Source organism: Equus przewalskii, chromosome 2, assembly GCF_037783145.1.
Source record: "Equus przewalskii isolate Varuska chromosome 2, EquPr2, whole genome shotgun sequence".
NCBI lineage: Eukaryota > Metazoa > Chordata > Mammalia > Perissodactyla > Equidae > Equus > Equus przewalskii.
In genome coordinates this window covers 24534168-24606054 of record NC_091832.1, presented here as the reverse complement: position 1 = coordinate 24606054, position 71887 = coordinate 24534168, and the positions used below count along the sequence as shown (strand labels likewise).

The 71887-nt window shown below is 42.9% G+C and overlaps 1 protein-coding gene across 4 annotated transcripts; it reads left to right on the top strand.

Annotated features, from left to right (window-relative positions):
- The first annotated feature begins 32588 nt into the window (after positions 1-32588).
- On the top strand, positions 32589-70063 carry KHDRBS1 (KH RNA binding domain containing, signal transduction associated 1). Of its 4 annotated transcripts, none has more exons than XR_011537479.1 (12): positions 32590-33370; positions 43970-44094; positions 45236-45352; positions 46561-46707; positions 51759-51892; positions 52393-52594; positions 53106-53173; positions 53963-54021; positions 56298-56490; positions 59088-59147; positions 65204-65285; positions 69374-70063. XR_011537479.1 is itself a non-coding variant. In XM_008521891.2 (9 exons), the coding sequence occupies exons 1-9, from the start codon at positions 32989-32991 to the stop codon at positions 56393-56395; spliced, it is 1332 nt and encodes a 443-aa protein (XP_008520113.2). In that variant the 5' UTR covers positions 32589-32988; the 3' UTR covers positions 56396-57638. The 4 variants fall into 4 exon arrangements, 1 of the variants encoding a protein (XP_008520113.2); XR_011537478.1 differs by having other exon boundaries at positions 65204-65552; XR_011537477.1 differs by lacking the exon at positions 65204-65285.
- Positions 70064-71887: the final 1824 nt, after the last annotated feature.

Here is a 71887-nt window from a genome sequence, read left to right as displayed (position 1 = left end):
GTATTGCAGCATAATCAGATCCCATTCTCTCTCCTAGGGATTTGGGTTTAGGACTGAGAGGTCTTAGTTTAGCCTGAGCTACATGCTTAAACTGAGGGGATATAAAATGGGGAGCTGGGAGAAGGCCACATTCATGGAGCGACAGAGAAGCTGATCTGCTTAAGGAGAAGAATGAGGTTGATACACACATGGAAGCAGAGGCTGGAGGCCATGATTTCCCAGAGAGAGGGAAAAAACAAGACAGAAGAGAGAGACCAAGCTGCTTCCTCATCCCTCATGAGACTAATTACCTCTCCTTTTGGGCTCCATGAGATTTCTCTACGTGCATATAATTCTCTCCACCACCACTTCCCTCCCTTTTTTTAAAAAAAAAAAAAACAAACAACTTAAAATAGCTCTAGTGTTTTTCGGGGTTTTGTTTTGTTTTTATTTGTAAATAAAAGGTTTAGACAACCATCCTAGGAACAAGTCTACAGCCAAGGTGTCCTGTTCACTAGGCTGACAAAGACCTTGGCTTCCTGAATCAAGACACCCACACATCCAATTTACTAGCTTGACCAAAACACCTGGATTCACTGAACTGCCTTCCTCTTCTGTAAAATGGGCATAATAATGCCTACCCTACCAGGTTGTTGTGAAGACTGAATGAGATAAGGTGGAAAGAAGGGCTTAGCACAATGCTGGGCACCAAGAAGCCATGTGATCCGTACGTGCTGAATGCAGAAGAGGGGTGGTTGGGTCCAGGCCTAGAGCCAGTCCACCAGGAGGTCCCAGCCAGGACTACAAAAGGGAGCTGAATCGGACAGCAGCTCTCTCCATCAGCACCTTTTTCATCTCATTTGTACCAATTTTTCAAATGCACTGAGGAGGAAAGGAATATCTTAATTTTTCAAAGTGCCCATTCTGGAACTCTATTCTAATGATATAATCGGACAAGAGAAAATACATATGCATAAGGATGCTCATTGCAGTAGTGCTTATATTGGAGAAAAATTGGAAATGACTTAAATGTCCAACACTGTTTTGTTTAATAGATGATAATACATACATACAATAGAATATTATGAAGAATTGGAGGAGAAAAGACAATATTTTTAAATAAAAATAAACATGGAGGAGAATGCAAAATGTTAGGAGGTGTAATGCAAAATCTGTGTGAATTTTTAAGGTAAAAGCCCAATATTTCACAGACATTTCTCCCCTTCTCTTTTATTCCAACACCACATGCACTGTCTCACATACCACTCACCCAGCAATGCATTCATCTTCTCCGCCTTTGGGGTAACTTGGGTGGAAAAATTTAAGAAGCCTCTATGTAAGCACAAGTCCTGAGGCCTCTAACATTAAAGGTATTGACAAGGATAGATGTTCACAGCATTTTCCAAGTGAAAAAAAAAAAAGTAGCTTACAAGAATATTGTCAAAAACGTAAACAGTGGTTATCTCAGGCCATGAGATTTCAGGCAGCTTTTCTTTTCTTCTGTGTATTTTTATGTATTGTTTGAAATTTTTATAATGTGTTTACATTATATTTATGAGAAAAAATAAAGCTATTTTCCTAGGAGGGGCAGTTACCTTGATTTTATTTCTCCTATGTTGTCCTCCACGCACATTCTGCCAGATTTCCTCTAACACATCTTCCTGCTTCAAGAATAGTGAGATTTACCTGGCTGTCCAGCCCTCTGTGGAGCTGCTCCAGACAGAAGCTTCTTGTACAGGGAGGAGAAGCCTTCCATGAGCCTGCCCGACTTGCTAGGCAGCTCACTACTGCCCTCTCCTGGTCAGAACAGGTCAGAGCCTGATCTAGCTAAACTACGCACCCAGTGAATCCTGATTGCCAAGGTCATCCCCAGAGGGGTGACTTCTGGCCAGCCGTGCAGTCATCAATGTGCTGCACACCAGCATTAGTAGCTCAGCCCTCCACCCCAAAACAGGCCATGATCCGGCCTTAGCTAGGCTGAGACTAATGACGGCAAACCCATCTGGATCTGTGCTGTCTACTATAAGCCAGAGGCTCGCGGGAGACGCAGTATTCCAACCGCTAGAGCAAGTGATGGAGTGCTTTCTTGTCCACTTGAGAGCACTAACGGTCCGAACTTGGGGTTCGAGAAAGTCGAAGACAGGCTTGCAGGAAGACAACTGCAATCATCCTACTCATAAAAGCCCTTGTCCTTGTATGGTTCTTTTTCCTTTTCAAAGTGTTCCCAAGGCAGTTTGACATGTACAAATAAATCCGTACAAGGATGTTTGCTGCAGAATTGTTGGTAATAGCAAAAAACTGGAAACAATCTAAATATCCCTCGGTACAGAGGCATTTGGAAAAACGGAATAGTATACAGCTGTTACAAAGAATAAGGTAGGGGCCGGCCTGGTGGCACAGTGGTTCAGTTCAAACATTCCACTTTGGCAGCCCAGGGTTCGCCAGTTCAGATCCCAGGTGTGGACAAGGCACTGCTTGGCAAGCCATGCTGTGGCAGCCGTCCCATATATAAAGTAGAGGAAGATGGGCACAGATGTTAGCTCAGGGCCAGTCTTCCTCAGCAAAAAGAGGAAGATTGGCGGCAGACGTTAGCTCAGGCCTAATCTTCCTCAAAAAAAAAAAAGAATAAAGGTAGATATTTATGGGCTGTTGTGAAATGATCTTCAAGATTCATTGTTTAAGTTAAAAAAAAAAGATGTGTAACAGTCAATAAGTGTGAGTGTGTGTGTCTTAAATAAGGATGTGTATACTACAGACATATGTATTTAGATATGTGTAGAATATATTGGAAGGAAACACCAGAAACTAATAATAACGGCTGCCTCTGGGGAGGAGAGGACTGACAATATGGCAACAGAAAAGGAACTTTTTTCACTATATATCTATTTGTCCTATTAAGTTCTTTACTATGAGCATGTATTACTTTTTCAAGGTAAAATTTGTTTAAAATTTCAAAATAATATTTCTCAAAAGACAATTAGATATAATGGAATCAAAAAGACTTGGGTTCAAATCTAGACTCAGAGACTTACCAATTGTATGACCTTAAGTAAATCACTTAACTCCTACCATGAACCCCAATTTTCTCATATCTAAAATGGGATTAGTCACATCCATCTCATGACATTTTTTGTGAGGATTAAAGATAAGCATTTGGTATCAGAACAATCTTGTTGCACACCTCCAGGGGGCATTATTCACATTGTCTTCTATGTGATTGGTGCCCTCTAGAGATGAACATTGTGACGGCCCTGTTGAATATAGGGCTTGGTATATAGTAGATGCAGGGAAAACACTTAGAATTCTCATATATATTATCTCATTTTAATTTGCCATCTCTTCAAAGAATTTTGTACCTGAAGAAACAGGAATGGATCAGCAGCCAAACTGGGCTTGGAACATAGGTCTCCAACTTCTACTCCAAGTTGAAAGCAGAACACTAGGAAGATTAGCCTAAAGCCTATGTGTGAGAAGAATAAAAGACAGGAGAAGAGTCGGGGATCATGGCATCTAGACTGGAAAGTAAGAAGCGAAATGATCTCCAGCTGCAGATGACATGATCTTGCATATAGGACATCCTAAGGACCCCACAAAAAAGAAAAACTATCAGAACTAATAAATACGTTCAGCAAGATTACAGGATACAAGATCATTACACAAAAGTCAGTTGAATTTCTACAGACTAGTGTCTTAGTCCATTTGGGCTGCTATAATAGAATAATTTATTTCTCACGGCTCTGGAGGCTGAAGTCTGAGATGAGGATGTTAGCCTGGTTGGGTTCCAACGAGGACCCTCTTCTGGTTTGCAGACTTCTGTTTTCTCTGGGGTCCCTTTTATAAGGTCTCTAATCCCACTCATGAGGGATCACCCTCATGACCAAATCACCTCCCAAAGGCCCCACCTCCTAACACTATCACAGTGGAGGTTAGGATTTCAACATGTGAATTTTGTGGAGACACAATCATTCAGTCCATAATGACTAACAATGAACAATCTGAAAATGAAGTTGAGAAAATAACTTCATTTACAATAGCATCAAAAGGAATAATATACTTAGGAATAAATTTAACAAAAGTATAAGACTTGTACACTGAAAGTTACAAAACACTACTGAAAGAAATAAAAGAAGACCTAAAATGGATCATAGACCTAAAAGGAAAGAAATCTCATCTTCGTGGATTGGAATGAACAGATGGCATTCTGAGGAGTAAGATGGCAATGGTCCCCACATTGTTCTCCACTTCCAATGCAATGCCTATCAAAATCTCAGCGGGCTCTTTTGCAGAAATTGACAAGCTGATCCTGAAATTCATATGAAAATGCAAAGACCACAGAATAGCTGAAACAATCTTGAAAACAAAACAAAACAAATTTCAAGCTTGCTACATAGCTAAAATAATCAATGTGCAGTAAATAAATTAATGGAATAGAAACGAGAGTCTAGAAATAAACCCTTATATTTACGGTCAATTAATTTTAGACAAGAGTGTGAAGACAATAAATGGATATCCACATGCAAAAGAATGAAGCTGGACCCCTACGCAAACCACATAAACAATTTAATTCAAAATGTATCATAGACCTAAATGTAAGAGTTAAAACCATAAGACTCTTAGAAGAAAACATATGAGTAAATCTTCATGACATTGGATTAGGCAATAGTTCCTTAGATATGACATCAAACGAAAAAGCAACAAAAGAAAAAAATAGATAAATTGCACTTTGTAAACATTAAAAACTTTTGTGTTTCAAAGAGCACTAAGGCAATGAAAATATTCGGGAATTAGAGTGTGGTGATGGTTGCACAACTGTGAATACAACTTAAAACCCATTGAATTGTATAAAAAAGCGAATTTTATGGTATGTGAATTATATATCAATAAAGCTGTTATTTTTTTTAAAAAGGGTTGGGGGTTGTTAGATGGGAAACAGTCATCATTTCCTCCTGACGTTTTTCTTCCATGGGAAAGGCATCCATTGACGTAATACCCTTGGCTTCTCTCTGCCTCCAACTCACTCCTCCCCTAAAGGAGAGAAGTGACGTAATCGATCTATGAATTTGAGATAAAGAATTGGCATGTGCAGCTCTGCACGCTCCTCTCCTCCTGGAGGAGGCATCCTGCCTGTTTCTCTCTGCCTTAAGGTCTACAGCATCAGGCACTGTCAGTGAATGCGTGGTTAAGTTGGTCTAATTCTGGGGTCAATATTAGGAAGTGCACCTATCCACAGACATAGGCCACTATCTCCAAGTTTTATCCATAATAAGGGGGCTATTTCGGTCTCCATATGCCTTATTTCTTCATCTTATTTTGCAAATGGTTCAGAACCTTCTCAAGCAAGGAATGTGCTATTTATTGACTAATCCCCAAGAACCCCAGCAGCACTGGGGGCCTGGTGTGAGTACCATCAAATTGCTACCTCTGGATCATGGAGTTTAGAGAGGTAGCATAGTGCCCTGGAATGAGTCAACAGAGCTCCTTTCTCCATCTAAATTCGTTTCATTCATACATTTATTCAACAAGTATTTATCAAGCACCTTGTGCCGGGCATTGTTAAAGGAGCTGGAGATTCAGCAGTGGACAAAACTGACCAAAACCCTGCTATAAGGGAGCATACAGGGGCCGACCCGGTGGCGCAGTGGTTAAGTTCACATGTTCCACTTCTCAGTGGCCTGGGATTTGCTGGTTTGGATCCCGGGTGCAGACATGGCACCGCTTGGTAAAAGCCATGCTGTGGTAGGCATCTCATGTATAAAATAGAGGAAGATGGGCACGGATGTTAGCTCAGGGCCAGTCTTCCTCAGCAGAAAGAGGAAGATTGGCAGTAGTTAGCTCAGGGCTAATCTTCCTCAAAAAAAAAAGGAGCATATATTTTAGTGGGAAGACCAATAATAAACCAGAATATGTATTCTCTTAGATGGTGCTAAGTCCTAAGGAGAAAAATATAATAGAGGGAAAAAGAATAGGAAATATCAGTGTAGGGTGTATAATTTTGGATAAAGTGTCCAGGAAAAACCTCACCAAGAAGATGGCATTGGAGTAAAGACCTGAAACAGATCTGGAAGCAAGTCACGTGGGTATTTGGGAGATGACATTTCCAGGCAGAATAAAGAGTGTATGCAAAGGCTCTGAAGTGAGAGTGCAGGACTCTGAGGACAAGCGAGTGTAGCAGAGTGATTGGGGCAGTGGGGGAGGGGTGAGTGGAGACTGGAAAATGAGGTAAGAGAGGTCTCAGGAAGCCAGCTCAGATAATGACTTGTAGCTCAGAGTAAGGACTTTGGCTTTGACTCATCAATTTACCCATTGAAGGGTTTCGGGCAGAGGCGTGGCATCTGAATCTGTTGAGAATAGATTAAAGAGGGCAAAGGCAGAAGCAGGGAAACCAGTGAGGGGGCGGCTGTTGCAATAATCCAGGCGAATGATGCTGATGGCTTGGACCAGAAAGAAAGCAGTAAAGAGAGTGAGAAGTGGTCAATCCTGGAGGTATTTTGAAGGCAGAGCTGACAGAGAGTGTTGATGGACTGGAGCTAGGGTGCATGAGAGAGGGAAATTAAGGATAACAAGGTTTTTGTGCGTAACTGAAAGATACAGCTTCAATCAACTGAACAGGCTGGGGCAGTGGACACCAGGAGCTCAGTCTCGGACATATTAGTTTTCAGATGCCCACGGACATTGAAGAGGATAAGTCAAATAGGCAGTTGGACATGCAAGTCCGGAGTTCAAGAGGGCCAAGCTACTTACTAGCTTACCATTTAGCCGTTTGCTAGCCTTGTAACCTTAAACAAGTCACCTGACTTCTCATAGCTACACTTTCCTCTTCTGTAAAATAGGGATAAAAACAGTGGCTTTAACAAAGGTTGTTGCAAGGAATAAATGTAATGATCAGTAAAGCAACCAGTTTATAGGAGGCTCTGAATAAATTATCACTATTATTAAGTTCAATTAAACACGCATTCAGTTGCCGGAGACACAAAAAAATGAAAGATACAGTCCCTACTCTCAGTCCCAACGGAAAAACTTGGCCAAAGCTTTCAAAAAACAACCTCTCAGGTAATAACAATCCTGTGGGAGAATCATGGGGTCCTGGTACCTAACGGGACAAAGAGAAGAAACGAAGAGTCAAAGATAATGGACTACTAACCTCAGGATGGAAGCAGCCCGGGGGACTGGAGGGGAAACCAGAACGCATAGCTGGTCCTCGCGACAGCTTGCTGAGACGCCTCGGACTCATCAACCCACTACCTCTCACTTCCCCACTGGGGCAAACCCTAATCCTCCGGAGATGTTTAAAAGTGTCCAGAGTTGCTCAGGGGAAAAACACTGATCTGATGATGCTAACCACATCACTTCCCCATGCCTATTTTTCCACCTGCTCTCCCCTGGTTGAGCCTGTCCCCCCCACCCCTACTTCTCCAATCTCTTTTGGGCCCTGAGACTGGCTCTTCTCAGCTTCTAGGTAGCAGGGGAAATAGCTCAGAGACCCTGTGCAACACTGAAGAACCCAGAACCCTGGGGAGATGCTTGAACCAACACGAAGAGAAAAGTCAGGGAGCGCAGGGGGAGAGAAGCTACCACTGAGCTCCTACTGGGGCTGTGCTAGGCGTTTCCAGGGCTGAGAGAGTTGTTGCAAGTATTAAATATGAATTTACGTAGAGCATTTGGCCCAGGGCCTGGCCCATAATAAGAGCACAATAAATGTTGGCTATATTATTTTTATTATATCTCTTTTAATCCTCACAACAACCCCGCAAGCTGGACTGCAAACTAAGAGGCAGTTTGGCATAGTGGTGCATGCTCTTGTGTCAGACAGATCTGGGTTCAGAATCCATCTCTGCCACATCTAGGCTTTTGTGACCCTGGGAAAACTACTTTGCTTTTCTAAGTCTTGGTTTGCTCATCTGTAAAGTGAGGAAAATAATGGTACCTGCCAAACAAAGATTCATCTAAAACCCTTAGTGCACACAGTAGCTGCTCAATAATCATCAGACATTCTTAGCACTGCTGCAGAAGAGGAAAGAAAAGTTCCAGAAGTTAGATCACTTATCCAAACTCACACAGCCAAGTTGAATAGACTCGTGGTTTTGCCCTACTCAGCATCCTTGCATCCTCTTTTGGTTAGAGTACTTTCACTCTCTTTCAAGAACCACCCTCCCCCACTCTCAGGCCATGTGATTTGGGTGGAGTTGACACCTCTATTTCAAGCTCCAGGGGAGAGTATGTGACCCTGGTCTGGCCAATTGCTTATTCCATCCCTCTGGTCACAGCAATTGGTTTGAGAGTGGACTTGTGACCCATGCTGAGTCCGTGAGAATTCCGGAACTTTGTGGAATCCATTGGGAAACAGATGAACCTGTCTTTGGAGTTGACACTGGAAGGATGTAAGCTTGGAGCTGCTGGGGGTTGCTAGGTGGAGAGAGTGCCTAAGTGGAAAGAAAACCCAAAGGAGACAGAGCCAAAGGATGGTAAGAAACTGAAGCCTGCAAATTGCCTAGACACCTCAACAAATATGTCTAAAGTCTGTCCTTCAAGGTCGAGGCACATGAGACAATGATGAGGCAATAATTCACATTCTCTCTCTCTCTACCTTAAGACCGTCAAAAGAATCCTTATTTGGCAAATGTATCAGTCAGGATCTCAACTGAAAACAGATGGCACATTCAAATTAGAATAATTTGAAGAGGTTTATTTATGACGGTGGAGGAGAATCACACGGGATAGGATGGTGACCCAGGGCTAGTAACAACAGAGGAGCTGTCACCACCCCGAGGCCTGAAGGGACAGAGGAGAGAGGGTCATCTGAACCCAGAGGAGAGGGATGGAGTTTTGGAGAAGAAGCCCCCTCGAGAAGAACAGTGACTGTCAATCAAGGCACATGGCCAGCCTGTGGAGGGAGCCAGGGGGAAAACACCCTGACCTCTCCCTCCTCTTGCCTCTGATCCACAGACTCCGCCTTGGCTGAGCCAAAAGCCAGAAGACAAAGGAGACTGCCGAAGTGTCGAAACAAGTCAGACCCAGGACAGGGTGAAGTGTGGATCTGGACGGCCACACAGGAACTAGCTGACTCAGCAAGAAAGCAGCCCCGCCTGGCTGGCTGTCTCTCCCACGGTCCCATGATGACCTTTTGGAAACTCAGACTGGAGTTTTAAGATTTTCCTGGTTCCCTTTGGTCTTTTCTGTACGGCGCTCTCTCTCCTTCTCTAGAGAAGCCCCCAAAGGAGGGCGCAGAGGAGACAGGGACTCTCAGCATCCGGGAAGAAGCCACTGAACCAGCCCAGGCTGACTCTGCAGGGAGAAAGGAGCTTCCAGCCCAGCTGCTACATAGCCAGAGGGTCCTGGGCTGACCCTCAGGCCCTCACTCTCCCAGCTCCCTTGTCCCCACACAGATCTGTCCACTGGTCACTTTGGCCCCCATCTCAGGCATCACAGACAGCAGCTCCATGGCTTCCCTTTCTCTCCATAGGAGATGTCTGTTTCCTTCTGCAGCCAAGCCAGAGAAGCTTCTGGGATTCCCCACTACTGGCAAGGGCCCAGCAGTGTCCTGAGGACAGGGCTAAACGGTATCCAAGAATCTCATTTTGGTCACACAGACACCTGTTCCCTCTTTTCCTTCCCAGAACACTCACCCTAATCTTCTTTGCCAAAATAGGGTTCCTCCCCACCTTCAAATCCAGTGTAAACCTTAGAATTTCCTCAGACAGCCTTTCTCATTAACTCGCCAGACTCTACACTCTCCTGCTACAATGATGATTATTATCAGAAGTACTTCTGCACAGAAAATATCTAATAATAGCCGCTCATATTTACGGAGTGCTTTCTATGTGCACATGCTGAGCTAACTGCCTTACAAAAACCGTCTCTTTTAATCCTCACAACCACTTTGTAAAGTAGGTGCTATCAACATATAGGATACATTGTGATTGGCACCCCTTGGATTGTGCCATGAGATAACCTTGGGAACAAATACTTTATTTCTACAGAGGAAAAAACAGAGGTTCAGAGAGGATAAATTACTAGTTGAAGTTCACACAAGCAAGCAAAAAGCAGAGATGAGACCTAAACCCAGGTATGACCAACTGCGGAGCCCATGCTCTTAAAACTGTAGTGTTTTACTGCGTCCCAGGTATGTGCAGACCTAGAGTTAGGTAGTGGCTGGAGGACTTCCTGAATCATCTCTGTAACATGTTTATACATGTGCTGCAATCACAGTGAACCTAACTTATTATGCAAATGAAATACACCCTCTGTACAGTGTAAAGAATGCTACCTCCCCAGTTTTTGCAGCAAACACCATTGTCGTTCTTTTGTAGTTCAAGTCACTTGGTCACGGCTCTGGCTCTCAAACCCCCATGAGATGCCAAACACTTGAAAATAATTTCATTATTGATGTCATTGTGAGATTAAGAACACATTATGGATGAAATAGAGAAAACAAGGGAATTCACTAGAAGTTACTGGTAAGACACTCCTGCTGCATTTGCCAATGCACCGGCCATCTTTAGTCACCTGGAAACCTGGACTTGTTTTTACTTCCTTTGTGAAATGTCCTATGTGGCATTTTTTCCCCAGTGTAAACAAGTTTTTTTACATTAATCAACTCATTTAATTATCACAATAATACCATAATTTTCTCCTCTCCATTTTATAGTTGAAGAAACTGAGGCACAGAGAGGTTAAGTAACTGCCTCAAGGTCACACAGCCAGTAAGCGGTAGTGCTGGGATTCAAACCCTTGAGTTGGCCTCCTGAACTTGCGCTTTTAACAACTGCTACTCTGTAGTTTTGTGGGTTTTTTGTTTTTTGGGTTTTTTTGGTGAGGAAGTTTGGCCCTGAGCTGACATCCATTGCCAATCTTCCTCTTTTTGCTTGAGGAAGATTGTCCCTGAACTAACATCTGTGCCAGTCTTCCTCTATTTTGTATGTGGGATGCTGCCACAGCATGGCTTCACAAGTGTAGGTCTGCACCCGGAATCAGAACCCACAAACCCTGGGCCACTGAAGTGGAGTGTGCGAACTTAAGCACTACGCCACCAGGCCTGCGCGAACTTAACCACTGTGCCACGAGGCTGGCCCCAGCTATTCTATAGTTTAACAATAAAGCTAAGTGAATATAATTCAAAAATCCTTCAAAGCACTAAAAACGTAAAAGGGCTGTGAGGAGTTCTTTTTTGAAGAATCTATGTGCTCTAGTAATGTGGAGGAGACATCTCCCACCTAGAATGTATGGCTGATAGGATTGACCAGCAAAGAAAATCTAGAGAACACGGCTGAGGAAGAGCCATCAGCATCTCTAGTGGGATAGGCAGGTAAGCTGAAAGAGGAATCAGGGAGCAGAGATCCACAGCCAAGAATAAGGGAGTGACCCTCGGCCCAGCAAGGGTAAACTTGAGGACAAGGGGAAGTCAGGAGCAAGGATCCAGCAAAGTGAAGAGGAGGAGTCCTTTCTTCTTTCCTTCCTTAAACCCCTATTTGCGGAATTCCTATTCCACTCCAGGCACTGCTGCCTTCGTGGAGTCTCCCATCTAGGCGGGGAGTGTACCAGTCGGCACATTTTTGGTTGCAAGTGACTGAAGCCAATTCTAACTGGTTTAAGCAAAGGGGAATTTATTGGCTCACTTAATGGAAAAGTCAACTGGTAGGATGGGCTTCAGGCTGGTTGGTCCAGGGACTCAAAAATGTTAGTGGAAGTCAGTCTCTTCATATCTGGACCCTGCTCTCCTCTGGGTTTCCTCCATTCTCAGGGAGTCTTTCTCCTTGTGGTGGCATGATGGCTGCCATTGGCTCCAGACTTTCATCTTAGCCTGTCAGTAACCCCCCGAGAAACAGAATGTTTCTTTCCCAGTTGTCCCAGTAAAAATCTTAAGACTGGCTCTGATCAACTACCTTGATTCCATGCTTAACAGTGACCCAGTTATGGGGCTTAAGGATGGAAGATGCTGACTAGCCAAGGCCTGGGTGATATGTACACCCTTCTGAACAGCCCCACCAAGACCATACGGATTGAGAAAGGAGGGATGGTTCCCAGGGAAAACTGGAGTATGTACTAGGAAGCGGGGAATGAATGCCGAGAAGGCAAAAACAACAGACGTCTGATGCAGGGATTCAAGCAATGCTCCTGGTAATTACCACAGAGCATGATAAATGCCATGAAGGGAAGGAACCGGTGCTGGAGGAGTGCCTAGGAAACACCTAACCCAGAGGAAGTGACCTGTCAGCTGAGACTTGAGAAGGTCTCAGGGCAAGGAGGGGCATGGGAAAGGAAACAGACTGTGCACATTTCTTGAGATATGTGAGACTGCAGCCTGAACATTAACAAGGGCAGTGAGAGTGAAGATAATGGCCAGATTATGAAGCAGGCCTGAGCAGAAAGAAAGAAAATGGATTTGGGACTGAAGAGGAGGTGAAGATTTCAGTCTGGGATGTGGATCTCGAGGGGCATGTGAGTCATCCTGTTGGAGATATCAAAGCGCCAGCTGGATATGTGGGTGCAGAGTTTAGGAGCAGGATCCCTGGAGGCAGCACAAGGATGTGAGCAGCACAGCGATGGTGAGTGAGACATTTCTGGGTGAGAGGATCAAGGTTGAGCAGACTCTTCAAAAGGACATCCAAATGGCCAATAAGCATATGAAAAGGACAATAAGCATGTGAAATAAACATATGAAAACGACGTCATCACTTATTAGGGCAAACACATGAAAACAATGAGACACCATTACAAGTCCACCAGAATGGCTAAAATTAAAAGGATTGACAATATCAGGTGTCAGCAAGGAGGCAGAACAAAGGGAACTCCCATACAACACTGATAGGAGTGTAAATTGGCACAACCACTTTGGAAAATTGGCTGTATTTATTAAAGCAAAACATACATATCCTCTATGACCTAGCAGTTCTACTCGGATATATATAGCCAAGAGAAATATGTGCTTAAGGCCACCAAAAGATGTGTAAAAGAATGTTTATAACAGCATTATTCAGAAGATCCAGGGGCCGGCCCTGTGGCCGAGTGGTTAAGTTCACACGCTCTACTTCAGGGCCCAGGGTTTCACTGGTTCAGATCCTAGGTGCAGACATGGCACCGCTCGTCAGGCCACGCTGAGGTGGTGTCCCACATGCCACAAGAAGAAGGACTCGCAACTAAAAAAAATATACAACTATGTACTGGGGGGATTGGGGGAGAAAAAGTTGGAAAAAAAAAAAGATTGGCAACAGTTGTTAGCTCAGGTGCCAATGTTTAAAAAAAAAAAACCTGATGGGGCCCGCCCCGTGGCCGAGTGGCTAGAGTTCACATGCTCTGCTTCGGTGGCCCAGGGTTTCGCCGATTTGAATCCTGGGCGTGGACATGGCACTGCTCATCAAGCCATGCTGAGGCGGTGTCCCACATACCACAGCTAGAGGGACCCACAACTAAAAATACACAACTCTGTACCAGGGGCACTTTGGGGAGAAAAAGGAAAAATAAAATCTTAAAAAAAAAAAAAAACTCTCAAAAACAGGCATAACTAGTTAATGGTGATAGAGGTCAGAAATAGCAGTTTCAATTGTGGGTGGGGATGTTTTTGAAAGAGAGCTAAGGGAACTTGCTGGGGTGCTGGAAATTTCTATATCTTGATCTGGGTGGTGGTTATAAAGGTATACACATGTATAAAAATTCACCCAGTTGCTTATTTAAAATCTATGTACATTACTGTTTCTATTTTATACCAAATATTGGGGGGAAGCTTATTCCCTCTCCTAAAAGACAAAAGAACCAAAGACAGCACTGATCCGAGGACTATCGATATTTTACGGTTTGTAATATGATATGATATGATGTTTCAGAGGCGTAAGGCCCCACTTAATGGTGAAGTCACCCAGGGTCGTTTTTAAAGTTTTTATCTCTATTGTTCTAAAGCATCCATATTGGGGTTCAGATCACAGCGTCCCACAGGATCCATGACTCAGTGTCGGCTCAGAGCAGCACACTCCAGCCCTTGAGTCTTCCAACCAACACTCATTTTCTGCCTGTCTGCTCTGTGCCAGGCCCTGTGCTGAGAGCTGGGGGCACGAAGACAAATAAAACACTTGAAACGCTGCCAAGCAAGAGGGGGGTGCTCCAGGATGAAGGACGGGTCCTTGCAGCAGCCACCTCATCCATCAGCAAATGTAAAATAATAATAGTAACAAATAACCACCATTTGTGAACTGCCAGGTGCTTTATATGTGTAACAGATTTTTTTCCCCCATAATTGCTATTTAAAACCACAACTGCCTGCAGTTACTTTTGTCTGGTAGGGGAGTGGCATAATTTTTCTCCGGGTAGATGGCTCTTTGTTTAGGAAAATACTTAATAAGTTGCTTCTACATGAAGAATGAAGCTCCCCAGGGCTAGGGCAAGACAAAGGGAGCTGAATTGCTTTGCAAATTAGAGTGGGAAAAATGTGGCAGCCTGGAGAGGGAGGGGGTTCTGAACAGAGGAGGAGGGGAGATGTTAGGAGGTGTAGTTAGGGAGACCTCTGTTGTTTTTGCTTTCCCAGATTCTGTTCCATAGGGAACCACCTCTTTGCCTTCCTAATCTCACTCATTCTTCAGGTTTTACCTTTCAAAAATCACTTCCTCCTACCACACACAGCCTTCAGAAAGAATGAGGCAAAGCTCTCTCTACTGAAATGCACTGGATATATTGTAAAGTGGAAAAAAGCAACCAGCAGAATGGGTGTGTAATACAATCCCTTTTTTAAAGATTTTATTTTCCCTTTTCCTCCCAAAGCCCCCCAGTACATAGTTGTGTATTTTTAGTTGTGGGTCCTTCTAGTGGCATGTGGGATGCCGCCTCAACATGGCCTGATGAGCGGTGCCATGTCCGTGCCCAGGATCCGAACTGGCGAAACCCTGGACCACCAAAGCGGAGGGCACGAAATTAACCACTTGGCCACGGGGCCAGCCCCTGAAATCCCTTTTTACAAGGAGTGCCATATATACGTATTTATGCTTGGATACATACAGAAAATTCCTGGAAAAGTGCACAACACTGTATTAACAGCTGTTAACACTAGGAAGGATGGTAGGAGATCATCAGAAGCTTCTATTTTCAATTTTTACCCTTTTTACCTTTAAACATTTTACTATGAGATTTTATCCCTTTTTCAAAAGTCTCTTCCTCCAAGCAGCCTTATGGGACTCTATTGTTGATGGAGTCGCGGTAGTATCCTGACCTCCTTTGCCGCTCACTACCCCTCCCACCCCTCCACCTCCTGCACTCACCCTGCTCTCCTCAGCCCCAAGATAACAGGGACCAGGAACTCCTAGCAAAGTGCTTGGCATAGCTGTTAACCAAACGAATGAATTCTTCCACCTTCTGAAGAGTTTTCTCTTGCCTGGCTTTGACTCTTTCAGAGAGCGGCAGGGGCAGCTCAGCCCCACTTACACGCGCTGCCCAGGGCCGGCTCACAGTGCTCCCTCTGATTCCCTGTTCAGGGTAGGGTGAGACACACTCTCTTGTTCTGGAGAGAAGTGTAAAAGCAGCAGCCCCTTCCCTCTTCACTGCCTCAGCGCTGAGGGACGCCAAAATGCCTGAGACCGTGACAGCCTGTGAGAGGCGGGAGCAGGTCAGGGAGCCAATTACTGGAACAAGCCAGGGTGCCCTGGCTGACCTTGGCAGAAGCGAGCACGGCTTCCCTTCCATCTTCCTTTTCTTTCTAGTGGTAGGGGGAGGAAGGGATGAAGGCCTAATTGCTTTCACCTTGAGAAAAATCTGCTGTTGACCATGTGCGGAGAGAATCACTCAGTTATACAGCAAGAGGCTCGGAATTCTATCAGATCAGGAAGGCTGAGATTCTCCCTGAGGCCCTCTGACTAACGACCAAGGGGAAGAGACGCTTGGCCTAACGCTCCCTCCTTGCTCTGGCCTACCAATCACACAGTGTCAGCTGAGCTCACTCTTACTTCTGTCCAGAACCCTGCAGGGAAATCTCCATGTCCCCTTCCCACCCAGGCTGCTGTCACTAAGATGGAGCCTTCTTCTCGTCTTGCCCAGGCCACAGCTAAGGTTACTGGGAGACAATTAGAGCTCTCACAGGCCACCAATTGCCAGACAGATGCCTCTGTCAACCCTGCCAGCCTCTCCCCACCGAGTTCAGACAGGAAAAGTGATGCCACTACAACTGCCAGGAAGAGGCACCAGCCAGCCTCAAGTACCTGATTCTGCCTGAACACTTCCAACAATTAAGGCAGCAGATGAACTCTCATGTTTTCTCCATCCTGATGAAAAGCCAGTTCAAAAGCCACACACTGTCCTCAACCTCTGGGATGAAGCAAGGAATGAGATAAAGAGAAAGTGCTGTAACTCAGTCGAGCAGCCTTGAATGATGCTGATGCTGTACAGAGTCTGCCACCAGAAGCTCAGCACTGGAGCCACTGAAAATCACCCAGGAACCATGTGATCCCGGCTTTATACAATTAATGATTCATAAAGCTTCAGAGCACTACCTAGTCGTCTGTTAGGTTCCAAGTACGAATTTCCTTTAAGAAATTCTCAGGAGGCAATAGAAGCCCGCAGCTTCATACACAGCCTACTTCAACCACTTTCTAGCCGTGTGACTTTGGTCATGTCATATAACCTCTCTGAGGTTCAATTTCCTCATCTGTAAAATGGGATTATCAATACCTACTTCAAAGGGCTGTCATAAAATAAAATTCATATACGTAAACTATTTAGCACAGTACTTAGTGCCCAGAAAGTGCTCATTAAATAGTAAATGTTCATACTATTATTCAGAGCCACCAGTGCACACTCCAGCACAGACACTGGTGAGGTGGAAAACAGTGGGGCCTTTAAGATCATGAAGACCTGGTTTGAAATTCCAGCTCCATTACTTCCATTATGTGGCTTTCGGAGAGTTAAGTAACTTTGAGCTTCAGTCTCCCTCTCTAAGAAGACATTAATAATACCAACCTCATCAACAGGGTAGAGTCCAGCCATCAGCTGAGCCTGAGCACACAGAAGGTGCTCGGGAAATATTAGCTGCATTGGTACAGAATCCTCACCTCTTTTCCAGCATCCTTCACTTTATTTGGTAGTTTTTACTGTGAGACGAAAGCCTGCTCAAAGTGCTTTGCTTTGGAGCAGCAGATTGATTTTCTCAAAGCCAGCAGTCTCTCTCCTGTTGTGATTCTTCTTGTTATCTCTATTCTGTTTGACCTTAGTGGTCACCTCTGACGTTTTTGAGACCTCTCCCCTCTCCCCCTTGGTTTTCTTGACTCTTTGATCCTCTGATATTTCTCTCTCTCTCTCTCTCCCTCTCTCCTTATTCCCAGGCTCTTCGTTCTCCTTGGCTTACTCCTCTGTCCTTCGCTCTCTGCATTCCATCTGCTCTCTCCCAGAGCAAGGTCACAACACAGTCACCAAAAGCAAGCTCAGTTTGTTCTTGCTCCTGATCTCAAAGGTATCATTATTCCCCCGGCCACCCATACATTAAATCTCAGGTTCTTGTCTATTTCCTTTCTTCTCTTTCTGAATCCACTCAGTTGCCAAGCATCCCTATTTTTTCCTTCGAAACATTTCTTACATCCACCTCCTTCTTTTCCATTTTCCCTCTTGCCACTTTAGACCAATATCATCCCAGGTCTGATCTAGTTTAAATGGCTAATTCCAATCCATCCTGAATATTGCAGCCTACCTAAAAAGATCATGTTAAGCATGCCAGGGGCCGGCCACGTGGCTGAGTGGTTAAGTTCATGCACTCCACTTCGGCAGCCCAGGGTTTCGCTGGTTCGGATCCTGGGCACAGACATGGCACCGCTCATCAGGCCATGCTGAGGTGGCGTCCCACATGCCACAACTAGAAGGACCCACAACTAAAAAAATATATACAACTATGTACTGGGTGGATTTGGGGACAAAACGCAGAAAAAAAAAAAAGTATGCCAGATTTTCTCCTTCCACCACCCTCCCATATCCATTCAAAATCTTATTAAGACTTTTTCCTTCCTACACCAGATTTGAGGGCATTCAAGTCCTTCCACATCTGATTTTCTAGATTTGACTTTCCATCAGGCCCCAATCCAGAGTTTCCATTCCATGCATGCCTCATCCATGTCCATCCCTTCTCCCTTCATCTGTAGCCTCCTCTGCTTGGACTGCCATTTCCTCTTCTATTCAAATTCGATCCATCCTTTAACAGCTGGCTCAAAACTCAACTCCTTCTTGAAGCCTTCTCTGCCCACTCCAGTCCACAGTTATCACTTTCTTCGAGTTTTCTGTGATGACGTTGGTATAGTGGTGGTGGTGGAGAGCTGCTTGTCCGAGGAGTTGGTCAATGCCTGCTGGCACACCTGCCTATGCCTTCAACTTATACCTGAAGGCAGAGTTGGTATCTCCTACATCCTCCTGGATGACACAACATCGTGTCATAGTATCATATTGATTTGGAGTTGTACAGACTTGCATTCAAATCCTAATTTGTCACTTTCCCATTGGTTGTAAGGCCTTAGCAAATGACCCAATCTTTCTAAGTCTCACTTTTCTCATCTGAAAAATAGGGGTCATAATGGTCTCATAGAGTTGTTGTGAAAATTAAATGATAATGTATGCAAATGACTTTGCACAGTGCCTGGCACCCAGTCTACATTCAATAAAAGGTAAAGATTATTATAGTTCCTGGCACCCTGCAGTCCCAATATTACTTATGCAGCCCTGCTCATTTGCATAGCCAAAGATTAATTTACATAGGCTGTGATATTTCACTATAGGTATATCTGCTTTCAAAGCAGCTCTCTTTTTCCAACTTTCCATTTTTATAAATGGCATCACTGTTCCAAGGCTCCCAGGCTCAAACCTTGGCAGTGTACTCAGCTTTTCCCGCTCTTTCATGGGCCAAACCCGTTGGCACTTAACTATGGGCTGTCTCTAACTGTTCTGGGAGTATCTTAACTCCCCATTGGGACTGTAAATGCTTTGAGAGCAGGATTCTAACTTATACTGCCTTGGTATCTGTTACACTGGCATACAGCACAGACTCAACACATACTTATTCTCTGACAAGATGCTATCAATAAATTAATTTACAGGGGCAGATGTGAAGGAAGTACTACAACAAACTGAAACAAGGATAAGATAGTCTGTGACTATGTTTTGTCCTCTCCCCTTTCTCTACTCCATGACTTCCTCCTACTCATTCTCTAAGTATCTTTAAGTATCAATATCCTCCTCTCTGAGGTCTGTCATAAGCATGATTTCCTTTCTTTCTTTCATTTATACTACATATTTAATTATATGTCAAGTTAAAAATTGAAAAAAATTAAAATGATCTAGAAAGGTGTAAAGTAATGACAAAATTTTTCTCTTATTCCCACTTCTCAAAGCCAACAACTGGGAACACTTTGGTGGGTACCCCTCCAGATCTTTTTCTGTCACATTGGGAGTTAATCATCTATCCTAAGATAGAATATGAAAGTAGTCTTTTTTAAATAATTGTGTTTCTCTTAGATTTTACATGCCCCCCAAGTGGCCATTTTATGAGCCGAGGGGCAGGGAGATTAAAACAAATCTAAGGTATGAAATAAGGAAGTAAACTTCAAATCTGTTCCACAGCACTTTGACCGTCTCTTACAGAGCACTCATCGCACCGCGCAGTTTGCGTACAACTCCGCCTCCCGCTCAGCTTGTGCTCTGGGCAGCAACTGACATTAATTTCGACATTCCCAACACCTAATTTGCACCTAATGAAGTACTCCATAAATGTTTAGTAAAGAATGACTTAACTTTCATCTCTCATCCTTCTTAATATGTTTTAGGGCTTGATTTATTTTTAAATAATAAACGGATTTACTTTGAGAATTTTGCATCTCACCTTTAATGATTGATCCATCAGTCAGTCTCAGCAGGAAACTGAACTAAACGCAGATGATTCAAGAAACTTTAATGAAGGGACTATTCAAGAAGTGCAGGCGCGGTTAAAGGAACCAAAAGGGAGGGCGAGGTAGCCAGGGGCTAGCAACAGCAAAAGTTATTACCATGCTTGCTTGAAGAGGCAAAGGGGAGGGAAGAGAGTTTCCTGAACCCCCTGACACCCCAAGCCATGGAAGAAGGACTCTTGACAGGAGCTGTTGTCTTGGAAGGAAACAGCTACTGCCAGAAAATAAGAAAATGCAGCACAGGGCCGGAGGAAACCCGAAAATCTCTCTCCTTCTGCGTCCAATCTCTTGTTAGTGTCTCCCATTGGTGGAACCCAAGTGAGCAAGGAGCCCAGGTGATACAGTCCAGGGAGCTTAGCTTCCCAGAGCACAGAGCAAACAAGGGCAGAGAATGGATGGGGATGGACAACATACGGAGGCACAAAGTCCATCAGTTACCAACTACATCATAGCCAAGTGATGTCAGCTCAGTTATTCTTCCATCTGGAGCCTGAACTGTAAAGTCAGCCACCACCAGTGTTTTTCATGCCAGATAGTAAAGAAGTGGGGAAGAAGGAGGAAAAAATCAATATAAGATACACACAGTAGCTACAGACCCTGCCTCAGTAGGTGGTCATGAGGCTCAACTGGTTCTCATAGTTGTCTTCTTCCACCATCTATTCCAAGTTCCCCTTACTTCTGCCAGCACGTTGGCTGGATGGGATTATTTGCTTGGTGGAATGACCCAAACCATCATTTCCACAGGATTCATGCCCTTTGTGGTCCTGTCTTTATTGCTTTGCTACAGTTTTATACTGATGGTTATTGGATACAGGGGTACTAGGAGGTATCCTGGTGAATCCATTGGGAATAAACAGAGTTCTCCTTGTCCCTGTTGGTAGCAGCAACCTAATTTCCACCTAATAATCAGAATCAATATTGTAAACCCCTTTTCTGTCACTGACTCAATAGCATGAGGAGCCCAAAATGACCAGGGGGAAGTCTCAGCTTCTTCCAATATAATGGAACCAATGTATGTCTGTGTTCCCCGGAGGAAGCATTCCTTGGGAAATAGGACCTCCAAACCCACTGAACCCAAAGTTGCAGGGACAAAAAGAAAAAATTCCATGGGTGAGTTGTCAAGTACAATTGTGCAAACGATCACTCCCACTTCCCCCCTGGACCCTTGCATTCTGGGGATGAATAAGATAGCACCATATATTGGTTCCTTGTTTAAGGCATACACCACATCCTTTGATATCACCCTGACTTTGCAGATTGCTGTCTCCTAGATGGCATTCTCAGGAATTACCTGGCTGTGATTCTCTAAGCCATTTCTATGCCATCCAGAGTTTGTTTTAAGATGTGACATACGAATTGGAAGTTTTTGCTGGTGGCTTTACCATCTCTCCATGAAAAACATATTTTGGTTCTTTGACAACACCTTGCATTTTCATCAAAACAAAACCAAGAAAATAAAACATTCTTGTTCTGTAACAATCTTTTTAGGTTATATGGGCAGACCCCACCTAAGATACTTGGTTTTTGCTATGCTATTTGATGCCTAATTATCACTCATTCTCAGCTCTCATTGCGTTACTCCATCTAGTGGAGAATGTGTCCACTATGCCTATATCAGCCATTTTCACAGAGATGTTTTGTATCTCCTATTAAGAACCATTGCTAATGACAACCTGGTAATTCTGCAGCATTCAAAAACTATGATAGGCTCTGTAATACACCAACAAAGTGTCAGGTGGGCCCTTTGTTGAAGTCAAGAAAGAAAGATAACTGGCCCTAACGCATCTTATTTCATATTTTAATCTGATAACTTAGATTAAACTGAGGAGCAGCTTGGGATGAAAGGGAGAGTCTGACTTGTTCAAAATTGTAAGAGAAACACTCTCAATATAATAATCACTCTCGTGCATTTAAATAAGTATCTATTTCTTAGAGAAAATCTCTACAACTATTTGTAGGCTAAGAGTTTGGATTTTGAAATCAGACAATCCTGAGTTCCGAACCTTAATTCACCACTTGTGTGATCTGGGAAAATTACTTAAACTCTCTGAGCCTCAGTTTCTTCCTCTTTGTAAAGAGGGTATAACCATAGTCCTCTCTCCTCGACTTAAGGGCTCTCATAGAGCCTAGCATATACTAAGTCCTTTAACAAATGTTAGTAATTGTGGTTTGTAATAGTTATTATGTAGTAGGCATTATAGGTGTTGGGCTCTAAAATAAATGAAAGATTTCAAGTCTGTGTTTGTAATAGGGAAATTTACCAAGAGGAAAAGACTTCAACTTAAGTTTCCTTTAGACTGTTTTTTAGGAGGTTGGATCATTCTCTTCCCTCGCCACCCTCCCCCAAAAAGACTTGATAAACTTTAAGAAACCAAGCACAATTGCTTAACATGAGCTTTATCATAGCAACTTAATATTATAATAGTTTAAGAACAAATTAATTCATTTAGGTCAACTTAATGGTACAAAGACATTGTGTTTTTATGGCTTGTAAACGTGTTTTGTAGCCATTGTATTGATACCACTGTATAATCACTGAATTTGGCATAGTTATGTCCAATTTTATAGAACTAGAGGACAATATTTACCAATTTATATAATTTTAGGGGTTTGTGGTTGTATCTTTGTCTTTAAATTCCTAAATTGGTCACACCTATGGTGTAGTGTTTAAAAATTGGGGCTCTTGGGTCAGACTACCTGGGTTCAAATCCTTGATAATCTTGAGCAAGTGACTTAACCTCTCTGTGCTTTTATTTTTTCAACTATAACACAGGAATAACAGCACCAGCCTCATAGAACTGTTGTGAGACTTAAATAAACTGAATACACGCAGGTGTTGGCTAATTTTTTCCTGTGGTGCTAAGTTCCTAGGAAGGAATGTATTGTGGGGGAGAAGAAGGAACAGCCTGTCCTATCAGATAAGGTGTCTGAAAGTCACAAGTACCTAGTGAGCTTGTCCCAGGAAAGAGTCTGATTGCACATGTAGTGCACCACCACCCCAAGAAACGCAGACCAACTGTGCCAAGAAGGAATCCATTTTACGCACAACTACCCTAGAAGTTAGGCACAAACGCAATGAGTCAGCTTATTGAAGCATAAAATCAACTGATTGGTCCCATCCTTTGATAAAGTGGATTTTTCAAGAGTCTATAAAAAAGCTTAAAGCGGGCCCCAAGTCTCTTTATTCCACTGTACCCCTGGGTTGCAGCCTCACGGATGGTAGGATCCAAGTAGTCTTATGCAGTTTCCCGGGTAGATCTTTTCCAATACTCAAAGAGTAGTGATTTTTCCTCCTCTGTTCTTTTTCAGCTGGTTAGGAAAGAACAGAGGTGTTCAACCAGCATGCTTTGTGGTTTCCAACATTGAGTATAATATCAGGTTCAAAGTTACAGCTCAATAGATTCTTATTAAGACTGATTTGAGGAGATTAAGGAGAGAGGCAATTGAGAGTCAGGCAGGCCCCTGAAGCATGTCATTCTGCTGCTGAAAAACCTTTGAATGCCTTTGCTATGCAAACTCAAGAGTCTTACACTAAAAAAAAAATTAAGACTGATTTCTTTTTTCAGGAAATATGCTTAAGATCCAGCCATGCTAAACTCCTTGTGGGTCCTCAAACTCACCAAGTCCTAGTTCCCCTCTAAGACCTCTCAATGCCTAGGACGGCCTTCTCTAGCCCTTCACCTGGCTAATTCGTGAGGTCCTTCAAGTTCAGCTTAAATGACACCTCCTCCAGGAAGCATTCCTTAACCCCCCAGACTGATGACCCTCCTCTGGACTCTCACAGCAACTTGTGCTTACCTCTGTCCCAGCATTTACCACACTGAAAGACAATCACCAATTTATTTATCTGTGTCTATCACTGTCATCAGCCACCTAAGGACAGGAACCCACATCTTATTATATCCCTAGCATCTAGCAGAGTTCCTGGCACATAGTAGACACTAAAGAAATATCTGTTGAGGGGCCGGCCCCGTGGCCGAGTGGTTAAGTTAGCGCTCTCTGCTTCGGTGGCCCAGGGTTTCACCGGTTCGGGTCCTGGGCACAGACATAGCACTGCTCATCAGGCCATGCTGAGGCGGCGTCCCACATAGCACAACCAGAGGCACTCACAACTACAATATACAACTATGTACTGGGTGGGGGGGCAGGCTTTGGGGAGAGGAAGGAAAGAAAAAGAAGATTGGCAACAGACGTTAGCTCAGGTGCCGATGTTTAAAAAAACATATATTTGTTGAATATTTACTGTAATAGCCTCCTAATTGGTCTTTGTGCTTCTGCTCTTCTTCCAATTTCTACATAACAGGCAGAGAAAACTCCTTCCCACAGCCTACATGGCCACACTGGATTCTGATCCTACCTAACTCACCTACCTCACTTCTGTAGCTAGCCCGTGTGCTCACTTTATTCTCCAGCCAGATGGCCTTTCTTCTGTTCCTAGAATTCCCTCAACCAGTTTCTGCCTCAGAGCCCCTGCACTTGCTGCTCCTTTTTTCTAGAGTGTTCTTCCTCCAGCACTTGCCATGGCTGGCTTCCTCCCCCTCATCAGGATCCCCTCAGAGAGACCTTCCTGGACTATCTTACCTACAGTATCCAACCCCAGCCCTCCTCAGTCACTCTATCACATTATCTTGTTTTGTCTTTCTAAAACTTCTTTCTACCCTGTTTACCTGGTGATTATCCATCTCCCCTATTTAGAAAGCAGCACAAAAGCAGGACCCTGTCAATCTTGTTCACCACCTACCTCAACACCCAGAACAATGCTTGGCATCTGTTAGGTAGGTATTTAATACATATCTATTGAACGAATGCATGTACGCATGCATGCATGAATGAAACAAGTGCTGTCCATGAAGTAGTCACTTTGGGCGAGTGTGTCTACCCTTGTACTAATAGCGCCATCATTGCTCAAAAGTATTTTGAGATCTCATCTTTTAGAACTGACTTCAAGATCACTTTAAAAGTTACACAAGAAAATTCAATTCACTACTCCTTGGTCACACCTACTTTTTTTTACTCAAAATCTTTCCCCCCAACTTGATTTTTACCTTATTCACTAACTTTGGCTCTGAATTATTTGCTTCCCTAAATTACATTAACCTCAAGGACACAAATTTGTCACCTTTGATAACAATCTAAAGAATGGACTTTAGGCTCTGAAGACAATTCGAAAAGAGCAATCCAAAAACCTCTCATTTCAACATGTAAGCTCTGGAGTGTTATGTTCATTTAAAATTATTACCTTATTTTACAGTGAAACCTTATACACTGGGACAACAGTGTTCCCACCTCTGGATTCAGTTCTCATTTTAGTTATTTTTGAAATCGTTCCATTTTAGAGAATTCAATTTCTAGAAAAAAATCCAATGGCATTTAGTTTAAAAGGCAACTTAGGGTCTAAATAATTTGCTTCCTTCTTTTCTGCAAAAATCACTCCAACTCGATATTTCGCCATTCCTCAAACATTTCAGACATTCTCACTAGTTCTTCCTGTTCTTTCTTCTGACTAGAATGGACCTTCTATGCTTTAACCCAAGCCCTAGCAAAATTTTATTTTTCCTTCCATGCCCAGCTCAAATGCTTTGCCTTCCAGGACTCCCATTCCATGTAAACCTCCTTAAGAATTAATTCCATCGGGGCTGGCCCCGTGGCCGAGTGGTTAAGTTCGTGCGCTCCGCTGCAGGCGGTCCAGTGTTTCGTTGGTTCGAATCCTGGGCGCGGACATGGCACTGCTCATCAGACCACGCTGAGGCAGCGTCCCACATGCCACAACTAGAAGGATCCACAACGAAGAATATACAACTATGTACTGGGGGGCTTTGGGGAGAAAGAGGAAAAAATAAAATCTTTAAAAAAAAAAAAAGAATTAATTCCATCATATTCTGAACTCCCAAACCACCTAGATATAAACCCTACAAGGGCAAAGGCCATATCTTTCTTCTTTGTGACTATACCCTCAGCACCTAGCACAGTGTCTGTACATGGTAAGCACTCAAAATATATTTGTTGAATGAATAAATGCTTCTCTAGTCTATTATCTAGCACTATTTAGTTATTTAAATGTCTTCCTCCCTGAAAAGACTGTCAATTTCCTCTATAGTAAGGACCATGGTCTCATTCATCTTTTATCTATTCGGGACATGGAGAGGGCAAGGGCAGGCTCAGAAGAAGGTAGCATTTATCTTGCTAAAATTCCGAAGTTTCCATTCATTTACACTCAGATGAGCCAGGATCACAGCAGATTTCCTGTTTGGTTTTTATCTTCTCTGTAGCCCAAACAAAGCTTCTGATGGCGGAAGATGGACCCTAGGCTCTGAAGCTTATCCCCCTCCTCCACTACAAGCCTAGGCCTGAATGACTGAGTCCAGATGTAGTGTCCCTGGGGTCTAAGTGTCTCCAACTTCAATGTGAACTCCTTTCTCTCCCTGGGTTCCTCTGGCTGCCATTGCCCTTCCCCCCCTGCTCCAATCTTTTCTCCCATTCCACCACCAGAATGATCCCTCTAAAACTGGGTCACTAACGCAAATACTTAAGAGAGTCAGGCTGGTAGCAAAAATGCCTGGGGAGTTAGAGGCAGTGCCCTCTAAAGGTGGAAGCTAATCATTGCTTAGAGGAGTACAAACCCAGGGTTTCTAGAAGATCTGATGTTTCAAGAAAAACTAGAAACCCAGAATTTTTTGTAACGTGAAATCTCCCAACGTTTACGCACTGGCAACTATTTCAATTTTTTTAAATTAGGCAAGCAAATTAAAACATATTTACATTCCATATTCGGTTTCCTTCTCTGCTCTAGAACTCTGACCATGTTATCTTGATGCTCCCCATGGACATTCTACTTCCTTCCTTGAGCATCAAGACATAGTCTACCTTTTGGACCTTATCTCCTGTCATTTTCTATGCATCCCCAATCCAGGTCGTACTACATGACTTACCATCTCAGGGACCCATGTCAAGTTTTATAATGCTTTAATGTCTCTGCCTGTGCTGTTCCTGTTTCTTTTCATTGAGCCAACCAATCTTTATTCATCAGTCAATTCAGCCTGCACTGTGCTGGGTGCTGGGGACATAAGCTTAAACACCACAGGCAAAGTTCCTGCCCTCGTGGGCCTTACATTCAAGTGACAGAGGTAGATGTTACTCAAATAATCACATAAACAAGTAAATTTTAAATGTGATAGGTATTAGGAATGAGCCACGAGAACATGTAACAATGAGAGTTAAGCTGGCCCACCCTGGGGATCTGGGAAGTCTTCCCTGAATAAGTGACATTTTCATATATCTGAAGGATGTGTAGGAATTACAGTATCTAAAGAAAAGAGGTGGTGGGGCAGGGAGGGACTGGATTGGAGGGAGGGGAGCAGTGATTGGAGTTTTAGGCGAAGGAACCAGAAAGTGTGCAGTCCAGGGGAGGCAGGAGTCTGGCTTGTTTGAGGAACTGAAAAAGCCAGGGTTGCAGAACACAGGAACTGAGGAGGAGAATGGCATGAGATAAGGCAAGAAAGCCAGGCCGGGCTAGCCATGCAGGCAGGGCTGGGTCAGGTGTGGTAAGGATTTTGATCTTTATCCTAAGGGCAAAAGGAAGCCACTAAAAAGGTTTAACAAGGTGGGTGGGTGTGTGTGTGTATAAGATAGAGACAGACAAGCAGACAGACAGACATGACCAAACGTGTGTTTCGAAAATATCACGCTGGCTTCCCGGTGGAGAATGGAGAAAGGTGCAGGCACAGGAGCAGAAGTGGGGGACCAGTTCGGAGGCGGCAGAAGTTCAAGTGAGGCATTATGGCACCTCAGATGGACGCAGAGGTAGTGAAGATAGAGAAACACGGATGGGATTTGCAACATTTATGAAGTGAACAACAACAGGGTTTAGGCATGGACTGTATGTGGCAGGGGTAGAGCAGTGAGGCAGTGGAGAGAAGTTAAGGATGACTCCCAGATTTCCTGCTACGTGGTGAGTGGGGGATATCATTCCCTAAGACAGAAAACACTGAAGGAAGAGCAGGTCGGTGGGAGAGGCAACGGCGAGAACGAGAGTTTAATTATTTTGCAGATATTTACTCAGTCAACAGACGCTTATCAAATGCCTGTTCTGTTCCAGCCTCTGTCTATACAAAGATAGAAATGGTTCCTGCCCATGAGCTGCTCACCTTCTGGTTGAAAGGACAGGCAGAAAAAAGATTATTATAATCCAAATATCACACAGGCCTCAGTGGCATTTGGATTCAAACAAAGCCACACAAAGACCAATAATCCTGAGTTCCTGTTGTTGTCCCTGCAAAGTCCCCTTCAAGTATTTTGGGGACACTTCTAGGGACTTTTCACATACGGCTGTCAGACAAAGCAGTGGGGCCAAGTCACTGAGCACATCAGCCCTGCTCTGATCCCTTCTGTCCCTGCCCACTGCCCCCACCAAAGGTGCCTTCTCTGGGAACGTTCAGAGCACCCCGGGACTAGAGTGAAGCAAGCAAGGGGCATGGTCCTGAAAGGGGATGTCTCCTTAAGTTCTGAGGTGCTGGAACGGGCCTGGGTCCTGAAAGAGGAGCTTCTCCCAAGACCTGAGTTTCATTAAAGTCATCTGGGCCCTGAAGCAGCACTGCTAGTGGCCGCAGTTTGAGTTCTGCTGGGGACATGCTGAGTTTGAGGGGCCTCTGAGGCATCCAAATGGAGATGTCAGGGATGCAATGGGCTATTTGGATTGGGAACTCAGAAGTTTGGGCTAGAGATCTAAATTCCAGAGCCGTGAACATGGAGGAGGGAGTATAGGCATGGGACCAAGCTCTGCTGAACTCCCAACGTTTAAATGCCCTGCCCCCACTCCACCTTGCAACTTCCCAAAGATCCAACTTCCCTAACTCATGTCGGCAGTTGGTCTGTCACTCCTTCCTGTGCATTCCCACAGCTCTTTGTGTAGTCCTCTATTCTAACACTGTTCACCCTACCTGGTAACTCTTGGTTTATGTATTTGTCTCCTTCACTAAACAGTGAGCTCCTTCAGGGCATAGACTCTCTTATTCAATGTTGAATCTCATGCCATTTCATCTACCACATTGGTGAAGACTAAAAAGATAGGAAGACAGTAAATTGATTGAGGATAGGATTTGGATTTGAATAGGATTTAGAAATAGATAGATTACTAGATAGAAATTGGACAGAAATTCCAAAATTTATTGAGGAGGTGGGAGAAGAGGATGCTGCCTACCCTGCTGCTTGGCACAGTCTTTTTGTGCCACTTCTAGGAATTATCCTATAGATATATTGATATTAGTGCACAAAGATGTTCTGTACAGTGATGCTCATTGCAGTATGATTTGCAATACTGAAAAGCTGGAATCAACCTATATTTCTTTCAGAAGGGAAGTGATTAAGAAGTACTCAATGGAATATTATGCAACCATTAAAAATGAAGTAGAATTCTATATACTGACAGGGAAAGGTAACCAGAATATTTCCTCTAAAAACTGTTCATATAGAATACTCCAGTTTGTGTTTAAAGCACAAAATACAGACTTGCACATAGCTGTATTAAAATGTCCGGAAGGCTACACAAGCAATCATTGAATAGTGGGTATCTTTGGAAAAGGGCAGTCAGGTGAATGGACAAGATTTTGAGGAGAATTTTACTTCTCACTTTATGCCTAGCTTCTGGATTTTTCTTAAACTAGAAGTATATACGTTTGCTATAAAAAGAAAACTTAGGAAAAAATGTTAAATGTTGAATCTTGGTCTTCCTGTCTTCTTCTCCGCCCTCCACATATGTGGCACCAAGTAGGTGTTTATGGTTGAACAGATGAACTACACTCTTGGAAGAAAAACTGCTGCCCAGGGCGGGAGCCCTCCTGCCAGGAACTGGCTGCAAAGCAGGAGAGGTAGGTGGGGCCTGCAGACACCCGATCGTGGAGATTACACAGGTCAGGCAGCTACAGGCAAATTTCAATCCTTTTCAGCCGGTCAGTTAGGGACTCACATGAAAGTGAAAGTCTGCAATAAGGTACTCAATAAATCTGTTTGTAGCAGTAATAACAATGGCCACTATCACTTATCAAGTACCCACTAATTGCCAGCTGCTGTGCTGAGTGCTTACAGACACTCTCTTTTAATCCCAACAGCCCTGAGGTAGGTATTGTTATGACCCCTGTTTTATCACGAGGAGGAAGCAGAGGCTGAGCAGGGTTAAGTAAAGTGCTTGATCACTCAGCAGGTAAGAGGAAGAGCCAGCTTCGGACCTAACTCCATCTGAATCACTATGCTCTCAATTGCTCCTGCATCCTACACCATAGAAACTAAATGATGGGAGGAAATAAGGTAGAAGAAGCTTAGTCTTTTTGGCATCTCCCTTCTCCAAAACAAAGTCAAGCTATAGTCAGTGAAAACGAGACAGATTAGAGAGAAGGCCTTTCAGATCCACAACCAACAGGAAGCACCCAAAAATCTTCATTAGGCATAACTAAATGGCATAATAATAATTATTACTTCTGCTTATAAGCTCTATTGTCAGGAGGTTTATATTGGTATTTGTTAACGTTCACAACAATTCCACAAGGTAGATGTCATTACCTCCATTCTAAAGAGGAGGAAACTAAGGTTCAGACAGGTTGTGGTTTTCCCAGTGACAGAAAGCAAGGTCAAGGCACCGATGGGCTTGAACTTGTCTGTCTCATTCCAAAGTCAGAGTCATTTCACAAGGCTGTGCTGTTAACACCTTCAGGTGAACTTGGAACAACATACCATGGTCAACACAAAATAAACTCCAGACCTCTAGGCTTTCAAGACAGGAATTACTCTTCCCTGTCCCAGGGAAGGGCGCCCACAATGGAAGGCTGCTGCCTTACTTACTTGGTAAATACATCGCAGCTTCAGCAACCCATCGCCTCAGAGATTACCTTTCGTGTGTCTCACCAAGAAGTGCTGAAAGCTCCCCTCAACCCCACCCTCAGAGAAACTAAGGTTTGACAGGCATCTGGAAAGACTGTTGATTCTAGTCTAGAAATCCACAGATACTACTATCCAGCTCCTTCTCAGATGCTTCTTTATCAAAGTTTTATTACCCTCAGCTCAAGGTGCCTCCATCTGGGCATCTCATTACAGAGCAAGGACACTTCAGCCATTTGTAACACCACCACTCAAGCAGGATTTTCAAGGACGGCAGCAGAAATGAGTTGCAAGGGAGCTATAAATTCTCCTTGCCCCCTTTCCCCTCCTCCATACATGTGCTCTCTCAATCCACCTATTTCTTCACAGTCCGCAACTAGATTGCTACTCCGATTCTTCAGCCACATCTCTGACAATCTCATCTCTGCTCATCTATCCGCACTTCCGTTTGCCTGGAACTCATTCTCCCCTGACCGAAATCTATCTTCTGCTTTGAACTGCAATTGCGCTTAATGTTCACTTATCTTTGGGCATTTGTCACATCACATTTCCCATTCCAATTATTCAAAAGCATTCTTTTTCTTCCTCCTATTTGACTATAAACTATGTATGCGACCTTAAACTAAAATACTGCACCAGACACTGGAAATACACACATATAATACATATGTGATAATTTATGGAGATATTTGTGTTTTGTTCTCATTTCTATGGGTGATTTCTCTCCCCCATCCCTAAGAAGGTAACCAGGCCTGAATGTTCTCTAGTTGAAGGCTTCTAAGTTTCAGATCCAAAAATCAACAGTTTCCAGGCACCCAGAGGACAATTTCCAGAAATGCTTTTGAAAAGCGTGGGCTTCTTAGGGGAACTGATCCAGAAGGGAAAGGGACGGGAGTAAGCGCTTTGAATGGGGGAAGCAAAATCTGTGGAGGGAAGGAAGGGTTAGAGAAGGCACCAGGTCTCTGAGAATTTATGGGAGAGTAGAGACCTAGGCTCCTTTTGCATATAGCCCTCCAGGATGAGAAGAATGCTGTGGGAGACTGTCGACTATATACCTTGGCCTTGAGAGCAGTAGTAAGAGTCTGTTTCTTTGAGCAAGTCTGAAACGATCCATTGTGAAGGGCCCACAAAGGCAGGATTCGCACTCACATCCGTATAAGGAACCACCCTAATGATGCAACCATCAGGGATCAAGGACCTGGCCTCTACCCCACTTTTTTTGCGAAGAAACACTTAAGTCAGCAGAAAGCAGTACTATATGTAAAGAGCTAAAACGCTTCATCTTTTAAGACGACTTCTCTGATCAACAACGGCAAATGTTTTAGAGCCTACTATACAGGAAACCGTGGGATACGACTTCTTGGGTAACCTGCTTTGGTCTGGTGCCCTTTGCTAGATTTCAGGTCTCTAATCTGAACCTCACCTCTTAGTTCAAGTCCTGCAATAGCCTTCAGTCTTCCCACTGACCCGTCCTTCCTCAATTTCTCTTCCAAGCTCCCTTTCCTCATCTCCACCCCTCACCCCTGCGTCAGACTCTCCCTTAGCGGTTGCTTTTTCACCCCTAGTCTCCCCTGTGCCCTGTCTCTTCCTCTCTCCTTCCTCCCTTCCTGTTTAGACGGCCTCAATTCTCTCTGGTTCCCAGGCGGGTCTGCTTTTATCTCCATACTTCAGAGAAGCCCCCTCTCCCCCTTGCCCCCATCCACTCTATTAAGCACAGCCCCCACCGCCCCCCCCCCCCCAGCAGCGGCTCAGCCGTTGGAGGGGGCGTGGCCCCGCGAGTAACAGGTCTCCCGCCCCACACTCCGCGGGCCCGCGCGCAGACAAAGACATTCCACAGCCCCCGCCCCCTCCGCGCACTCGGCCAGAGGGGGAGGAGACACGTGTCCCGCTAGCGCCGAGTCACGTGGAAAAGAAAACGAACGGAGCCCGCGGCCACCCGCGCACGCGCACAGAGCTCTGGCCTGGCGGGCTCGGACGGAAAAAGGGAGCGGGGAGGCGACTTCTTCGGGCTCCGAGGCGGTGCGCAAGCGCCGTGGCCCGACCGGGGACTTTGTTCTCCGCGGAGAGACCCAAGGGCGGTGCCGGTGGCTGGCTGCGCACGCGCGCCGCCTCATTTCCGGTGCTCTCTCTCGCTGGGTCGCTCGGGTCGGCTTCGGTCGCCGTCGCTACCGCTCTCCCACACCCGCCAACCGCCGCTGGGGCCTCCGCCGCTGCCGCGTCGCTTCCTCGATCCCTCGATCGCACATCCTCCCCAATGCAGCGCCGGGACGACCCCGCCGGGCGCATGAGCCGGTCCTCGGGCCGCAGCGGCTCCATGGACCCCTCAGGTGCCCACCCCTCAGTGCGTCAGGCGCCGTCTCGGCAGCCGCCGCTGCCTCACCGGTCCCGGGGAGGCGGAGGGGGGTCCCGGGGGGGCGCCCGGGCCTCGCCCGCCACGCAGCCGCCACCGCTGCTGCCGCCCTCGGCCACGGGTCCAGACGCGACAGTGGGCGGTCCGGCGCCGACCCCGCTGCTGCCCCCCTCAGCCACTGCCTCCGTCAAGATGGAGCCGGAGAACAAGTACCTGCCCGAACTTATGGCCGAGAAGGACTCGCTCGATCCGTCCTTCACTCACGCCATGCAGTTGCTGACCGCAGGTGAGCCGGCCTCCGGGGTCCCTCGGGGGCACGGGAGGCAGCGGCTTTGTTCCGCTCGCTTCCCGCCCCCTCGGGTCCAAGGTAGTCGTGAACTCCCCTTCGCCTCTCCTCTTCATCCTCATGCTCGGGAGCCTGGATCCCACCTTCCCATCCCCGCGCAGGGGCGAGGGAGGGATTTCTAGGCTGCAGAGGAGGCCCTAAGGGGGCTTAGCGATCTCTTAGCGCAAAGATCTTGATGGATAGCGCCGAGCTCCCCGCCCCCTTGCCGACCCTTTCCCCTCCCACCCCTGGCAGCTGCCCGGCGCCGCTAGCGCTCCGATGCTTCCAGAAATGAACCTTTATCTCCCTCTTCCCCGCAAAGGGAAAGCTCTTTTGATCTCGGGTGGCGGCAGGCGCCTCAAGGGAGAGTGTAGGAGGTGAAGACAGCCCGAGCGGGGAGGGCCGGAGTGGGGGGCCGGGAGGGAGAGGCCAGGTGAGCCGGGGTGAGGCTCAGGTGCCCTGTCCAGCGCGTCGCGGTCGCAGGGGCCGGGGTGGGGGGGACTTAGCGGTCCTGGAGCTGAAGTTGCTCCGAGGCAGGAGCAACCTGTGGGAATTGGAGCTTGATGTTTCCCCACTCCGATTTCCGACTTCGGCCGATAAAATGATAATTGCTACGGAGCCGGAAGGTTGGATCCGTTTATTTTATACCGTGGGCTCATCCTTCAAGGAGAGGAAAAATAGCCCTAGAGACAGTGAAATGAGATGATTAGAGGGAGGGAAAAGGTGGTGTGCATGACATTTCCAGTGAGGTGGACAAAAATTGAGAGAAGTTGCACGACGCTTCTACCTGAAAGGCTTGGTCTTTTTAGTGTTTTCCTTTGGGCTTCAGGAGTGAAACAGAGGAGGAAGAGTAGGAGTCGTCTTTGTTCTCTGTCTGTAGACCAGCGCTCCTTTCCTGCTCGGCGCCGGCCAATCACCTAGTCGCTCTGATTTCTCCCTAAAGCCGTCTGTTTTGCTCTCACTTCTAGTTAAAACGTTTTAATAAGTATTTCTTATGATACCTAGATTCTATTAAGCGAGTAAAAATTCACAGCCTTCAACGCTGAATGAGTAGTTGGACTCTTTGGCAAGGTCGATAGAATGAACGGATGGTTATGAAAATATCATTTCCCTCCCTTTGTTCTCTATCTCCCAACATTGGTAAAGGGTCTTTTTTTTTTTTTTTTTTTTTTTTTCTCCCCAAAGCCCCCCGGTACATAGTTGTATGTTCTTCGTTGTGGGTCCTTCTAGTTGTGGCATGTGGGACGCTGCCTCAGCGTGGTTTGATGAGCAGTGCCATGTCCGCGCCCAGGATTCGAACCAACGAAACACTGGGCCGCCTGCAGCGGAGCGCGCGAACTTAACCACTCGGCCACGGGGCCAGCCCCAAGGGGTCTTTACTTTTAAACACAATGAACAAAGCACGCAGTGCTCAAGAATAAAAATATTTCTATAAACTGCTTATATTTTCAGCTCAGTGCTTTGCTGTTCTGTAACACAGTCAGATTGTTTGAAACATTACCCGTTCATTGTGTCCTTCTGGCAAGCTCTTTGAGGGCAAAGATTGCCTTTTATCTTTATATTTTTCATACGTCTTGCATATAGCAAACACCAGGTGTTTGAATCTGAAAGCAAATACATGCAGATTTAGGAATGTCAGACTAAATGGTAAAGATTGATGTGGTAGTCTAGTTTTTATTTCCTCAAATCTTTAATCAGTCCAGATTAAAAGCGTGAAAATAGAGTAACAAACCTTCAAACTTGAAGTTGTTGGCTTGGGTTTGAAATTCTGACCATTAACTAGTTACCTGCTCCTAGGAAATTCTCTGAACCCCAGTAACCTCATCTGTAAAGTGGGATGGTGAGTTGTGAGGATTAAATGATGTCTAAAAGCACTACCTCAGTTCTCTGACCTTTTGACCTATTGTCAATAGATAGCACGTCACCACAGTTTCCTTGTAGTTGTAAATCCATGATTCTGAAAAAGGTATGAAAACACAAGGTGTTTTTTTGCCTTTCTGACCACATCAGGTGCCCAGCATGGTGTTTCTCTTTTAAGTAAAAGGTAGTTTCTTAGGATAAACATAAAAAACTATTGATCCTTAAAAGTTACTTATAATTTTCACGCTTCTCTCAGTGCGTAACTTCTGTTACAAGAGAGTGCTCTTTAACTTTTTTAACTTGGGCTCTTTTAATTTTTTTTTTTTTTTTAAGCAAACTGAAATTTTAATTGGAGAAATGGGATTGAGGTAATGCTGGCTTATTGAGAGAACAGATTTGGAATATATGGATACTTCTTAGCATGGATAAGTCTTGATGTATATTGGACCCAGCTTTTAAGGTATTTTTGAATGATCTGGAAAAGGGATTGTAATGAAGTCAACCAACTATGAGGAAGTGAGACTCTGAGAAGACAGACTGGTAGTATCTAAGCTCTGATAAGGATACATGTAAGAAAAATAGAGCTAACGTTTCTTGTGCCAGGCACTGGTTGAGCACTTTACATCAAATATTAAAGTCTTCATGACAATGCTTCGAGGAAGTTATCTTATCCTCACTTTTACAGATGAAGAACCAAAGCACACAGAGATTAAATACTGTGGCTAAGGTAACAAAATTAGGAAACGGCATAACTAGGATTTGAAGTCAGTCCAAGTCTGGATCCACACACCTTATCCTCTCTACCCCCACTATAGTACCAGCAACAAATTGAACTTAAAATATTTTGTACTAATTGGACAAAATATTAAAAGGAAATCTATTTGAATGCATCAGAGTGCTGGCTAACAGAGCAGTGAAGATGACGAGGCCAAGATACAGAAGAAGAAGGAAACAGAGAGCAGAGCCTAGCACTTGGGACCCTGACTCTTCCAGGTACCTCTACCCATTTCCCAAGAGGTGCCACAAGACCCAGACCACTCTTGCTTTACCACCACACAGCTCTCTGTCCCTTTCCCAGCTTTACTTTATTTTGCACTTATCAGCATCTGATGCACCATGTATTGTAGTTATGTGTGTGTTTGTTGACCACCCCTTCTCCTTCGTGGCTAGAGTGCCACCTCCACCAGGGCAGGGATCTTTTGTCTGCTTTGTTCACTGCTGTCTCTCCTGTTCCTTGAAGAGTGCCACACAGAGTGGCCTCTTACTAAATATTTGACAAATTAATATTCCTCTTCATTGCATGATAAAAAAATATCAACACAATTCTGAGGGATTTCGATTTTAAATATAGACTTCTGTATTAGCCAAATTGATATTCAACTATGATGACGATTAAAAGCAGTTGCAGACATGCAAGGGTTCAAGATACCCATGCTTGTTTTCTGAAACAAAAATAACATTATCTGTGTTAAATATTTACGTAATATACGTAAGGTGCTTTTATGTATATCAGTGTTCTTTTTCTGCTTCCTAAAGTTAGGAAAATGTATGTTAGTATAAATGACTCAGGAATAAGTAAGCATTTTTGAGTAGATTAACAATCCTCAGAAGATCTTGAAAGGATACTCAGAAATCTGTCTTCCAAAAGCACCCAGTGGAGAACATTTACAAAGTCTATGGAAACGTCAGAATAGTTAATTCCTGTATTTTATTTACAATATACTACAGAAATATATCTAGACGGTCCCATTTCATTCTACAGGGCTAGCAAAACCTATTAAAACCAGAAAAGTGGAATTGCAAAGGAATATAGATCAAGTATAGGTATAAGTATAAATATTAGGAAAGAAAGAAGCAGAAGTTATCACTATTTGCAATAACTTCGTCGTTATTTACCCAGGAACGTGGTCAGTGATGTGGCTAGTTACAAAATAAAGATGTACAGATCAGTAGGTTTCTGATACATGAGCAGTAGCCAATTAGGAAAGAATTGACGAAATGATCTCATTTTTAGAATACTATCAAATACCTGGGGATAAGCAATAAAAATGAGTTCAAAATGTATATAAATAATTATAACAAACAATAACAATAATATTTAACCTTTGTAGAGCATGTTAACATGTGCCATAAGGTATACTACTCATTAATTCCATCTTCCTTGACCATTCTGTGAGGTAGGAAGAATTTTTATCTCAATATTATAGATGAGGAATATTGGGATCACATATTATCAGTATGTGATAAATAAATTTTTACTGAAGGTGATAAAGGAAGATCTGACAAGAAAAATATGCCATGTCCTGGGCTGGAGTAGGGAGGTCAGGGAAGAACTGGTGTTATAAAGATGACAGAACTTTTAAATTAACATGTTGATTTTTTTGCATTTTCCAAACTAATTCCAGTTGGATTTATTTTTCCAACTTGACATGTTGACTATAAAGTAGCTGAAAGAGTAAATGAAGATAAATGAGAAAAAAAAATTTTGGAGACAGGAAAATAATGAAAACCTGCTACATTGACAACAATTAAGTCAAATAAGACTTAGGGCTTGAGAGGATGTGAATTAGAAGGAACTCTTAAACATTGCTGGTGGAAGTGTGAATTGGTACAGCCACTTTGGGTAACAGTTTGGCATTTCATCTGAAAGCTGAACATTCAAATGCCTTAAAATTCAGCAACACTATTCCTAGGAATATGCCCAAAGAAACTTTTGCACGTGAATGCCTCATTCATAAAGTGGTGCACCTTGTTCACAGAATGGTGCAACTTGTTTCATCATTGGCTGGATACCGTGAGGTTTTCAAAATGAAATATGTATACAACAGTGAAAATGAAAAATACAGTGACATGCAACAATAGGGAAAAATCTTGGAAATTTAATGTTAAGTGAAAAAGTAAGACCCGTAAGGCGTCATACGTGCAGTACAATACTATTTTTATAGAACATAATACTAGCAAGGTTAACTAAAATATTGTTAGCGTACATATTTCTCTGATAAAGCATTTTTTTAACAAAACTAAACTTGTGTTTATCATACTACTCAGCAATTGCACTCTTGGGCATTTATCCCAGAAAAATTAAAGCTTAGGTTCACACAACACCTTTACATGAATGTTCATAGAAGCTTTATTCATTTAGCCAAAAACTGGAAACAAACCATATGTCTCAAATAGGTGAATACTTAAACTGTAGTACATCCATACCATGGAATACTATTCAGCAATAAAAAGTGAATTAGTGATAACTGCAACAACTTAGATGAATCTCAAGAGAATTATGATGAGTGAAAAAAGCCAATCTCAAAAGGTCACATACTATATAATTCCACTAATTTAACATTCTTGAAAAGACAAAATAATAGAGATGGAGAACAGATTAGTTGATGAGGGAGAGATGGAGGGAGGTGACTGTGGCTGTAGAAGCGTAGCACGAGGGTTCCTTGTGATGGAACTGTTCTGTACCTTGACTGTGGTGGTGGTGACATGAATTTGATTAAATTCCATAGAACTAAACACACGCACAAAGAAGTGCATGAAAAATGGTGAAATCTGAGTAAAGTCAGTTGTGTTCATGTTAATTTTGGGGTTACAATATTGTATTATTGATATGCAAAATATTATGAAGAACACTGGGTGAAGGGTATATGAGAGCTCTTATTTTTTAAAACAACATATAAATCTACAAGTATCTCAAAAAGTTGTTTTAAAAAAGCCCTAAACTCTTAAGTTGTGCCCTAAGAAGAGATTTGGGAGACCATGGTCAATATGCCGTAAGAGAGTTTGCCACTATCCTGAAATGTGAGAGTTGAGCTCTTTAGAGGGCTCCTAACTCAGGCTTTGGGGGATTTTTTTGAACCAATACCCACCATCAGTCAACATTGTATGCAAGATAGAGTGTGTTTTTTCTGGGGAGCTAGCCTGTAGCTTTCAGATTCTCAAAGGGGCCCATGACCCAAAAATAATTAAGAAACCTATTGCTTTGTGCTCTTTCTTAAAACAGTAAGTAATTTGATAAGTAAAAAGAATAGAAATTTTTAAATACAAAGATAGTAAGCTTAGTGGACTTGTGATTCCAAAAGGTGGTGCCAACAGAAAAGGTATAGGACAGAGAATTATAAATTTGAGAATGATAAAGTCGCATGAATCATTGCGGAAATTTGGAGATGTTGATAGTCCATTTCTTTCACTCAGTAAACGTTTCTAGATGCCTGTTGTGACTGAGGCATTGTACTAAGAATGGCAGACACTCAGTTTAGTGATGGAAGGGGTCTAGAAATCATTAACAGGGGAAGGAGTACTGTGGTTAGAAGTATGAACCAAGTGCATTGACAGTCTAGAGGAGGGCGTGACCCCTGACCTTTTGAAGCACATATCCTATGACTCTTGCCCTCCTACAAACACTATCTCTGGACACCTGAAAGCTTGACCATTGTCTTCCTCTTTATGCAGCCTTTATCATATGTTCAGTTAATGAATGTAGTGGTAATCTGTTTAGTTAAGCCAGTCCAGTTGATAAAATTTGTATATAATTTTTACAGACTTCTCTAGTATTAACATTTCATGTTCATTAAATCTCTCTCTCCTCTTTTATCTTCCTTTTTAAAAGTAAGAAGGGAAGACTAAGAGAGGTCCAATGACTTGGCCTGAGGTCACACACAAAGCATGTAACAGAGTTAGGAGTTAAACTCAGTTCTGTCTAGCTTCAAAACCCGTGCTTTTTGCTCTGAGACAGGCATTTAAGAAGCAGTCCTCATCCTTCGGAGCTTACAGTCTGGTTGTGATAGGACCTACCAAAAACGGAAAAATTAAGTTACAGTAAAAGAGTAAAAGAAATGCCACAAGATAAGTTGAATTTGCTGACTGATGTAAAGAGTAACCTGAGTTTAAATACTTGCTCTGTCGCTATTTAGTTGTGTGATCTTGGACAAGTTATATAACTTTTCTGAGCCCAGGGCTCTTTACCTATTAAATGAGGATATTTCTGGTTATAAATACAAAATTCCAGACATGTAAAAGGCACTGGATATAAGATAGGATTATTGTAGACATCTGGCTAGGAAATGTGGGTCCCTCTATGTGTTGTTTACACCTGAGCTTTTCTTTCTTAGGACATCCAGCGTCTCCCGAGGCCCAGGCAAAGATCATTCAAAGGAGTCAGTTTCAACAAAGTTGTCTAGAAGTACTTTTGCCTGAGGGCAAGCCATTTTGGTGAAGCTTCTCTTTGATTTTTTTTTTTCCTTCCCATTACAGCCTGCTCCTAGCTCTCCAAGAGAAGTGAGGCCAAGGAGAGAAATATAGAATTGAAAAGAAAAAGAAAAGCGAGATCAGGCAACTGAACATCTGAGGCACCCACAGAGCCCTTTCATTGCTTTTAGCACATGACAGTGTCTAAGGGTATAAACTTCCTAGAATTTTACAAAATCAGCTCACTCTTATTTAAATAAAGTGCCCCCTTCCCCTACAATCCCCTCGTTGAGAGGCAATAATAAAAGCATGAGGTTTGAAGTTAGAGAAAATCTGGGTTTAATCCTTATTCTGGTACTGTAACAGCTTTGTGGCTTAGAGATTTAGCTTCTCTGAGTTTGTTTCCTCAATTATAAGATGGGGATAGTACCAGCTACCTCACTGAGTAATTTTTTAGGATATATGAGGTAATATTTGTACAGTATTTGAGACATAGTAGGCACTGAATGAATGTTCAGTCCTTCCCCTTCCGGACATGGAAGATGACCCTCTTGAAGGCTCGGGTTGCCTCTTAGTCTTTTGTTTTGTCTGATAAACTCCTCCTGATTCTCTCTTTTCAGTTCTGTTTTATTTAAATTGTTATTCTTTGAATTCTCTAAAAATACTTTAATATTGTTTTTTAAATTGTGAGATAAATTGGAAAGGGATTCTATTTAAGATCTGACTAGTTCAAAATATTGCAGAAGGATCCATGTTATAGAAAAGCCTTAAATTCACAGGGTGCATTACAATGCATATAAACAAACCTTTCTGCTGGGTTCAATTTTTGCAGCCCTGCTTCCTGTAGGAGTACAGCAGATTAACAGACTTTGAGTCTTATCTTCCTGCACTGACCAAGTAAAGTTTCTGGAAAGTGGTATAAAATGCAGCTGAAGGGTCTAACTAGATGATAGCAATTAGGATACACAGGGACATAGATAAAATGAAGTATGTAATTTGTTCTACTTTTTCTTTTTTTTTAAGGAAGATTAGCCCTGAGCTAACATCTGCTGCAATCCTCCTCTTTTTGCTGAGGAAGACTGGCCCTGAGCTCACATCCATGCCCATCTTCCTCTACTTTATATGTGGGATGCCTGCCACAGCATGGCTTGCTAAGCGGTGCCATGTCCGCACCTGGGATCCGAACTGGCAAACCCTGGGCCGCCAAATCAGAATGTGTGAACTTAACCGCTGCGCCACTGGGCTGGCCCCTGTTCCACATTTTTAGAATCTCTTCAGTGATGTTTTCAGATCAGAAATGTGACTTGTTCCTTTAGGACGTTTGATGGTTAAGCACCCAGTTTTCCAGCCTGGAAGCTCAAGAGGAGAGGTATACAGAGATGGTAGTCTCAAAACTAGTGGCTAGAAAAAGTTACTATTAGCAGTAGGTGGGAAGGGGTGGAGGTCAGGATATACCACCAGGAAAACAGCAAACAAACAGGATGTTGAATGAAGCATTTAGTCTGTTAATTTTAAGGTCAAATTTGTTTTCTATTCCAAGCAATGAAACATAGGAGTGTGAAGAGCACTGTCATTTACTGTTCTTCTCATAGGAGTAAAGGTTTAGTTAAGAATATTTACCATATGCTGGGCCTGGCCCCGTGGCGTAGCAGTTAAGTTCGAGCGCTCCACTTTGGTGGAAAGCGGCCTGGGGTTTGCCTGTTCAGATCTCCGGAACGGATATACGCACTGCTTCTCAAGCCATGCTGTGGCAGGCTTCCCACATGTAAAGTAGAGGAAGATGGGCACAGAAGTTAGCTCAGGGCTCTTCCTTAAAAAAATAATCAATATAATGAGCAGTATTAATTGTCAAAAAGACAGGGAGTATGTGCTCTTGGGCCTGAGTGGGCCAGTTAGCTCACCAAATACTATAACATCTGAAATTAGGTTGTTTAATAAACAGAACTCTTGAGTTTGAAATTCTGAACTCTTATGAAGTCTGTCAGAGTCAAAATAACTTTCTTTCATCTGTGTACGTCACAGCTGAACTTAGTCTGAACAGTTATTTTTAAACTAACAGTTAAAGGTGTAGATTTGCAGAATGTGTTTGAGGTAGTATATCTGGATACCTTTAAACCACTGGTTTTCAAAGTGTGGTTCCTAGGCCAGCAATACCAGCATCACCTGGTAACTTGTTAGAACTGTAAATCCCTAATACAAATCCCAGGCTGGAGTTGGGGCCCAGCAGTCTAGTTTAACAAGTCCTCCAGGTGATTCTGATGCAGGCAAGTTTGAGAACCTTTGCCTTAAAGTTGTAGAAGATAGAAACACAATGTGAGAATATTATGAGGAGAAAATTCTGTGTTATTTAGAATGTTCCAGTGATTTTAGGGAGTATCAATTTCTTATTTTGACTGCTCGCAGTGCACTATATAACCTTTTAGTTTTTGTTCATTGCCTGCACACTTTGCCCCGTCTCTGTTGGTACTCTTGTCACTTTACTTAACTGTGCTTCATGGCCAGCTTCATAGACTGGGAACTAGTGTATAAACCTAGTGAAGATGGGGACCATATCTGACTTGTTCTCTTGTATCTCCTGTGCTTTGCAGGATAGGTGCCTGGTTCTTAGTAAATGTTGCGTAGAGGTTAATGATCATACCTGTATCTCTCCCTTCATCTGCCTCTCCACAGGAAGCTCTCAAACTTGCAATCACTGAATGAATGAAATTCCCCAATGATAGGAAATTGTTTTGGATATTCAAGTTCTTTCTGATGAAACTGTCTTTACCTGCGAGTTCAAAGTATCTTGGTGCATTTTTTTTTTTTTACTTTAGGACATAAACTGAATTTGGGCTAGATAATGTTGACTGTATATTAAGCTCTTCCTAAGAAATGGGCTTTAATTAGCGTGTGTATATATGTTATTTTATTGTCTTTATAGCAACCTCATGAGGTATATATTGCCTCCATTTCACAAATAAGGAAACCAAAATTCAGAACAATTAAATAACTTTTCAGAGTTCACGCAACTAGTGAGTGGCAGAGTTAAGAGCCAGGTCTTTCAAACTTTTAGGGGCTACTACAATCCAAAGCACCACTGTCAAAGTAGGATTTTAACTGAACACTCCATCATATAGTTAAATTACTGACTTTTGTTTCTTCATAAATATATGACTTTGTGTTTTTTCTTGGTGCAGATTTTTTATTTTTTTAGTCCATTTCTTTTCCCCATCCTCACCCCATTAGTCTTGTAAAAATCCATTTATTCTTAAGAAACATTTGAATGTGTCCCATGTACAGTCTTCAGGTGGGGGTGGAAGAGCAAACTGCTATTGTTAGAAGCAGGCTTTGGGTTTTCTAGTCGGCTTCGTATAACTTTGGTGCTTTCAGCCAGTCTGTATCTGAAATTAGCACATTCTTCTGAACTATTTGGTCTCATTATACAGCACTCCATGTTATTGCTGTAAGCAGACTTGGAGATTTGCCTTTATTTACCAGAAGAAAAGTAAATTAAATTCTATTTGTCCTATTCAGAAATTGAGAAGATTCAGAAAGGGGATTCAAAAAAGGATGATGAGGAGAATTACTTGGATTTATTTTCTCACAAGAACATGAAGTTGAAGGAGCGGGTACTGATACCTGTCAAGCAGTATCCCAAGGTAAGGCAAAAAGTGCCTCACTTCTTTGAGTTATCTTTGTAGATGCAAGAGTCATGGGCTGTAATAAAGACTTCTGGAGATTGTGATGTATCAGAAACTTAAGCCTGTGAAGCTTCTCTCATACTTGCAGTACCTGTTTTTGGCAGTTGAAACATCTAAGTCCATAACTAATAGCTTAGCTACATCCAGGAAGGAAATATAATCATCTTTTTGTTATCAAAAAGAGTTTCTTGGGGCCGGCCGGGTGGCGCAGCAGTTAAGTTCACATGTTTTGCTTCGGCAGCCCGGGGTTCACTGGCTCGGATCCCAGGTGCAGACATGGCACTGCTTGGCAAGCCATGCTGTGGCAGGTGTCCCACGTATAAAGTAGAGGAAGATGGGCACAGATGTTAGCTCAGGGCCAGTCTTCCTCAGCAAAAAGAGGAGGATTGCAGCAGCTGTTAGCTCAGGGCTAATCTTCCTTAAAAAGAGAGAAGAAAGTGTTTCTTTCTCAAATGTTTGTTCAGGCTCCAAGTTCAAAGGAAAAAAAGTGAACCCCGAGGAGTTGCTCTCTGTCAAAAGATTGACCTGAAATCTAAATAAAGGAAATATAACACAAATCCTTGACTGGATGAGTTAATTTTATTTCTTACTCAAAGTTTTACTTTTAAATAAATGCTTTCTTCTTCTTCTCCTCCCCTCCTCCCTCTCTCCTCCCCCTTCTCCACCCTCGTCTGCCTCCTCCCTTTCCTCCTTCTCCTTTTCCTTCTCCTCCTCCTCCTTTTTTCCTTTTTTTGGGAAAGCAATCAGTTATATTTAGTTTACTAAACCAGTGCTACCAAAGGTGCCATATGTCTCTTCTGTTCTGAGGTAACTGCCTAAAAAATGTTTATGTATGTTAAAGTACAAAGAGAAGTAAAAAGGGTTACAGTGTGATATTATGGAGGGAGCACCAGACTACATCAGGAAACCGGAATTCAAGTCTAGGAACTGCCACTTTTAGTATAACCTTAGGCTAATTACTTCATCAGAATATCCTTCAGTAAAATGGAAATGGTAATACTCTATTTTAGAGGGTTGTTGAGGACAAATGAGATAAATACACACGGAAATGTTTTATAGGACCATATGTATTTAGAAATCTGTTTTTATTTTCTGTCAGTTCAATTTTGTGGGAAAGATCCTTGGACCACAAGGGAATACAATTAAAAGACTGCAAGAAGAGACTGGTGCAAAGATTTCTGTTTTGGGAAAGGGCTCGATGAGAGACAAAGCCAAGGTAAGCTCACGTTAGTGAGGCAAGAGGATACCTGCATACCTTTTCAGTAGCCAGAGTCCAGTATGGCTGCCTTATGGGAGCCAGCACTTGTATATGTACAGAGTGTGACTCCTTTAAATTAGCGTTGGATGTTAACAGATTATAGACCAAATTAATTTACTTGATTGGCAACCCTGGAAGAGCCAAGGTGTGCCCTGGTGATTGTTTTCTTCCTGACTTTTGACTGCATAGTAATGGAAACAGCAGTAGCGACTTTGGCATTAGTAAGCGTATCTGTGAAAGCTTGGAAGGAGGTTCTAAAACTTAGCCAGACTAAAGACAGTAAAATGTGAACAGCATATTCCCTTTCTGGTAACATGGGAAAGTGAGAACCATAGTGTTGTGAGTGCAGGTGAATCTGAGGATTAGTTAGCTGGTTTGTTTTACAGCCAGCTGGAATGTGAGGCCCACTAAAAGAAAGTATTCCAACAGAAACTCCAAGCAATCCTGACAGCAGAACCTAATCTTTGTTTTTTCCATGCCATAGCCCCATACTCTTTGTAAGTGCCAAGAAACTTCCCACCAAAACAGAACAGTCTTAGCCTTCTAGGATCAGCTTTTTAAATGAGACATACTGCTGCAGCCTAAAAACTGACTCAGGCTTCCTTTTATGCAGCCTAATTGATGAACATTGTTTTCTCAGACCCTCTTCTTTTGTCCAGTCACATTTCTCACTAGATGAATACAGTCAGGGCTGAGGTTTGTTATTCTAGCTAATGAGATTTCCTTCTCTTTGTCCTGACTACTTTCCTCCCCTAGAACTTGAGTTCCGCGACCATTTACGCAGATAAGAAGAGCCTGGTGATTAACAGCTCTGCCTGGGATTTAAAAGCAAATATTTGGCAATGAATGAATGAATGAATGAATGCTTGACAAGTGCAGTTATCTGCATGGAGACCAGTATTAAGTTTGTCTCTTCTATACCTTGTTAATAAGAGCTCCAGTGAATACATGGGGGATTCAAGACAACAGTTAACTTTTAGCAGCAGACCAATTGCAGATTTAGCAGGTTGTCTAAATTACTATTCTCCAGAGCTTTTTTACTTTCTTCCTACACTTTTATTGCTTTTCTTAGATGTTGAGGTTATTTCTTGATGTTCCTTTTCCCTTGAGGTGAAGGTATCATTTTCTAATCCGTGTGATGTGATGTTTTTCTCTGTTTTCCATAGGAGGAAGAGTTGCGCAAAGGTGGAGACCCCAAATATGCCCACTTGAATATGGATCTGCATGTCTTCATTGAAGTCTTTGGACCGCCATGTGAGGCTTATGCTCTTATGGCCCATGCTATGGAGGAAGTCAAGAAGTTTCTAGTACCAGTAAGGAAATCCATATCCTATGTCTTTTGAGCAAGAGAGATCTGGGATTTTGTGCTGTTGCCAAGGCAGGGGTTATCAACCAAGTTCTCTGATAACCCGAAATTGCATACCAAATTCTGCATTTGTGTTTGTATTTCTGAGGTCATCCATTACTTGTACCTAGTTCTCAAAGCACTGTGCCCCAAGGCCACTCTACCCTTCCTTGTCCAGTGTGGTTTTAATTGTATACCAGTATCTGTTGTCAGTATCCTGAATCCACATGTGTCTGGGAGGCTAACATCTGGTTAACAAAGATTTATCAGGGTCTTCACTGAGCTGAGTATTTTGGTACTAGTGTGTAACCGAGAGGTTATGATAGGAAAATGAGTAAGAGGGTCATAAACCCCCTGCATTCAAGGGTTTGTGTTCTAGACACTAAAGAGTCTAGAGGATAGTAGCAAGAAGCTTATATACTTAAAGTGTTACTGGATTAAATTCTGACCTGGGTACATGTAGGGCTTTCTCTCCTGAAGGAGTTTGCTCAAGTAGAGTTTGATTTGAAGGAGGCTTGATTGTTACAAGCTTGACTGTTGATGATGTTGAAACAAACTGATGTGCAGCTCCGTTCAGAATATAACTAAGGCCCAGAAAGAGTTGAGACAGACCATGTTACCTGTCACGTTTCAGAGGGTTCGTTCTTTGAATAAGTAGAAAATGATGCAATTTTGGCCTTTTTAGCAAGCCCTGGTGGTTGTCAGAGTTAACATACGACTGTTGAATATTTAATAACCACGGGAGAATCTGGAACCTTAGGAAGCGTTTGGAATACTATTCAACTAGAATTGAGTAAGCATCATATTTCTTCACTAAAACTAAGGGGAGGTGAGAGAGAGTTCTAGGTTTTCTTGTCTATGTAAAATGAGGGAGTTGGAAGTAAATGTGTCAGAGGATGTGAGAATCGGTAGAGCAAAAATTTATAGGCAGTGTGTGCCTCTAATGCTGAGCTCCAAGGCTGCCAGCACTATCTCAGATGCCTCAGCAGCTGCTTCGCTTCCAAGTACTCATCATTAGAGTGTTCACTCTGAAACAGCCAGTTTAAAACATCCCAGAGAAAAACTCAGAGCTGGCAAATTTTCCCTTGAGGGAATTCTTTTTACTCTTTTTGAGGTGTTGTATCGAAGCATCCTGAGCCACTCAGTTTCTGAAGGACCACAGGGGAATGGTCATCTCCTCTTTGTCATCAGTCTCAGCATATTTCTCAAAAAGGATAGGTTTTCAAGGCTCCCATGTAAGTGGATCTTCGAAAAAGATGCCTGCCTGGAAGATCTGGGTTTCCTCAGTGTTGATTTGGCAGTTGGAAGAATCTGAGCAAATGGACTGTCGCTGGTCACTTGATTCTCCAGTGTGAGTCTCAAGGAACAGTAATGTGTAAGGTAGGAGGAAGTGAAGAGTTGAGTGGGGCATTTCTCTGTGGTGACTAGAATCTTCTGTTCTTGAAGCTGTGTCACCTGGGATATATAAAAATACTTCAGGTAGTAAGACTGAATGGCTCTCATCAGGAAATATGTGAAAAGATTTGCAAATGGTATTTGACTCAGTTCTTCCTTCTTGTGAAGAAAAAAAGTGAGCCTATTTTTGCATCCATGACCAGAGTCCTCCATTTTCCCCTTAGAACCATTAACTGTACCAGAGAGGCTTCCTGGGATGGTAGGAAGAGCACTGGACTGGGAGCTTTATCTGCATCATCTTGGACAAGTTGTTATTTCACTTTCTGAGCCTCAGTTTCCTTGTTCTTCCCAAACGTTTGTTCCCTATCTGGTAGATGCCTAATACTGTGCCTTGGGTCTAAAGATACAGGAATGGTTCCTGAAGAGCTTACAGTCTAGTGAGAAAGACAGATAATTCTAGAAAGATGTGGTAAGTGGGTAGGGAAAACTATGTGGTGCTTTGGGTAAAGTGAAGGAAGTAGGGGTGGTGGCATCAAGGGAAGGTTTTTCAAAAGAGGTAATATTTTAGACTGTCTTGTGAGAGTGAGTGCGAGTTCCTCAGTTGGACAAAAAAGGCAATATAGTCTAATGATTTAAAGCCTAGATTTTGGAGACAGGTAATTTTTTTTTTCTAATAGTTCATTTTATTTTAGTAAGATTTTCTTCTATAATGCCAAAATAGGCTTCTTACACATTGTAACTTGATTTATCTAATTACATTCCAGTAATGAGTTAAAAATGAAATTGAACTCAGGACTAACAAGTTTTGCTTTTTAAAAATGTAGTTTCCATAAAATAAGTTTTATAGAAATTTAAATATAAAAAGTTAATGCAGTGATTTCAGCTTACCAGGATTGAAGATTCTTTGCTTTATGAAAGCTTTTATATATTCCTTTAGTAAGTGATGTTTAAAGGTAGCCTAAAAATGTTATATGGGATGTTTTTTATAATGCACCTGTCTGATTCTGTCAGCAAGTAATAATCTACAATGCAAAAATTACTGAAAACGTACTCATCATGCCTTGCAGAACTATGGGACTGTGTAGCTTAAATTTAAACAGAGTTCTAAAGAAATTATTTAAGACATAGAATCAAGATGGAGGTATTCTTGGCCTTCCAAGTTAGTGAAGACTTTAATGCCTTTCGATACATTTTTAAAAATACATTTTAGATGATAACGAAGAGACCTGTAGAAACATAGGTTTCATTGTACTTCTTCAAGTTATAGTCCATGTCCAACAAAATAGCAACATTTCATGAAAAATGGGTAAATATGATAGATGATATAAAAAAATGTGTAAATATGGTAGATAATAGAGTATTCTTTATGCAATTCATAATAAAGTCCTTAATTTGGGAAAGTTAGAACATGTCTTGACTGTCATGTGTGAGATATAATTTACCAGGAATTATTCAACATGTGGCATTTTAGCTAATGGGGTGATATTTGCTTTGGTAATAATTGGACTCAAGGGGCATCTAATCTGTTTTCTGCAGGCTTGTTAGGAAAGATGTCATAAGAATACAGTAATAAATGTTCAGTAAATTCACAGAACTTAAATTGTTAGTAAATAGGTGAGTCTTTTAATAAGTTCACCTGGGGGCTGGCCCCATGGCCGAGTGGTTAAGTTCGCCCACTCTGCTTCAGTGGCCCAGGGTTTCGCCAGTTCGAATCTTGGGCGCGGACATGACACTGCTTTTCAAGCCATGCTGAGGTGGCATCCCATATGCCACAACTAGAAGGACCCACAACTAAAAATACACAACTATGTACCAGGGGGCTTTGGGAGAAAAAGGAAAAATAAAATCTTTCAAAAAAAAATGTTCACCTGTATTAAAACTGTATATATGAAATGAAAAAGTTACAGTGTTTGTGACCTCTAATAAAATTCTCTGGCTTTGTTATAATAATAGTTAAGTATTGGGCCGGCCCCGTGGTGCAGCAGTTAAGTGCGCACATTCTGCTTCTCGGCAGCCCACGGTTCGCCGGTTCAGATCTTGGGTGCAGAGACGGCAATGCTTGGCAAAAAGCCATGCTGTGGTAGGTGTCCCACGTATAAAGTGGAGGAAGATGGGCATGGATGTTAGCTCAGGGCCAGTCTTCCTCAGCAAAAAGGTGAGGATTGGCAGTAGTTAGCTCAGGGCTAATCTTCCTCAAAAAAAAAAAAAACTTTTGAATATTGATATGTTTTCAAGTTTACAGATGAACATGATTAAAATATATTTAAAGTAAAGTGTATTTAAAGTAAAATGTTACTTCAGAATACCTAGATTTGTAAATTTGTGAAAACATACTTTCGCTTAGAGGAGTACTGGTGGATTAAAGAATTTGGAACACTGTTCTGAAAATAAGAAACAAAATAATCTTAAGGAAAAACAAAAATAGAGACTATATATAGTTATTAAAGTTTTTAACACTTCATACCAGCAGACATAAGCAGGCTTAGGGTATAAAGGAAACTATTGAAAGCAAAAGAGAAATATATCATATTTCATGATAAAGTTAAGTATTTTTTCTAAGTTTCTATTTTGGCACTCATCTGTTTCATAATCTAGCTGTCAAGAACTAATTGCTCATCTTGAAACACTCATTGATGTATTTCATTGAAGGGTTAGAGTTCTTATTTAGACTTTTCATCTTCAGTCTTTGGATCTGATTATACTAATGCCTATTCCCAAAAATACAGTGCCCTCACTATATTCTCAGTGATTGACGGTTGTGTGCTTCTAAGGGTGGTGCTGAGGCTCTGGCGTCAAGACAAGTTTGAGGGAGACTGGTAATTCTGAATTCACATCTAGTCTGCCACTTAGTAGCTCTGTGTCCTTAGGCTGGTTACTTAATACTTCCTGAATCTGTTTTCCCAGCTATAAAATGGGAAGATCTGCCTACTTACTTCAGGGTTATTTTGAAGATTAAACTGAAAAATCTCTATAAAGCTTGTTATATAGTGCCCAGTGCATAGAGCTTAATTAGTGGTAGTGGCTTTTACTATTCTGGGAAGAGGAAACTATTTGCAGGAATGGTTGTGTAAGAGTATGCCAGGTTCTGAACTACAGGTTGTTCAGCATGGCTTGAAAGGAGGTGATACCTGGAGAGCTAGGCAGGGGCCACATCGTAAAGAGCTTCATCTGAATAATGGGTCTGCCAGCAAGACTTTCCTCAAAGTGATGGACAGGTAGGCTACCATTTGACTTCAGAGAATGAATTACCTGAGTCTTCATCTGGACTGTCAAAGCTGTTCTTAGGGGCCGGCCCGGTGGTGCAGCGGTTAAGTGCACACGTTCTGCTTCGGCGCCCTGGAGTTTGCTGGTTCGGATCCCGGGTGCGGACATGGCACCACTTGGCAAGCCATGCTGTGGCAGGTGTCCCATATATAAAGTAGAGGAAGATGGGCACAGATGTTAGCTCAGGGCCAGCCTTCCTCAGCAAAAAGAGGAGGATTAAAAGATTAGCTCAGGGCTGGTCTTCCTCAAAAAAAAAAAAAAAAAAGCTATTCTTAGTTTCCAAGGCTCATGTGGGCTAGATGACTTCTCAGCAGAAGGTGGAGATATTGTACAACACTCCTCATTATCTTTCATTCGCAGGATATGATGGACGATATCTGCCAGGAGCAGTTTCTAGAGCTCTCCTACCTGAATGGAGTACCGGAGCCCTCTCGCGGACGTGGGGTGCCAGTGAGAGGCCGGGGAGCTGCACCACCTCCTCCACCTGTTCCCAGGTAAAAATAATGGAGACTATCAGAAATAGGATGTAAATTTGACTGCTAATAGCATCTCTCTCTTAGTGATGCTCTTATCTCCAACTTGAATGGGGTCTCAGGATTTGTATGTTATATCAAGGGTGGAATTCTAGATCTTGGGCATTTTGGCCATAGTCAAGTGCAGCAGTCCTGCCAAAACTTTTGTCTTTTGATTTTGGACAGTTCTAGCATTTTTAAATGGTCTCTCACTTTAGAATTTTATCTTTTCTGACTGACTTCTAAGGAGTGTTGAGACTCTGCAAGGCAGTCCACTGATGAGACATTCACAGGTCCACTGTGGGAACTGGAGTGTCTTCCAGTGTGGGTCCTTTACCCACCTCTACATTTCTCTTTGTTTTAATAATAGTCTATCTAAGACATCATAAAACCTGTCTAGCTCCGGAGTTTGCAAACAAATGTGAACACAAAAGTAGCCTATTCATAAAAATCTCCATTTAAAATAAACTTTCTTTTTGCAGGGGCCGTGGTGTTGGACCACCTCGGGGGGCTTTGGTGCGTGGTACACCAGTGAGAGGAGCCATCACCAGAGGTGCCACTGTGACTCGAGGAGTGCCACCCCCACCTACTGTGAGGGGTGCTCCAGCACCAAGAGCACGGACAGCAGGCATCCAGAGAATACCTTTGCCTCCACCACCTGCACCAGAAACATATGAAGAATACGTAAGTTTGTACAGTGTACCATTTCCCAATACCTAGAAGGTTGCCAGAGGAAGTTGACGTAGGTGTCAAACTTGGCCTTGATGTAGGTGGCAGGGACTGCTTGTAAGATACAGAATCTTCCTTCTTCTCTTGCAGTGAATGTTAAACTATGATAAGATTTTTCCATTTTAACCATGATTTACTATGTGTATGTAGATTGAACAGGAAATAAGCTGGGCTTGATGTACAGTGTTTTACTAAGGGTCTTCCACTGCTCTACTGATAACACTGAAGTTCAACTTTATACCTTATTTCCCGCCCTCACTTGAAGGGGTTTTTTTATTTAATTGGTTGTTTTGTTTCAGTTTTTAAAAAATAATCCTTTCTGTCTTGACTCTTCCACAACAGGTGTTAACATTTTGGAGGGGAATTCCTGTTCTTTTCATCCAGAGCCTGCTGCACTCGCATGGGATATAGTTGTCTTCCCTCCGCTCTGTGATTCTGACTTTGTATTGCATTTTGTTCGTTCTAGGGATATGATGACACATATGCAGAACAGAGTTATGAAGGCTACGAAGGCTATTACAGCCAGAGCCAAGGGTGAGTCAGGCAATAAGTGTTGTTTCATGTCCTAGGGGTGGGTGGAGGGAGTTGGAGGAACTGAGAGGTTTAGGTAAGCACACCTCTAAGGAAGAATAAGGCTCACCTTTTGAGGGTATCTCTGCTTTTAACATCTGTAAGGCACATACCTGGGTCTGCAAGTTTGTATAACTGTGAACCTTAAATTGTAGTGCAGAATCTGGGACTAGCAGATGAAAAGTTCCTGAGCTGTAACTACATAGAAACAAAGGGAAAAATGCCTTTAAATTGTTTGGATTTATTATTAAAAAATACCACAGCCACATTAAAGTTGCATAAAAGTTTAAAAGGAAACTAGAATCCCACTACCATAACTTAGGTTCTTTTCTGCACTTTTCTTAAAAAATGTTTTTTGTGTATGTGTCTTATCGGTGATTCATTGAAAGGGAGTCTCCTCATTCTATAGTGGGGACAAAACAGTTCTTTTTATGTTTGTTTATTTGTTCCAGTGAGCCCTATGAATATATGTGTATATACACTGTGGTTAAGATGGCAAATTTTGGATTGTGCCCTTTCACTTTAAATTGTGTGGTATCCATTTTTCTTTGGTGTAGTTGTCACAGTTTTTTTTATGAGTACGTAGTATATGCATGTGTGGAAATATTTTGTGGTTTGGAGATGGGGCAGAGTGAGCATTTTCCTGTGTTACATGCACAGTAAAATGACTGAAATATGGAAGTATTTGGGAGAAAGGTGAAACTGAAACGTAGTTGCTATATAGCTCTCTAACACCCTGTCTTTGGCTTTCAGGGACTCAGAATATTATGACTATGGACATGGGGAGGTTCAAGATTCTTATGAAGCATATGGTATGTCTTTATTTCTGTGGTGGGGCAGAATGTGCAAGTAAGTGCCTGAGAGAATGCTGGTGACTGGGTTATTGGGGGTCAGACAGTCATATACCTAAGGGGAAACGTTTAGAAGGCCAAGATGTTGGTAGATATGACAATAGGAGTCCTCCTCTTATTTAAATTTTGGGGTGTGTAGTAGAAAGAGGGACTCCTAAAGTGAGGTAGGGGTGCTATGCACATGTCCTAAACCAGGGCTCAGGTCCAGCTTGGCCTGGTTGCAGCAGAAGACTTTTAAGCTGATGTTTTTTCTTACTTTAGGCCAGGAGATGGCTATGCCTGAGTTATGTTGCTGGCCCTTTGCTGCTGATACCTAGGCCATATTGGTGGATAATAAGAATTTAATCATATCCAACTCTACTCTTCTGCCCCACCTCATTTTAAAAAATAACTTTGTATCTCATTGGAGAGAATCTCAATGTAGAGGACATAGTAGTTGAAAGGGATCTAGATACCTAGATGGTAGCTAGCCAGAGCAAGTTAAGGGCAAGAAGAGTGTCTGTTAGGTTCAGATTAGAGGCTGTAGGGGCCAATTCAGCTCAGTACTGGCACCAAACTCCTTATTGTCTTGGAGACATCTCAACTAAGTACTTGATCCCAAGAGAGCTAGAGGCTGGAATGGCAGCAGGACCAAACTGCCTTCACTGAGGTTTGGTTGAAAACATATTGCTCAAGAGTGTCCTCAAGAGCCAGTTATGGCTCTGTGTTAATGGGCCCCAGAGGGAGTGCCACGTGGCAGTGGATGCAGAGAGCAGTGTTTTAAATGTGAGGTATTTTCAACATACCTAAAGGAATTCCAGAGTCCTTGGCAAGAGGCTCGGCACTTGACAGTTCATCTTGAGATACTAGTTGACAGTCTCACCTTAGCCCTAGCTGGAAAAGGGAGAGCTTCTTAGGGCCTCCCCCTGACAGACAAACAGCTCGACTCCTCAGCACAGTAGGTAGTAGCCAATCAGCTGCTTGTCCAGGGAGACAGTTTTTACCAATTTCAGCTAAATGGTACTGGACAGGTGCCATCAGTAACACTGCACTGCTCATATGCCACTATTTAGAAGGGCAGTGTGATTGCCCCCGGGTATTTCCCTCCATCCGTGAGGCAGCACAATGAGGCCTCTGTATGTGTTTGACTAAATTGCATTTCTGTTTTGCTGGAGAAAAGACTGGACTGAAAGAGGCAGGCTGCTCCTTGTGCTCCTGGTATGATGTTGCCACAGTTCATCTGTTCTGATTTCTGCCTTTATAAACAGAATTAGAAAAATAAACTGTCTTGTTGGTAGCCAAAAGCGACTTGGACAGTGATGGACATATCTATTATACTAAGGGTATAAATAGGCTTAGATAGGGTTCTGTGCGAGTTTAGATCTACTCATGGGCTTTAGACCTATAGTGATGGAGGCAGATGTTTGTGAATGTAGGCAGCTGGAGAACTACTTAAGGAATGAACTGGCATGGACAAAGTATGGGGGTGAGTGGAACAAATAAACTTATGAAGCTTATAAAACTCATTTTCATAAGAGGTCAGCTCTAGAAGTAAGTAATCGTCTCCCTCAGGCTTTTTCCTGTCACAAAGGAAAACCATTGGAGAATGTCAGCCATGTTGTCTGGTGTTTCTGGACTTTGTGGCATAAGAAAGGAGATAATAAATTCTCCTTATCAGTGCTGTAAACAAATTTGGTTTTACTTCCTTCCACCAGAGTGGTAGACCAGCTCTGCTGTGGTAGGGGGCCTCATGAAATGTGCCCCTTGCTTACTTCTCCACAGGGAAGCCAGACTTGCTGTTGGATGGAAAGGGAGCTACCTCCTTCTGATTTGAAAGACTTCGAGATGTTGTCACTTTACCTGAAGCTGTCTGCTAGATTGCTGTGGGAACAGGAAAGGGCACTGCAGACCCACCAAGATGGATTTCCTCACTGTCTCAAGCAGTGTTGGGTTTATCGAGGTTTAGGGACTGGAGTATAGATCATGTTGCCTGTGGGGAGCCTCTTTGCTGGAGATTACTTTAAGCCCTTTCTGAAATGTTTCCTTTTGTCCGTCCACTCAGAGCTGCCCTACAGTTGGGAAATTGCCTAAGCTGCTCAGGAGGGCCAAGCAGAGTGAAAAACAAAGACCACCTGGGAAGTGTCAAGACATGGGAAGCAAAGCAGTGTTTTTTGGTGATCTTTACTGGATGACTTGCCCCTGCTCATCCCAAAATGCCTTTGGCACATAGTTTATAACTGTTGTTGCTTTCTCTACAGGCCAAGACGACTGGAATGGGACCAGGCCGTCGCTGAAGGCCCCTCCAGCTAGGCCAGTGAAGGGAGCATACAGAGAGCACCCATATGGACGTTATTAAAAACAAACATGAGGGGAAAATATCATTTATGAGCAAAGTTGTTACTGATTTCTTGTATCTCCCAGGATTCCTGTTGCTTTACCCACAACAGACAAGTAATTGTCTAAGTGTTTTTCTTCGTGGTCCCCTTCTTCTCCCCACCTTACTCCATTCTTAACTCTGCATTCTGGCTTCTGTATGTAGTATTTTAAAATGAGTTAAAATAGATTTAGGAATATCGAATTAATTTTTTAAGTGTGTAGATGCTTTTTTCTTTGTTGTTTAAATATAAACAGAAATGTACCTTTTATAATAAAAAAAAGAAGTTGAGTAAAAAAAAACACCACAAACCTGTTAGTTTCAAAAGTGACATTGCTTGCTTAAAGGTTCTGAAGTTAAGGCTTGTTAACTTTATCTTAGTTTTGATTTGAGGCATCCCGTAAAGTTGTAGTTGCAGAATCCCAAACTAGGCTACATTTCAAAATTCAGGGCTGTTTAAGATTTAAAATCACAAACGTTAACGGCAGTAGGTGCCACCATGTAAAAGTGAGCTCAGACGTCTCTAAAAACGTTTCCTTTAAAAGCACATGGCGGTTGAATCTTAAGGTTAAATTTTAATATGAAAGATCCTCATGAATTAAATAGTTGATGCAATTTTTAACGTTAATTGATTTAAAAAAACAACAAAATTAGGTTTGTAAAACTGACTTTTTCATTATGTGGGTTTTGAAATCTAGCCCCAGACATACAGTGTTGAGAGATACTTAGTGGGGAGTAGGTTTTGAAGAGGCTGATTGGGGGAGAGGGGCTGGCCACCTGAATTGAATTTGATGCAGAGCTTTTTAGCCATGATCTTTCAGTAATAGTACTAATAATTAAAATTTTCAGTATTTAAAAAGACAAAGTATTTTGTCCATTTGAGATTCTGCACTCCATGAAAAGCTCACTTGGACACGGGGGCCAAAAGCTAATGATTTTCTTAAGTTGACGGTTGTCAATACTGAACTGTTGAAAGGTAGTCAGTCAAGTATGTCTCAACACTAGCATGATATAAAAAGGGACACTGCAGCTGGACGAAAAAGGAATCAAAATCCACTTTGTACATAAGTTAAAGTCCTAATTGGATTTGTACCGTCCTCCCATTTTGTTCTTGGAAGATTAAATGCTACATGTGTAAGTCTGCCTAAATAGGTAGCTTAAACTTATGTCAAAATGTCTGCAGCAGTTTGTCAATAAAGTTTAGTCCTTTTTTAATCAAAGTAAATGTGATGAATTGTCATTTTTTTGGGTGGACAATAAAATAGTTTTCTCTTTCAAATAAATTTAAATTAACTCTAAAGTTAATGGGCTTGTTAAAAGTTGGAGACATTCTTAAAAGTGGTGGGGGGGATTTTATTTTAAGTTTACCAAAAAAAAGTTTATGGAGTTGTTAAGTTTTAGTTTAAAAATAACCAAAGCTTTTTCACCCCCTGGAAGTTGTTGAAAACAGTTTTATCCAATCCTATCACAACTCTAATTTCTGAAGAGAGAAAGCCCACTAAGCCGAAACTTGGAATGGTTTCCATCCATAGGCCTCAGTATTTAAAGTGCCAGCTACTCTAGTTTGCACCTTCTGTAAAGGCCCTAGGTGGCCCCAAGAGTGACACGAAATAATCTCTGTGAGCTTGGAAAGGGATAGCACCACCTGCCTTTGATAAAACAATTTAGCAAACCCTGGATTCCCTTAAGGGTTTCCCTTCCAATCCCAGAAATGCTGTTAACCAGTCAGCTGGGCGGGGGCAGGATCTGGCATGCTAGGCTGGCCCTGAACTCCCTCTTGAGAGACCAAGAGAGGAAATGATGGAATTGGTTGACCCTGTTTCCACTCCTCTGTGTTAATTCTCAGGTTCTCATGCCTTCCCTAAGGGAGCCACCTAAACTGCTCGGGGGTGAAAAATCCTCTTGTATGAAGTGCCAAGCTGCCTGCAGCAGTGCATGATGGACATTTTTTTTCTTTTTAAAACACACCAACAAAAAAATGTATTTGTAGATTGTGATAAAGTGTAAATAACTGAATTTTCAACCATGGTTTGAAGTCAGCTTTCAGGGCATTATGTCTTGTTTTGATGAAAAGAGATCACTCTATACCCCCCTTTTTAAAGGAAAATTATCGCAAGAGAATCAGGATGTGTAAAGCTAACATGCATCGCAAAAAACCAAAGGTAACCTAAATGTCTGATTTTAATAGCACATATTTCTCTTTTACATAAACTGTGACAGCAACTTGCATAAACAATTCTTTAGCTGTTAATTTTAATGTTAAAACTTTGCAAAACTTGTTTAATAAAAATAGCTGTAAAAAGAAAAACCATATGCTGCCGCATAAATTAGCCATAACTCTTAATAATCCTGCCCATCACAAGTGAACTGTAATGTAACCTGGGCACAAAGTCTGACATCTTAAATGACACATTGTAAAATTTCAATGACTGTAGTTTAGACCTGCTGCTCCCCAAAGTAAAGCTTTCTGCTCAGCTATTTTAAAATGTACAAAGATGAGCCCCTCTAGGTCCCCCATATTGATATTCACAATGAAATGTTACTTAAAATTTCTTTAAAGTTGCATGTCTCTCTCCTGTAATGTGTAAACTGCATGCAGGATCTCTATCTTTTATTTTGTATGTCTTTAAAACTCCCTCTTCAAACGACTGATCTCTTGCTTCTCCATTTTCAGGTAATTGAAAACTCCTGAGACATTTTCTGGAGTAGAATGGGTAGTGAAGACCCATGTCAGGTATGTTAAGGTGGCTTTTTATTAAGGATGTGAGACTTTAACTATAAAACAGTTTTGCCAGGAGGTGGCTTGGGAGGTGATCAATGGGCAAATCTTTCTTTCATGTCATTTCTACCATATTTACAACATGACCGTGCTTATATATTGGTTTACAGTCCATAGTGAATTTACTTGTAATGACCAGATAGTGTCTGTTTATAGCTTTTGAATCCCACTCTCTCCTGTCAATAACCTGGTGAGGCAGTATTTCATTTGGAGTTCGTTAGTAGTGAGCAACCAAGTGACTGGCTAATGTAGATAAAAAGGAATTGATTGTAAGGATGTCAGGAGCTCAGAGATTTAGTGTGAAGGCTAGAAAATCTGGCTTGGGAACCAGGGTGGCTGCAGAGAACTGGAAACGGTAGTGGTAGACCATAGGAATGGTCCTGAAGCCAGGACTAGCTGCTTAGGCACTATTGCTGGAATAAGTAAACTCTAGCCACGTTGGTTTCTTTCTCTCTCTACTCAAGATTCGAATTCTAGGGAGGTAATGTCAGCCTGAGTCACATGTCCCAATACTTGACCAGTATGCAGTAAAAAAATAAATAAATAAAATAAGGGCCGGCCCAGTGGCACAGCGGTTAAATTCACACGTTCCACTTCAGCAGCCTGGGGTTCGCCAGTTCGGATCCCAGGTGTGGACGTGGCACAGCTTGGCAAGCCATGCTGTGGTAGGTGTCCCACATAGAAAGTAGGGGAAGATGGGCACGGGTGTTAGCTCAGGGCCAGTCTTCCTCAGCAAAAAAAGGAGGATTGGTGGCAGATGTTAGCTCAGGACTAATCTCACCCCCCCCCCCCCCAAAAAAAACTAATTCCTCAAAAGGAAGTCACAGTGTTATTAGGAAAGGGAAGTGGATAGTGGGCATCCAGAAAACAATTGTCCAGTAATGGCATATTTTACAGAAGTAGTAACTGAAACTTAATAAGGTTAAGTGACTTCCCAGCATCACATAGTTAGTATGGTTAGTAATCAAGCCTGAGTTCATGTGTCGCCGGAACCTAACATTTTAATTCTACTCTCCTGCTTTAATTTAAGGAAGGAGTATTCCTCATACTTAGGAGACGCCTGAATATTGTCTTGTAGTACAAAGGACATGGAACCTGGCAAACCTAGAGTTCAATCCATGAGCTTTGTTTACTGACCTAAAACAAATCACTTAATGAATTTCCACATCTAGGGAGGAAGATGATAATAATGTACACGTTACAGTGGTTGGTGAACTGAAGGAGTTCTGATATGTAGTAAGGCCAACCATTCAGTGCCCTATACGTAGTAAATATTAGTGTTCTTTCCCTAAGAAATTTTAAACCCCTGGTTTGGGTAGTTGGGGGCTCTGACAATTGAGTGAGCCTTCCTGTTGCGTGAAGCCATCAAGGTGCTAACTGGATGTTTTTTCCCTCTGCCCCTGAGTGAGTTGTTAGGGTTAGGGTGGCACTGAGGAGACAGTCTAACTAGGTAAGTCAAGGCCCCTACAGCCCTTCCCAGTGAAATTTGCCTTCTTGGAGGTCATTTCTTCAAAACCTGCCTCTCATCCAGGAGCCTCTGAGATCTGGCGACTTTAAGGACGGCTGCATGTATTGAGCATGGTTCTGAGCACCCAGGAAATCCTGTTTGATGTTAGTCACGTGAATGGCTAGGAAATTTTAAAGGAAAGTCCCTGAATGCAGACAATTTAGCTTCAACTCTTCCTAGAGCAGAGTTTTGGGGAAACTTCTTTCTTCATTTGGCCTCTAATTTGTGCTTGTTCGGAAAGGCAGGTTCCATTGTTGGCAGACCCAGGCCTGCCAGTGGTCTGCCTGTTCTGGGTGTCTAGCGTAGTCACTTGGTCCCGGAGTTTTCTATAGCTTTTTGTCACTGCCTGTGAACTTTTATTACAGTTCTATAAGCTTCAGAGACAGGCAAGACTGGGGACCTGTCCTGGCTCTGTTTCATCATAGCCTTTGTCTTTGTTTTGACAAAAACAAAACGCTTAACCCCTCTCTGTGCCTCATTTCTTTATCATCAAATGAAGTTGTTGATGATAACTAGCATTTATCTCTATGTGCATCATAATATCCTGAGCAGTTAATGAGGATTATCTCATTTGGTCCTCTCAACCTTTTTCTTTTTTAATTGAGATAAAATTCATATAAAATTTACCATTTTAACCATTTTAAAGTATACAGTTCATGGTTTTCAGAATTTTCACAATGCTGTGTAACTGTCATCACTATTTAATTCCAGAAAATTTATGCTACCCCAAAAAGAAATCTCCTACCTGTTAGTAATTACCCCCAATTCCCCTCTCTCCCTAGCCTCTGGCAATGACTAACCGGCTTTCTGTTTCTATGGATTTGCCTATTCTGGACGTTTCATACAAATGGAATCGTGTAATACGTACCTTTTGTTGTTGGCTTCTTTCACTTTGCATAATGTTTTCAAGGATCATCTATGTTACAGCAAGTATCAGTACTTTATACTAGTGATGAGAAACATGTTACTTCCCAAAAGCAGCCTGTTTCATTTAAGACAGTTCCAAGTACTAGAAGGTTTCTGCATTTTGAGTGAGTCACTCCAGTAACTTATACTGGTTCTACTTTGGACCCCTGAAGGAATGTCCTTTCAAGCATTTGAAGATCATTGTCATTTGTATTTCTTTCCCAGCTCTAAAATTTTTTGTTCAACTTGCTAGATCTGATTTTCAAGAAAAACTAGAAATTGGGATTTTATATGCTGACAGTTGTTTAATGTTTGCTTAGATTTGTATTAGTCCCTGTAAACTGCCCGTAGCCTACCACTGGCAGCCTCTGTTTAGCTTCTGTTAATAGAAATTAAAGGATGTCTTAGGATTATTGAGATACAATTCCTATACTAGTCACCCATCTAAAGTGTACAATTCAGTGGTTTTTAGTAAATGCAGAATTATACAGTCATCATGACAGCCAATTTTAGGACATGTTTGTCACCCCAAAAAAGAAATCACATACCCTTTAGCCATCTCCCCCAATCTACTTATCCTCTCCAGCCCTAAGTAACCAGTAATCTGCTTTCTGTCTCTATCAATTTACCTATTCTGGACATTTCATATAAATGGAATCCTACAACATATGATCTTTTTTGACTGGCTTCTTTCAATTAGCATAGTGTTTTCAAGTTTCATCCATGTTATAGCATGTATCAGTACTTCGTTCATTTTATTACACGTTTTATTTATCCATTCACCCATTGACGGACATATAGGTTGTTTCTGCTTTTTGATATTATGAATAGTACTGCTGTGATCATTTGTGTACAGGTTTTAGTTTGGGCGTGTTTTCAGTTTCTTGGGTGTGTACCTAGGAGAGGAATCGCTGTGTCATATGGTAACACTATGTTTAACTTTTTGAGGGACTGCCAAACTGTTTTCCACAGAGGCTGCACCATTCCCACTAGCAAACTATGAGGTTTCTAATTTCTCCATATCCTCACCAACACTTGTTATTTTCTGTTTTGTTTTTTATAGCCATCTTACTAGGTGTGAATTGGTATCTCATTGTGGTTTTGATTTGCTTTTCCCTAATGACTAGTATTGTTGAACATCTTTTCATGTGTTTATTCACCATTTGAATATCTTCTTTGGAGAAATGTATTTAAATCTTTTGCCAATTTTTAAATTGAATTGTCTTTTTATTATTGAATTGTAGGTTCTTTATATGTTCTGATGCTAGGCCCTTATCAGATATGTGATTGTGCAAGTATTTTCTCCCATTCTGTGGGTTGTCTTTTTATTTTCTTTGAAACACTAAAATTTTTCGTTTTGATGAAGTCAGATTTATCTCTTGTTTTCTTTTCTTGCTTGTGCTTTTGGTGTCACGACTAAGAAGCCATTGTCTCATTCAAGGTCCTGAAGATGTATACCTGTTTCCTTCTAAAAGTTTTACTACTGCTACTTTTTTTTTTTTTTTTTTTTTTTTTTGAGGAAGATTAGCCCTGAGCTAACTACTGCCAATCCTCCTCTTTTTGCTGAGGAGACTGGCCCTGAGCTAACATCCATGTCCATCTTCCTCTACTTTATATGTGGGACGCCTACCACAGCATGGCGGGCCAAGCGGTGCCATGTCTGCACCCAGGATCCGAACTGGCGAACCCCAGGCCGCTGAGAAGCAGACGTGGGAACTTAACCGCTGTGCCACCAGGCTGGCCCTATAGTTTTACTTCTTAAAGTTTTAGGTCTATGATCCATTTTGTGTTAACATCTGTGTATGGAGAGAGGTGGGGGTTTCATACTCATTCTTTTGCATGTGGATATCTAGAAGTCCCAGCACGATTTATTGAAAAGACTTCTCTTTCCTCGTTGAATGATCTTGGCACCCTTGTCAAAAATCAATTGATCATAGATGTATTCATCTACTGCCTTTTGAAGTAGGTATTATTTAAAGTGATTAATACAATTTCTGGCATATAGCAGCTACTCAATAATAAATAATAGCCTATTGGATTTCTTTTGCGTCATTAGGAGTTAGTAAGTGGTGGGGCTGGGATTTGATCCCACGTCTGAGTGACTCCAGATCATGTCTTTATCCTGTGCGTTATACTGTGCGCTGCTAAAGTGGAAATGAAGCTCTCTGGGTGCCATGTTGGCCATATATAGTTCTCGAGAGGCTCAGAGGCCGAGCTCCAACATGGCCTTCTCCCACCATCAAACCTCCTTTGCTCTTTTCCCCATCTCCCTCCAGGGTTTCCATGGAGCTTCCAGGGCGCTCTTGGCCATGACAGTTGCTGCTAAAGGAACACTCTTCACCCTTCCTTACCTTGGGATATGGCAATTATTCAAATAGCCTTAGGATCTGTGCCCTCTTGCTTTCTCTCCCACCACTTCCCATCCTCTGCCACAAGCTAAGAATGAAGGTAAAGATGCATCAGCAGCTGCTAGGGCTTTCTGGCCACCAAGGATGAAGCAGCCTCAGACTGTGTTTTGTTTCAGGAACACATATGCAGAGCACTCCTGTGAACCAAGTGAACAAGGGGGATAGAGGTGATGGTGGTGGATGTTTTACTCGGGTTTTTGAAAGTTAAGTACTCCCTCCCTGACCTCAAACCCTGAAGCTCTGTGTCACCCAGGCTTTGCCCAAGATCATTTCTGGGTTAGAATGCGGAAGGCAGTACACGGGCTCCCTCTTTCTTGATGTGTTCTCGTGCTTTATATGAGCCTATATAGGCTGCTGTTGCTGGCAGTGTAACTATTAAGTGGTCCTTTTCATCTTTTTCTAATTTTATTATTTCTCAGTCTACTCCCATTCATTGATCTTGACCCAATTTTTTAAAAGAAGGAGAAAGTGGGGCTGGCCTCGTGGCCAAGTGGTTAAGTCTGCTCGCTCTGCTTTGGCAGCCCAGGGCTTTGCCTGTGTGAATCCTGGGCGCGGACATGGCACCGCTCATCGAGCCACACTGAGGCGGCATCCCACATGCCACAGCTAGAAGGACCCACAACTGAAAATACACAACTATATACTGGGGAGCTTTGGGAGAAAAAGGAAAAAGTTTTTTTAAAAAATCTAAAAGAAGGAGAAAATGACATAGGGAAAATAGGCAGCTTTGCCTGACTAAGGGAGAGGAGAACTCAATTTGAATACCTACTGTGTGTCCTTATTTTTGTAAATGAGGCACGTGGTACTAGGAGAGGTGAAGTAATTTACCACAGTTGCACAGCAAGTTGTGGGGGGTGCATATCAACGTTTTTAATCACCAAAGTCCATTCTCTATGCTGAAAGCATGCTCCTTCTATAGGATACCACCATATTTATTGACACTGAGGCCATTTATTATAAGACGTATCATTAAGTACTGCAAACAGAAAAAATGCTGCTAATTAAGCCAGCACAATGGTTTATTTTCCTATCAAGTGTAAGATGCGTACTGATTTCAGAAATGTTAAAATCTGAAAAAAATGTTTTAGCTACTATTGCATTTTGTCAGTTCTAACATTTATTCTTTACTATGTGCCATGCACTGTCTTCTCCACCTATAAAGTAGCTATTATTATCCCATTTTTACACAGTGATGAAACTGAGGCCCAGAAAATTAAATAACTTATCAAGGTCATGCAGCTGTTGAATAGCTGAGCTGGGATTCAGGCTCAGGCAAGTCTGATTTCAGAGTCCATGATGAATCTCGACTACTAGATCACACTGGAATTTAGAAGGCGTTTTACGTGTCAGCCAGAATCATCTCAGGGAGCCTGTACAGTCATTCTCTATCCTGGAAGAAAGCTGCTTCTGCAGGAACATTATTACTAACGCAGCAAACATGTGCTGAGGCCGCTTAGGACCTTATGCTGGCTATGCTGGATCACAGGTCTACATCGGTTCATAGTCTCTGCCTTAAGAAACTCAGTCTCATGGGAGGAAGTAAGTCTTAAATAGTTACAGTGGTGTGTGATTGTGTTCTCTTGTGAGCTGAATACCAGGGAGCCTGGAGGAGCTGTCTGAGAAAGGCTTAGGGAGCATCAGAAAAGGAGAGTGACATTTAAGTTGAGTCTTAAAGGATAAGTAAGAATGTGCCAGGCAGACAGATAGGGTAGCATAGCACTATTATTGCTTTAAACAGACTAATTTTAAGTTCTGCCTCCTGCAGAGCTACTAGCTTTGGAACTTTAGGTGAGTTATCTTCTCTAAGTCTCAGCTTCATCATATATAAAATGAGGGGATAATATGATTTACTTCACAACATTGTTGTGAAGATTGAATGAATTAACGTGTAAAACATTCAACATGACATGTAGTAAGCACCCAATAAGTGTTAGCTATAAATTGAGGCTGGAAGAGTAGTAGGTTAGTGCTGATTTTGAAAAGCTAAAGGTTAGGCAAGGAATTTGGAGTTGATTCTCAAATTTAGAGAGCTATTTAAGGCCTTAAACACGAGAGTGACTTGAACACTCCCGTGTTCGCCATTGTGCTGGCAAGCTGGGGGAATAGGGAAGCAGAAGAGAAAAGCGAAAAGCATTACGTAGAATGGCCCCCGTTCCTTTGTGGGAGAGTGAAAAGCTATTCCCTCATCGCTCAGCCTGCCTTTGCTCTCCCTCTTGCCTGAAGGCCTTTTGGTTCTTACCTTTTGAGATACTAATCGTCTCTCCTCTCAGATATTTGGGCTATTTGAATGTGGGGTTTTAGGCCTTCGCCATGTGTTAAGGGAATCTTCCTGCATCCTATCCCTTTCACCCAGCCTGTGAATTAGAGACCAAAACTGTGAGTCTCTACTGATAGAAATTTTAGTCTTAAGGAATTGCTGAGCAAGGCTTTGCTTCACCACCGTAAGTCCTGAATGAAGTCTCTGCTTCCATTTTAAGCTCTTAATTCTGTGCTAACTCTGCTGGGAGTATCATATGCAGCATCCCCTTTAATTCTCACAAACAACCCTGTGAAGCAGGAATTATCCTGGGAAACTGAGGTGTACAGGTTTGGATGACCACCGGGTCCAAGAGCTGGAGTTTAGACAAATCTTTCTGCTCCCACTTAGCTGCCTCCTGGTCTCTCCTCTGTACCGAGAGGAGATCACCTTACACTGAAAGTAGTTCTTGGCTTTGGCGTACAAAGTGGGTGCCCCTGGCTTGGTTTCCAGATTCCTGAAGTTAAAAGAATTGGATCCTTCTAAGCCCTCCCTCTCTCTCTCCAGACTCTCATGTACCTCTTGCTCTCCAGATTAATAGTCGTGGCATGTTTAAAGCTAGCAAGCATCTGATGAATATTTAATAGCCTTGAGCAGACGGGCTGGATACAGCTGTCTGAGACAGCAGCTGTTGGGGGGAGGGGAGGAAGTGCACTGCACTGGCTAACTACTGTTCTTTTGTTCCCTGGCCCTAGCCCCTTGTAGGCCCTTTAGGAGCAAAGGCCCATGGTGGGCGCTATACCCTAGTCCTATTGTGGCCAATTGCTGCCCTGGCTCCCAAGGAGGCTGCATTCAAGCAACAGACCACACCCATTTTGGGGGGTGGTGGGGAGCAGATATGTTCCCTGATAGCTAGAATCAGTTTTCCAACCCCTGGGCTAGAGGTCTTCTACTCCATAACCTGTTCTGGCTTCGGGGCTGAGGACACGTTCTCATCCAGTGTTCTGCAACTGCAGCTCTCTTTTCTGAAAGGAGACAGACTTGGATCTGGAAGGGGCTTGAGTTTCATAACCGTGCTGCTGGGGTTTAGCTTCTTGACATGCCTTAACTGCAGGTGGAGTGGCCTCTCAGCAGGAGGGGGACATCTCACTGCTAGCCTAAGCTGTGGGGATTGTCTTTGGCTAGTCTTAGGGAATGGGCAGGTAGGAGTTCTCAGACAGGACACAAGCCATCCCTGTGCTTCCCCCACCTAGACGTAGGGAGCTTTTTGCTTCAAGGAGGCCTCGTTTCCAGGGCAGATCTGGGGAGGTCGTGGGGACTCCTGAGGAAAGCTCATTTGAGAGGTTTCCAGGCAGAGTGTGAGGTACAGTCAGCCTGTCAGCCCAAATTAATCACCTTGGTAATTGCCAGAAATTTGGGCACTATTTCTGTTTGTAATACTGTATTAAGATGCCTGAGTTAGCTGATCCCTTGTCAGCCTCTGGGGCCCACCTTGGCCCTCTTCAGGGTAGCCAGTCTCCTCCACCCCAGGCACCATGTGTGAGAACTTGAGATAAAAGAGTTTGGGTTCGGATACAGGGCTAATTCTTCTGTAGGTCCGCTGACTCCTGCAGCCTTCATGCTTCCTATTCATGGCCCAGCCTCGCATCTGAAATGGGTGCTCCCCATCTCTCGGGCTCTCTGGGGTTGGAATGTAGGAAACAAGCTCTGCATCTGTCTTTGAGAGAGAAATATCTTGTGCTCTGATATGATTCCTCATAAGCTTCTCTCCAGAGATCAGTACAAATGGCCCCTTTCGTTTGTTTTTTTTAATACATTATTATAAATTAGAACACCTACTATGTGCTAGACACTGATTCAGTGGCAACTGAACAAGATTAAATGGTCCCTGACCTCATGGAGCTTATAGGGTATTTAGGGAGACAGACACTAAACAGATATTAATCTCATAAATAACACAAATCATTTCAGTTGTGATAAGTGCTGTGAAAGAAAAGAATGGGGCGCTATGAGGGCACACAACAGGGAGCTAACCTAGCTCTGGGATTTTCCTTGAGGACATGGTGCTTAAGCTGACATCTAAAGGAAGAGTTAAGTAGGCAGAGGGTTTAGGAGATGGTTTGGGGAAAGGACATGAAGCTTATTGTAGGCAGAGGGTAGGACTGAGGCAACTTCAAGGTGAGGCAGGAAGCTAGACCTTATTCTGAGGTCATCACTGAAGACCATTGAATCCAGGTGTGAAGGGTAGGGAATGACATGATTACTAGATTTCTGCTTTTTAAACTTCACTTGCTCCTGAGTGAAGAGTGGATTATGGGAACCTGTTAGGAAACTTTTTTGTGTTAGTCCAGACAAGAAATGAGGAAAACCTATAGTAGGGTGATATCAGTGAAAATGTAGAGAAGTGAATGGATCCAAGAACTTGTAGGAGCTAGAATGAACATAACTTGGTGATTGTTTACATGTGGAAGAAAAGGGAGGTATTGAGAGGGCTCCCAGGTTACTGGCTTGAACTCTGGAGAATGGTAGTGCTTTTTTTTTTAAAGATGGGGAGACACTACTACAGTCTTTGGCATGAGATCAGGGCCCTGTCCTGTGCCCCAGGCTTAGGATGTGTCTCTCCCATGGATGACCCTGAGTACTGGGAGCGGGATGGACCCCTCAAGAGAAGGGAAGAGATGGAGCCCTGAGCCTAGGATTTATAGCTATGGGAAGATGCCTATTTTCTCATTCCCTTTCTTCCAAAGACTTTAAAGCTCTTCGTTTATCTTTTTGACATCTCTGGGAGAGTAGAAAACATTTTCACCTTTATATAGCTGGAGGCCCCAAAGGTTTAGTTGATTCTGCCCTAGATCACTCAGCTCAGGCATAGCCGAGGATGGGAGGTAGGAGGTGTGAGCCTCCATTTTCACCACCTGACTGACAGCAAAAAGGGAGCTCATAGGCTGTGGACTTCTATTTTCTACCCATGTGTGTCCCTAGAAACCTCGTACTGAATGAAACAACTGGAGTTCTGCTGTGGGTTGGGGAGATTGTAAGGGAGGAAGCCTGGCCAAATGGGAGGCTGGGAAGCCCCCATGATATGGCAGCTTCATTTCTTAATTTTCTACCTGTGTCTTTGCAGCCATCAGAGGACTCCGGAAACCAGGAGAGCTGCCTGCTGTGTCAAGGCTGGCCTGAGGGCATTTGCTGAGCAAAGAGAAACCCAGGAACGGAGATCAACAGTCTTTTCCCACCCCACCTCTTGATCTGTCTGATTTACCCACAGAAAGCCAGCCAGGATCCCCTAGGAGAGTCACTAGGCCCAGAATGGAGTCCTCAGGGCTGCAGGGGACTGTGATGCTAACAGTTAAACCTGCTTAGGACTTCAAAGAATTGACGGGGGACTAACGCTATCCCCAGCATGGCCTCCTAGATCTGAATAAACTGGCAGTCCTTCTGTCTCTTTCCCAGTTTGCCTGCTTCCCCTTAGCCTTGAGCAGAACAAGCTGGAATACCCCTACCACCACCTCCTGTTTCCCACCTTGCCACACCTGTGTTGTGAGTGCCAACCTGGGAGCCCTTGGACACTTCCAGAGGGCTCCCACAGAGAGGCTGGTCACCACCTCTGTAATAGGCTGAGGAAAGCCAAGTGAGAAGATTCATTTACTTCGGGCAAGTTATTTAACCTCTGAGCCTGTTTTTCTCTTCATTGTTGATTACTAACCTTGTCCAAAAAGCTCTTGAAGGGTAGGGCTTTTCCTTCACTTCTACTGTATCCCTTCCCCAACAAATATCTGGCACTGAGGAGCTCAATAAAGGTTTTGTCAAGTGATGAATGGTCCAGCTCCGGTAGCTTCTATCAGCTTTGGGAGAGAGCCAAAGGCCCCCTGTCCAGCTCTCACTTTCCTTCCATCTGCACTGGGCTAGCTACTTATCCTAACATCTTCTCTTGGAGAATGGGAAAGCCAGCCTTTGATACACTTCTGGTTTCCTGTGGCCTATGCCCTAGGCTGATTTTACACTAAGCTTTCTGAGAGGTTAGGGACCTCGAATATTGCATTCTTCCTTTATTGTCTTCTGGTTATTTATCCTAGCAAGGGAGCAGGGGGACAGGCTGAGTTTGGGGAAAGAGCCTGTCTGCATTTTAACTGCCTGGGGCGTTTTAAGGAGCTTGAATTCCTTCTTGGCAGGAAGGGGACATTGAAATCAGTTAATTTACTTTGGACCATTTATTTAACTTCTGAGCCCATTTTTATCTTCATTATTATTTTTAAATGGTAGCTGATTCTGTTCACAGCTATTTATTTTTATACTCCTTTTTTTTTTTTTTTTTTTTGAGGGAGATGAGCCCTGAGCTAACATCTGCTGCCAGTCCTCCTCTTTTTGCTGAGAAAGACTGGCCCTGAGCTAACATCCGTGCCCATCTTCCTCTCCTTTATATGTGGGACGCCTACCATAGCATGGCCTGCCAAGCAGTGCCATGTCTGCACCCAGGATCCGAACCAGCGAACCCCGGGTCGCCAAAGCAGAACGTGCGCACTTAACCGCTGCACCACCGGGCTGGCCCCTATCTTCATTATTGATTACTATAAATAATAGCTAATAATTTCTTGAAAGCTTAATATGTACCAGGCACTATGTCAAGCATTTATATGCACTATTTCATTTAATCCTCCAATCTATTATATTCATTTTAAAGATGAGGAAACAGAGGCTCAAGGAGGATAAATAACTTGCCTAAGGTTAAAAAAAGGTGCTGTGAGACTTGAGAGTCCTCACTTTTGACCTCTTTGTACCTCTTACAGCCACCAGTACATTGAAACAGTAAAGTGTTGTGTTTATGTGAGAGAGTTGTTCAGGATGACAAACCATCCAGGTTTACCCAGGACTTCCAGAGGGCTCCTGAGATGTTGGATTTTCAGTGCTAAAACCAGGAAAGTCCCAGGGAAACAGATGAGTTTGTCAAACTGTGTTTGCATCAAGACTCTCAGTCCAGGGTTGAGCACTGAGGCTGCCTTTTCCGTGGCTACTTGGGCTGCTAGGCCTCACCCTGTGGCTCGAGTTCCTTTATGTGGCATTTGAAGACCTGCTTCAGTTCAGCAGGCAGGAGAGGAGTTTGGGGCAGGAAGCAGATGGCATTCTGGTCATAGATAAATGGAGGCCCAGAGCCTGGGTCACTGTCTGAGAAGCCAGTGCTAGGTTCCTAGGCAGACAGACCCTCCACCCCCAGATGCAAGGATATCTACTTGGGAACCATGGATTTTTACAGGAAGGCCCATGGGGCTAAAGCCAAAGAGGTGTGGGTTTAAATTCTAGCTCATCACTTGCTGTGTATTTTTCTGGGCCTGTTTACTCTGTGAAAGTAGGATGATAATCCCTTTCCACTGAATGAGATCTGAGAAGCAAATGAAATGTGTGTGAAAGACCTAGCACAGGGTCCATACATAATACTGCTCAACACTTTAGTTTCCTTCCTCCTTTTTTTCCGGCTTGTTTTTTTTATCCTGTCTTGTCACCTGTCATGTCTGTCATATACAGCCTTCTTCCCTTCTCCCATTACCACTTGGAGCGATAGGGATCTTCCTTTGAGAGCTCTGACCTAGTAGGCTTGGCCCACCCGCCCAGCTGCCCTGCATGTCAGTCACCTCCCCTGCAA

Coding starts and splice junctions, on each gene's coding strand:
- KHDRBS1 (XM_008521891.2), top strand. CDS start 32,989: ATGCAGCGCCGGGACGACCCCGCCGGGCGCATGAGCCGGTCCTCGGGC. Junction 45,353..46,560: donor CGATGAGAGACAAAGCCAAG/GTAAGCTCACGT, acceptor TGTTTTCCATAG/GAGGAAGAGTTGCGCAAAGG. Junction 46,708..51,758: donor TCAAGAAGTTTCTAGTACCA/GTAAGGAAATCC, acceptor TTTCATTCGCAG/GATATGATGGACGATATCTG.